The sequence below is a fragment of the Psammomys obesus genome, unplaced genomic scaffold (assembly GCF_907164565.1).
Source record: "Psammomys obesus unplaced genomic scaffold, mPsaObe1.curated_primary_1811, whole genome shotgun sequence".
Lineage (NCBI taxonomy): Eukaryota > Metazoa > Chordata > Mammalia > Rodentia > Muridae > Psammomys > Psammomys obesus.
In genome coordinates this window covers 17461552-17533640 of record NW_026596256.1, presented here as the reverse complement: position 1 = coordinate 17533640, position 72089 = coordinate 17461552, and the positions used below count along the sequence as shown (strand labels likewise).

At 41.3% G+C, this 72089-nt stretch overlaps 1 protein-coding gene across 2 annotated transcripts; it reads right to left on the bottom strand.

Moving 5' to 3' along the window:
- Positions 1-30630: 30630 nt before the first annotated feature.
- Nmd3 (NMD3 ribosome export adaptor) lies at positions 30631-57993 on the bottom strand. 2 transcript variants are annotated; one of them, XM_055596882.1, is made up of 16 exons: positions 57880-57993; positions 57577-57630; positions 55828-55962; positions 53763-53859; positions 50245-50325; positions 47589-47717; positions 47215-47305; positions 43932-44010; positions 42955-43051; positions 39741-39858; positions 38337-38482; positions 36665-36777; positions 35241-35313; positions 33654-33760; positions 32196-32266; positions 30631-31880 (listed from the first exon to the last, which is right to left on the bottom strand). In XM_055596882.1, the coding sequence occupies exons 2-16, from the start codon at positions 57618-57620 to the stop codon at positions 31750-31752; spliced, it is 1512 nt and encodes a 503-aa protein (XP_055452857.1). In that variant the 5' UTR covers positions 57621-57630; positions 57880-57993; the 3' UTR covers positions 30631-31749. The 2 variants fall into 2 exon arrangements, with proteins under 2 accessions (XP_055452857.1, XP_055452855.1); XM_055596880.1 differs by having other exon boundaries at positions 57886-57993.
- Between the last annotated feature and the right edge of the window lie 14096 nt (positions 57994-72089).

Below are 72089 nucleotides of genomic sequence, written 5' to 3'. Positions count from 1 at the left end.
TATGAAGTTTAATTAAAAATACTGAAAAGAGAAAAGTTGGCTTTAAAAGCCACTGCATTAGTACTAAAATCTTTCATGGGGCACATAGTTAGTTTTGTTGCAACAGGGCATCTCTGTATAGCCTAGACTAGCCTTCAGGTAATCCCCCTGACTCCACCTCAGTGCTAAGGTTGCCAGTGTGCACCACAACATGCTCTTTCCTCTGGATTTGTAACCACAAAGTAGTTAAGTCTCTTGACTGTAACCAAGAGACTTGAAGTCCTCCCTGTGCTGGGACTCCAGGGGCAAATGCTCAGCAGTTCCAACTTCACCTTACAGAACTGACACTCTACTGCAGATGTCGCTGTGTTTAGCGATGGGACCAGGTCTTCAGATACTCTTGGACTAATAAGTGAGTGATTATATTTTCATATCATTTATTAATTTCTAAAATGATATGTGCAACCATGCATTTTTCTATATCCACCCAGAATTACAGCAAGTTGCTTCTCTCCGAAAGTGAGAGAGCGTTCTGACCCGTCCAGGTCTCCATCGTCAGCAGCCTCAACATCCGAGGGTCTCCTTTTAATGCTCTAAAACTGGGGGCCGAAATGTATGGTGATAATTGGTGTTTGAACAGCAGACACTAGCCACAGAGAGCTCTTTCTAGCCACACTTCCTTGAGTATCCAGCTGGATCTCAGACCACAACTCGGAGTTGCATAAAAGAGTTTGTCTCTGTGTGGTTTTTAATTTTTTTTTATGTTATAGTCTTCACTTTTTTGTGTGTATGCGTGTGTGCATGTGTGTACGAGTACATGTTTTCCTCTGTGTCACTGTTACGCTTTTGTCAACTTGACATGAACCTAGACTATAACTGGGAAGAGGGAGCCTTAATTGTTCAATTGTACCAGGTTGGCCTGTGCCAATTCTATCAGGCATTTTCTTGATTAGTGATTGATGTGAGAGGGCCCTGCCTGATGTAGCTGGTGGCCCCCCGGGCAGATAGGCCTGGCCCGTAGAAGAAAGGTGATCTGAGCAAGCAAGGAACAGCGTTCCTACCCGGGTTCCTGCCTTGGCTTTCCTGGATAATGGGCTGTAATCTGTAAGCTAAAGAAAGCCATTCGTCCCCAAGTTGCTATTGGTCAGAATGTTTCATCATGGCAGCAGAAGCCAAACTAGACCACTCGGTTAATCTCCAAATAATTTTCTGTGGTAAGGTATCTCTGAACCTGGAGCTTACCAATTTGGCTGGACTGGCTGGCCCGCAAACCCCAGAGATGCACAGTCTCCATCTCCCTGGCTCCAGAATTAGAGATTATGGTGGGAAAAAGAGAGATTGTGGTGGTTTGAATGAGAATGGCCCCCAAAGGTTCATATATTTGAACACTTGGTCCCCAGTTGGTGGAACTGTTTGGGAAGGATTGGGAGCTGTGGCCTTGGAGGAAGTATGTCACTGGAGGGGTGGGTTTCAAAAGCCTTCACTCTCCCCGTGTTCCCTTCTCTCTCTGCCTTCTAATTGTAGATAAGGATGTAAGCTCTGAGCTGCTCCAGCATCATGCCTGTCTGCCTGTGTGCCCACCATGATGGTCATGGATTCACCCTCTGGAACTGTGACCCTCCAGCGAACTCTTCTGTGTGTTGCCTTGGTCATGGTGCTTTGTCAGCAATAAGAAAGTAACAGGCATGGATGTACACCACTGAGCTTGGCTGTTTGCATGGGGACAGGAGATCCTCGTGCATCGGCAGCAACTACATTATCAACTAAGCCATCTTTCTGGCTTGTGATCTCTACTCCTTCCATTTAACTTAATTTCTGCATTGAGATTCCATGCTACTGGACAGGCAGAAATGCAACCATAAGGTTTTCCTGTTCATTGAGTCTGCAGTCTCTTAATCTCAGCCAATGGAAGAAGGTGTGAGGGCTAGAGAGCTCCCAAGTCACCTGTCAAGTCAGGTCCCAGTCCCAGAACATGAGAATCTGTCCTTTTCTCACCTAGTCTGTGTGGGTGTAGGTGCATCCATACAGTTACCCTCCAGCATTTGTCTCAGTCTGGTGTCTGCTACTTTCCTGAAAACCCTACCTAGAAATGTAGCCCAGCCTGTGACAGCAGTCAGGAGAACGCAGCCAGTCTGTATGGGTGTGGATTCTAGTTCTGCTACTAACTCCCTGTGAGATCAGAAAATTATGTGGCCTGTTTCTGACTTAGTTCCTTCAGTTGTGAACTAGAAATAAAGCATCTAACTCAAGGGGCTATGGTGAAGAAATATACTCAGTACTTAGAATGATCCTGCACTGCAGAGTTCCATGTTGCTGTCACTAAAATACACTCTTTGTGGAGGGAGGTTTTTTGTCCCTTTGTTCACTGTATTTAGAGCCTGGTGGAAAAGATGTCAAAGCACGTTGAAAGATTCAGGGAGTGTTGTCTTTCCACCCTCTGACTTTGGAGCTCTAGCCTATGTCCCCTCCTTCTGGCTCTGGGCAATCTCTCTGATTGCAAAATAATCTTTTTTTTTTTTTTTCCTTTGGGATTCTGGCCAACGTGTTATTTATTTGCTTTCTGGCCTATACTCCACCCACCAATGCTCCCAAGGCCAGAAGACCTGCAGCCTATTTCTGCTTTTCTCCTAACTAAATCACTTCATGGAAGAAAGAAACAGAACAAAACAACAACAAAAACCACTTTTTCTGCCTGAGTGGATAGAAGGGAGAAAATACAGAAGAAAAGCAAAGGTTTAGGGGGAAAAAAAATCTTAAAACAGAGGTTGGGGAGATGGCTCAGTGAATTAAGTATTTGATGCACAAACTGTAAGGACCCAGGTTTGGATAAAATCTAAAGGTAGGCCTGACTATGAAAGGGAAAGTTTAAATATAATCTCAGCATTGGGGAAACAGCAACAGGAGAATTCCTACAGCTCACTGGCTAGCCAGACTAGCCAGCCCAGTGAACTCCGGGTTCAATAAAAGACCCTTGTCTCAAAAATGAGGTGGAGAGTAACTGAGGAAGACCCATGTCAACATCTGCCCTGCACACACACACACACACACACACACACACACACACACACACACACACAAAACACCATACAAAATCTCAAGATATTATCCCACCACCCTTAGAACTTCAGCTTGTTAGTATTATGATTTTAAACTTCCATTTTTGCATCAATGAATGTTATATTTATGCAAAATTATAAGGATTTTCCTCTTAACTATCCTATGAAAGGCACTTGGCCTCCGATCACACGTCAGCTGAATCCAATTAACCTGATTAATGACCTTGTCATCATATTGGCCATGCTAGTCAGAGTTTCTTCCTGGCTCCCTTAGCAAGAATGGGCCTGGCCTATAAGTGGCCAAGTCACTGGGATCCTATCAATGAGACATTTGCCTTCTTTGATAAGGGCTTCTCTGTTGATCCGTACACACAGCCCACAGCCAGACACACCACACCCCGTTTCTGAACAGAGGCGAAGCAGGTGGGTCTTGGAACTCCTTCCTGCAAAGTCAGATCTGCTACAAAACTGCCATGCTCCTCCCTCCCTTTTCCCCCAACAGTTGGCAGGCAGCCTCCTTTCTATTCCATAGCTAAGGCCTTCAGAGTTTCTTTGCCAAGAGACACACCTAGGAAGCACAGCTGGGCCATATCCAGTTAACACCCTCCCTGCTGCCTGTGGGACCATCCTCAGCCTTCGCCTCTCTGAAGAGCCCTGAGCTCTGACCACAGGGTTAACAAGGCTTCTCTTAGGACAGCAATGCCAGAGCTTATAACTTGGCACAAATGTTTGCAGCCAAATGGCTAAATGTTCCATTTTATTTTGTTAGCTTGCCCAGTCGGAACTGAGATTAGAATTTCACCTACCTTGTGCTACCCAGGGAGGAAGATGGCGAGCTCATTAGCAAAGATGCCCATCCTTCTACTAAATATTCCTCCCTCAAGTCTCAATATCACGTCACTCACATGACGCATATTGCTAACGTCTGGAAAGACACAGGGCAGAGGTGGGAGCCCTGGGGAAAAGTGCTAATATCTACTCTCTAAATCAAGGTTTGGTTACTGTTGTCCTTTGGACAAGTCAGTGACTCTTGTCTGTCATTTCCCAGGCTCCTCCCCCAAAGATGCCTTCTCTTTAAATATATCTTTATATATCAGGCCAGCTTTATTTTGTTTTATTTCAGAGGCAGGGTCTCATGTATCCTGGGCTGGACTCAATCTCCTCATGTATGGTACTGTATTTCTCATCTTCCGGCCTGCCCTCCCAAGTGTTGGGATTACAAGAATGTGCCTCCATGCTCACTTTTCTGTAGCATAAGGGATTCATGCGTGTGGGAGAAGCACCCTACCAACTGAGCTACACTCCCAAGCCTACAATGCCTCTCTTAAAACTTCATAGTAGAGCAATATGGTTGGAGTCAAAAAATCTTTTTTAATTAATTTCTTTATTCACTTTACATCCCAATTGTAGCCCCCTCCCTCCTCTCCCTTTCCCTACCCCCCTTCCCTATTCCTCAGAAAAATGGGAGCCCCCCCCCCAGTTTATCAAGTTGTATCAGGACTAAGTGTAGCCTCTTCCCACTGTGAGGCAGGCCTGCCAGGGGGACATGATTATAAAGCAGGCAGCAGAGTCCATGTCAGAGACAACTCCTGTTCTCTTTACTAGGGAACCCTCTGAGCAGCCCATTGGCTACATCTATGTAAGGCATCTAGGTCCAGTGCATGCCTGGTCCTTGGCTGATGCTTCAGTCTCCACAAGCCCCTCTGGGCTGTGGTTAGTTGGTCTTCTTGTGGAACTTGGAGTTGAAAATCTTTTCTCTACCTTTTTAGAGCAAATGAAATTTGCCTACAGCTTTCCATGTTGTACGCGTTGTGAGCTATTCAAGCGTATTTAGTTAGGGTGGCAACATAAACAATGGAGCCTTCAGGACAAGGCTAGCGTCAGCCACTGCCTAACGGCAGCCTCTAGAGAAACCATGCGTGAGGCTGACCACCCGCCTCACCAGTTATCACGACACCGTGGCACATCATGAAACCTCCAAGTAGTGTGACCAACACTGACTTACCTGCAGCTAAGAGAGTTCCTAAAATGTGGGACTTTTCTAAAGACTGCAGAGGCAATGCAGCCTTTCCAAGCTCAGTTCTCCTCACACAGCATCTCTGCACCATGTTTTCTATAGAGGAGTCACAAAGGTCTGTTGATGTCAAGGGAAATGGACAGAATTTACAGAGTTATTTGAAAGCCACCATGAGGAAGAAGCTCAAGGAGTTTTATAGAAAAAGAAAAGAAGGCAAATTTCCAGATGAAAATGTGTTATCAATTGCTACCAAACGTCCCTATGCGAATAAGATCTTAGGAGCTGGTCAGACTTCAAAAGACAAGACACTGTTGTCCCTTATGAGACTATTTCATAACTTAGGGTAGTAATTCATAAAAACCTCTGAATAAGAACTGGGTACAAAAGGCAGAAGGTATCAAAGGGCTAAAGAAACAGATTCAAAACTGAACACAGTGTGACTGTATTAATAACCTTCAGACAGAAGCTATCTTGTAAGACAGCAAGACAAGTGGGCCCTACGCCCAGTGGCAGCAGAAGGAGGTGCCACGCTGGGCTTCCCCCACACTGTTAACATGGGCAGGTAAGCTGCCTCCGAAGTTAAGAAGCGCTAGCTGCTCCTCCAGAGGACCAAGTTCAGCTCCCAACACCCACCGCAGACAGCTTCCAACTGCCTGTAACTCCAGAACCAAAGACTCTGACACCCACCTCTGGCCTCCTCAGGTATTCATACATATGTGGCACACATTGTACATGCATGTACACAAACACTCACACACACGCACACACACACGAAAATCAAAATAATAAAATTAATCTTAAAAAAAACTATTAATATGGGCAGACAAAATAGCTCAGCATGTAAAGGCCTTACAGACCCTCGAAAGCAGCAGGAGAGAATTGACTTCTGAGAGTTGTCTTCTGACTTCCGCATATGAACCATGGCATGTACCTGCACTCACATACCCTTAGATAGATAGATAGATAGATAGATAGATAGATAGATAGATAGACAGACAGATAGAATATAGAAGATAGAAAATGTATAGATAAATAGATGATAGAGATAGATAGATAGATAGATAGATAGATAGATAGATAGATAGATAGATAGTTTAAAAAGACTACTAATATAGTCTTTTTATATATACAGGAGGAATGGATATAACACTTTCCACCTGCATCAAGAACGATATGAGAAGGTGGTATTCTTCCTGGCAAAACAAAAACAAACAAACAACCCACACATCAGTGAGGGCATCCCTTAAAACCTGAGAATGAAGGCATCAGAGACCCTAAGGCTCAGGTAGAAAGACCAGTGGCCACATATGAAACTGAGGGAGGGCTAGTCTCCAGGAGGGACCATCAGACCAACTGAATCCAGAGAAGAGACCTAGCCTATCCCAGAAGCAGGATGAATGGCCAAGTGTCCAGAGCCCACAAAGGCTGCTAGACTAGGGCGCATCACCATCGAGCCAGAAAGCAGTGGGACAGCTAAGGCCCTGTTCTCCCTGCCACCCTAAGGTCAGGTGAGCTTCCTGGAACCATTGCAGAGAGGATCAGAAGAGAAATACATCTGAAACTGGTGTAAGGAGCAGAGAGTAGGAGAGGAACCTAAAAGCCAGGCACAACATATTCTTATTGAACAGGTTGGGCTGGCAAACCTGAGTGAAGAAACATTCATCAGAGAAATAAGCGACCTTGAGCATGGAGAAAAACAGGAACAAAGCCATGTTAATAGAGTAGTAAGCACCTTGACCTGAGTGACATTTACCATAATGTCTGAGCTTGGCATGGTGACACACAGCTCTACTGCCAGGACTTGGGAAGCTAATGCAGGAGGCTTTGAGCATAGCTTGGGCTGCATAGTAAGAACCTGTCTCAAAATACCATTAAAAAAAAAGTGTGAAGGATATTCCAGGTAGAGGAGACCATGGCTACAAGAAAGATGAAATTATAAGAAGCCAATTAATTAATTAATTGTTAAAGAGCAGTCCCTTATTTCTCTCCGCTACTTATGAGAAAGATGAGGCCAGCTTTGCATAGAAAAAAGAAAAATCAAATTTTATTATACACGTCTGTTGCTGGCTAGTTTTAGAGACACCACTTTAAATGCTAGCTTTAAAGAGAGACTACCACTTACTCCCTTAAAAATGGACTCACTTCTGTTGGGTTTGTTTGTTTGTTTGTTTAGCTTTGGTAGTCCAATCTCCTCCAGATTTCCTCGGGACAGGATCTGACTCATTTTGGCAAGCCTCTGTCCTCCTCATTGCTCTTGCATTTGCCTTCATTCCCCAACTTTGATAGCTGTGCCTCCAAAACCTAAACCCATCCCTTCTCCCCCTTGCCTTTGCCTTATCCTAAGCCATATCCTTCTGGTCTGGCCACACTTTCGTGGCCCATAACCAGCCTCCACTTCTATTTTTGTCTCTCTACATGCCATCCCATGTCACGATCAGCAAATATATTTTTTAATACAAATCAGATATTTCAACTCCTGTCTTTAAACTTTCAACAGACCCAGATGTCTTCCCCTTTACCCCAGAGCCTTCAGGGTTAGCTGACTACCCAATAGCATTTCTTCTGCATACATGACACCTGTCTGTTGCCTTTCTGACCCAGGGCTTTGGCTGGTACCCTGCTTGAGACAGCCTTCCTCCAAATCTTAACAGAGTTGGTTTCTTTTCATAAGCCTCCTTCCCTTCCTCCCTTTGTCCTCTCTTCTTTCCATCATTTATCTCTATGAAGAAGTAGCTAGTCCATCTATTTTCTTGCTCTCCTTTTGTAGTCCCATTCTCCTTGCTTTCCTCTGCCTCTTTGGAGACATTTTGTAATGACTCCATCTTCATTTCAAGAATGCCACATAATTGAAAACGCTCTGAAGATCCATCCAGGTTGTTGCATGTGTCAACAGCCCATTCCCTTTTACTGCTGAACAGCAGCTCATGGTATAGATGTGCCCGAGTTTGGCTGTTTCTGGCTTAAGACTATAACAGTAAGCCGGGCACGATGGCACATGCCTAGAGTCCCAGAATTAGGGGAGGCAGAGGCAGGTGGATAGCTATGAGATTGAGACCAGCCTGATCTACAAAGTGAGTCCAGGACAGCCAAGGCAACACAGAAAAACCTTGTCTCGGAAAAAAGGAAAAAAAAAAAAACACTATAACAATAAAGCTGATTTTAATATCTGTTTACACAGGTTTGCGAGAGCATGACTTTTCTTTCTCTGGGATAAATGCTGATGTGTAAAAATGATGGCTCTCTCTGCTAAGTACAAATGTAGTTACATAAGAAAATTAGAAGCTGTCTCCCTAGAGTGGCTTTGCCATTACCTTCCCAGAAATATCTGAGCAATCCAGTTTCTCTGCTTTCTTCCCAGCCTTGGCATTGCTACCATCATAGCTAATCTGACAGGTAAGTGGCATTCCTGCTTTCTGTGACCTTAATTAGTGCTTTCTCAATGGCTGTAATTAAACAACTTTTCACACACTTCTTTGTCACCTGTAGCTTTTCTCTGCTGAAATATCTTTCCATGTCTTCTGCCCATCTTCTAATTGAACTCTATTTTTTTACTGTTCACTTGGATAGTTCAGTGTCAATCACATAGTTTACAAACGCTTTCTCTCAGAATGAGGCTTGTCTTTCCTGTTCTCTATAAGGTCTTCACAGCCCACCGTTTAAGCTGAATGCAGATCCACTTGTCATCTTTCTTATGAATGACATAGTTGGTGTCGCCTCTAAGAATGCTCCGTGGAGCTCTAAGTGGAAGCAAGTTTCCCCTGTTTTTTCCTAGCTGTTTTGCGTACATTTTTGTGCATGTGCACAGCAGGCCTGCAGAAAGCAGAGGACAAATAGATGGACTTGGTTCTCTCCTTCTACCACGTGGGTCCTAGCAATCAAACTCAGGACCTCAGACCCAGCAGCAAGTGCCTTTCCCCTCTGAGCCATTTTTGCCAGCCCTTAGAAGTTTTTATACTTTTGCATGTAAATCTGTGGTTCATGTTTGATGAATTTTGAGATTTCAGGATTGGCTCATGAGAGGCTGGCTCTCTTGCTTGCTTGTCTGTGGGTGCTCCATTGCTCCAATGTATTTGTTAAAAACGCTTTTCCTCCATTGAACTGCTTTGCCCCTTTGACAGGTGAGTAGTAAGTACTGGCATGAGTTGAAGCAGTTACAAGCAGGTACGTGTGCACTAAGCGGGCACTTATGTTCACTACAGTCGAAAGATGAGAACAGCCAAAATGTCCATCAACAGATAAATGATGAAAAACTATGTTTTGTGCATGCAATGCCTCTTTTTGTTTATCAAGATATTTTATTTATATGTTCATTTTACAGCCCTAGGAAAGCCAGCCAAGGATGGATTCCCTTCTATGTATTTTCATCCTTCCTCTGCATAGTCTGTGACACTGGATGACATCATCAGTAAAATAAAAGTGACGGGTTAGGAGCATATTGTTTCCCCATTTTTCTAGGTCCCTAAGATGCTCGTCTAAACTCTGAGTCATGACTCCATGGCCTGCCTATGAGTTTACAACAATTTCCCAGCTCACTCCACTAGTGGAGCTATGTTCCACTATCACAGGACAAAGCTGGACGCTGTCTTTGGAAGAAGTGTCATAAGGGCCTGGTGTTTGCCTCTCTTTTTAGTACTGATGCTCTTGAAAGCATCATCCAGGACCTGCATGTGCACCACTGCAAAGGCACAGAATGTCAGTGGAAAAGAAGAGATGAAATGCAGCATTAGTTGACCACAGAAAGGAATGAAAGTATTGACACATGCTCTAAGGTTCTTGACCAGAAATGCTACACTAAGTGAAAGGAGGCAGACACAAAAAGTGACAGGTTGTACAACTCCATTGATATGGAATATTCACTAGATATGGCTCCATGGAGACAGAACAAAGATTGGTGGTCAAGTGGGGCAGGAAGAAACTTCCAGATTTCCTCCTGGATGATGAAAATTCTGAGCTAGAAAAGCTTACAGCACTGTGAATGCAGCAAATGCCACCATGCTTTTAAGTTTGAGCAAATTTTGTATTATGTGAATGCCACTTCTGTTTTAAAAAAATAATCTGGATAAGTTTGCACCGAGTGGCAGGCCCTTGAGGGTGGGATGCAGGAAGTTAGCACTGTGATTTCACACACAGGGCCAACAAAGAGATGAGTGGCTGAGAGCTCATGCTTTCCCCAGTGTTTCCTTCCTGTGTGGGCACTTTTAGCTGAGACACAGATCCCTGTCCCCAACATCCATTTGCAAGCCCTCTATTACACTCTGCTTGGCTGGACTGGTACAATTAGTGTGCTGTTGTCATCCCATTGACAGAGAGAGGACAGAATACTGTCCAATAATTGGGTCAAGAAACTACAGATTTACAGATTTGTCAGTCACTTTGATCACTTTTTTTTTTTTTTTTTTTTTTTTTTTTTGGCTTACCAACCTTACTGAAAAAAAAAAAAAATTTCCAAGACCTGGAATGGCGGCTTTAATCCCATCACTAAGGAGGCAGGCACCTCTGTGAGGTCAAGGCCAACCTGGTCTACATAGTGACAACCAAAACTAGACAGAGCAGTGGTTCTCAACCTGTGGGTCACAATCCTTTTGGGGGTTGGGGCTGAATGACATTTTCATGGGAGCTACCTAATGCCACTGGAAAACATAGACATTTACATTATGGTTTATAATACTAGCAAAAGCAAAGCTGTGAAGTAGCAACACCAATAATTTTATGTTTGGAAGTCATGACAACATGAGGAACAATATTAAAAGGTCGCAGCATTAGGACAGATGAGAACCACTGCTTTAGAGACTGTGGAAAGATGATGGCTCAGTTAGTTAAGGGACCTGTCTAAAAAAAATCCTCCAAATATCAAAGGAGCTCCTTGTGTTGTTTAACGTTGTATGCATGGGGGCTGAGGGTGCTGGCACACACCTGTAACCCCAGCACTTAGAGACAGCAGACCTGTGTGAGTTCCAGGCCAGCCAGGACTACATAGTGAAACTCTGTCTCAAAAGAACAATACAAAATCATATTCATGAAATAAGCAAGGGAGAGGGGAATTTCTACTCTTCCCCTGACTCTCTGGAGTTGCTCTGAGTAAGAGCTGCTGCCTTGTTGAGATGCTGAGATTCACAGTTTCCCTTCCTGGTGATTCTGACAGTGAGGAGGAAGCTTCCAGAAGGCATTACAAAGACCCACCTGAACTCTCGACTCGTGTTTCCTCTCCAGCTCCACAGGGCACTCCTGCCTTCCATTTGCAGAGGGCTGTGATTCGCTCTCTTCACTAGACAGGCTGGAGATTAGCTGCGGAAGACAGCCTCAGCCCATGCCTGACTCAAGAGCTTCCAGCCTCCCACGCCCCTCCCCCAATACACTGATAGGGAGGTCCTCTTCCCCTTCCCTCTGACCCTAGCCTATCAGATCTTATCAGGATTGGCTGCCTTGTCTTCCTCCGTGGCCTGGCAAGGCTGCTCTTCCATCAGGGGGAGGTGATCAAAGAGCCAGCCACTGAGTTCATGTCCGAGACAGTCCGTTTCTCTTACCCACCTGGAGACTGGGCTGCCATGGGCTACATCAGTGCAGGGGTTCTAGGTTATCTCCATGCATGGTCCTTGGCTGGAGTATCAGTCTCAGAAAAGACCCCTGTGCCCAGATTATTTGGTTCTGTTGCTCTCCTTGTGGAGCTCCTGTCCTCTCTAGATCTTTCTATCTCCCCCTTCTTTCATAAAATTCCCTGCACTCTGCCCAAAGTTTAGCTCTGAGTCTCAGTATCTGCTTTGATACCCTGCTGAATAGTCTTTCAACGGCCCTCTGTGCTAGGCTTCTGTCCTGTTCCCTGTTTTCTCCCTCTTCCAATGTCCATCCCATTTGCCTTTCTGAGTGAGGACTGATCATCTTACCCAGGGTCCTCCTTCTTGCTTAGCTTCCTTAGGTGTACAGATTTTAGTATGTTTATCCATATTATATGTCTAATATCCACTTATTTTTTCTTTTTTTAATAATAATTTTAATTTTTTATATTAATCCCAAGTTATTTACTTTGTATCCCAGCCGTAGCCCCCTCCCTCATTCCCTCCCAATCCCACCCTCCCTTCCTCATCTCCTCCCTGCCCCTTTCCAAGTCCACTGATAGGGGAGGACCTCCTCCTCTTCCATATGACCCTAGCTTATCAGGTCTCTTCAGGACTGGCTGCAATGTCCTCTTCTGTGGCCTAGCAAGGTTGGTCCTCCCTGGGGGGGGGGGGGGGGTCGAAGAGCCAGCCATTGAGCTCATGTCAGAAATAGTCCCTGTTCCCCTTAGTAGGGAAACCCACTTGGATACTGAGCTACCATGGGCTATATCTAAGCAGGGGTTCTAGGTTATATCCATACATGGTCCTTGGTTGGAGAAACAGTCTCATAAAAGACCCCTGTGCCCTGATATATTTGGTCCTTGTGGAGCTCCTGTCCTCTCCAGGTCTTACTAACTCCCCCTTCTTTCATATGATTCCCTGCACTCTGCCAAAGTTATTATGATTCTTAATATCTGCTTTGATACACTGCTAGGTAGAATCTTTCAGAGGCCCTCTGTGGTAGGCTCCTGTCCTGTTATTTGTTTTCTCCTACATCCAATGTCCATCCTGTTTGTCTTTCTAAGTGAGGATTGAGCATCTTATCCCAGGTCCTCTTGAGGGACCACCTGGGAATGAGAAACAACTGTGATTATTTGAATTGAAGCCAGGTGCAGAGAGCTCTTGAAGGGCGGGGTGAACTGTTCTGAGAAACAACCAGCTGTAAACTATAGAGCAAAGTGATCTGATTTTCAGGTATAAGAACCCAGTGCTTTGCATGTTCAGGGTCATCGCCTGTCTTTGGAGGGGCGACCCTATCGAGATAGCAATAAAACCTCTTGCTTTTGCATCGAGCTGTGGTCTGTGAGAGTTCCTGGGAAGGGCGCGATCCTGAGCAGTGAGACTCCAGGTCTTACACTCTTTCTTGTTTATCTTCTTTAGGTGTATAGATTTCAGTATATTTATCCTATCTTATAGGTCTATTTAAGTGAGTATATACCATGTGTGTCTTTCTGCTTCTGGGATACCTCACTCAGGATGATCTTTTCTAGTTCCCACCATTTGCCTGGAAATTTCATGATCTCCTTGTTTTTAATTGCTGAGTAGTATTCTATTGTATAAATGGGAGGAGATAAGAGAGGAATTGGGAGAAGATGAGAGAGGAGGCTATAGCTGGGATTCAAAGTAAATAAACTGTAATCAATAAAAAATAAATTATTTTTAAAAAAGAGGGAGAGAAAAGGGAATGCATAAATATTTAAAAGGATAAGTGGATAGGTAAAAATGCCTCTATTTTCAGATTATATGATTGCTATATATAAAAATCCTTAGGAATCTACAAAAATTATTGCATTAATAAATTAATTTAGTTAGTTAATGGAATACAAGTTCAATATGCAAAGGTAAGTTGTGTCTCTACATACTTCCAGACAATTGGAAAATGAAATATTTAAAAAATAAAGATCATTTATAGGCCAAAAAAAGGGAGATTCAAGCCACCAATTCGCTGACATCATGACTCTGATGTCAGGATTGATCTTTGTTGCCTTGTCCTTTCCCTCAAATGCTGACAGCGGAGGGATGATAAGAGAATCTGCTCAGGTCCATTTCCTGATTAGAGCACCCTGTCCACTGCCCCGTGACCTCTGAAAACAGCCCAACAGCAACTGTCATATGAGCCCCTTGGCTTGTAGCTGCCTCTGCTCCCCTCTCCACCACAAGTCCCAGTCTCCTGTCATGGCAGGATATTTGCCTTTCTAATACAATCCCTCAACCCTGTCCTTGGCATGGTGAATCTCACCTGTGCTACTGACTTGTTTTCCTTTCTTGTAAGACTTAAGACAAAGATAATGTCACGTATACAGTAGATATTCCGGTGTTTTTTAAATAATACAAGAAAAGGGAAAGACAATGATCACATATGTGTGTGTGTGTGTGTGTGTGTGTGTGTGTGTGTGTGTGTGTGTTTTCAAGTGGTGCTAAAGGATGCAAAGAAAATAAAAGCAAGGTGAATGAATGAATAAATTAACTCAGCACCAAAAATCAAGTAGTTCAGCTAATGCTGCCATAGAGATTCACTGAACTGTTACAAATTCAAATTTAAAAGTGTGTGGAAGCCCAGTGACTGAACCTGTAATCCCAGATAGCCAAAAGGCTGAAGCAGAAAGATCATGGTCTCAAGGCCATCCCTGACAATTTAGTAAGACCCAGTCTCAAAATTAAAAATAAGGAAAACGCTGTGGGTGTAGTTCAGGAGTAGTGTGCTTGCTTAGTATTCACAAGGCCCTGGGTTCAAGCCCCAGTACACACACACACACACACACACACACACACACACACACACACACAAAAGCACATGGATTTATTTGTAACGTTACCTATAAATGCTTATCAAGTGCTTCTGGTGTGAGATGTGTTGTATGTGTGGGACACAGCAAGACCAGAAAGGAAGATCTGTCCTCGTGGAGCGTGCCTGTCAATGTTAGCCAGTGACTGTTCACCATGTCAGTTAAACAATAAGCGATTTGAAGAAGAGTAAAACAAGGAAAGGGGGGAGAAAATTCTTGCATAGGTGTGAAGAGCAAGGAGTTATTCACATTGTAACCACAGGAAAGAATCAACAAATAAAGGGACATTCTCTCACCCCTTGAGAATCCCTGGAAGAGGTTGATTTCCTCCAGCAGCAGTTGAAAGATGAACTCCCCTACGTGGCCAGCCCTATAAGACGATAGAGTTTATATGTCAATTCCATCTTTCAGGAGAGTGGGCCGCTGACCATCGTCTTGGCCAAGGGCTTGAGGACAGCTCAGAAGGATGAGCAGGGGCGTGCATTTTACAAGTGATACTCCCACATACACATCCTCACACTTCTCCAGGCACCTGCCCCAAAAGATACTTTTCTCTTTAGCTAGGACAGGTTTAGTCAATAAATAGACAGGTTTAGAAAATGATCAATGCATCAATATTTGATCAGCGGGAGACAGGTACCCAGGAAGCAGTGCTGAGAACGCAGTCGGAAGACCCGGAGGCAGGCCAGGCTTCTGCTCCTGAAACCCACTCCCAGCATGCAGCAGCACACCTGTGCAGAAACCATCCAGGCCATGTGTGTTCTTCTTACCTCCCCAGCACCACAGGAAACCCTGAGTGTGAAGGGCTGTGCCATGCTGTGCCCGAGGGAATAGAGAACTTGGAATCCTTGCCCTGCCAGGCTGGGCTGAGCAGTGGCTTTTCCCAAAACAAGGGCAGCTAGCTTAGCTCTAAACCACTAAGTACTCTGTTCTCTTTCTCTCTCTCTAACACGATTTCTCTGTGTAGCCCAGGCTGTCCTGGAACTCACTATGTAGACCAGACTGGCTTCAACTCAAGAGATCCACCTGCCTGTCTCCCAAGTGCTGGAACAAAAGGTGTGCGCCAACACCGCCCAGCCCGTACTGTCTTTTAAAGTGTATTTCTGCCCAGATGTGGTGGTGCTTTCTTTTAATTCCAGTACTCATAAGGCAGAGGCAGGAAGATCTTTGTGAGCTCTAGACTAGCATAGTCTACAAAGTGAGTTCCAGGTCAGCCATAGTTCCATGATGAGACCCTGTCTAAAAATAAAGTGTATTTCTATCATTCACCTCTCCCTGTTTCTAAGAGAATATTAAGAAACAAAAAGAGACACTGCAGAGAGGCACGGCAGTTAAAAGCAGGGGGTGTTCTCCCAGAAGACCTGGACTCAATCCCCAGCACCCATGCTCACAGTGTCTCTACTTCCAATTCTGCGGAATCTGATGCCCTCTCTGGCTTCTGAGGTTACAGCCACTCATGTGGTGCACAGACATACATGCAGGCAAAATACCCATTCATATAAAATAATTCTAAAAAAAGAAAGAGGAATGAGGGGGTCTTTAAACACCCAATGACCAACATAAAGTCAAGATCTGCAATCATTGTCCCCAATCCAAAATTCATCAGCTTGAAAAACAAAAATAAAAAACCAAAAACCAAACCAAAACAAACGAACAGTTGTTCAAGACAAACCCAATGGTGGCCAGAAGAACATTCTCTCCTAAAAGCAAAGTGGCAGCCTGCAGCAGGATGAGCAATGCCAGCTGTATCTTCATCGGGTGAGATGGCGCAGGCTCTGGAGCCAGACTGTCTCCACAGTATTACACAAGCTGCCTGGCCTTACTTTGTTCTTCTGTGAATGGGAAATGAGCAGTCCTGGAGGGCTTTGTGAGATAGTGGAGGTGAAGCTTTTCAGTGTCTGGCCAGGGGTACACTGTGATCACCAGTACTGATGTGGTCACTGGCCTGCTTCTCAGCATACCAGTCACCTCCCGCCTCGGGCCTCTGTATCTCCCAGTCCCCATCTCTCCGCCTGAAGTGCTTTCTCCATCATACACATGACTGACTCCTCCTCCTTTCTCACAACACCACGGGTTTCCTACAGGACATTTAAAACCAGAATGCTTTGGGGATGGGACAAGAGGTTGGGAGTAGAGTTTATCTAGCATATGTGAAGCTCGGTTCAACCCTTAGTACTGGCAAAAAGATAAAAATACACGTGTTTTCTACTTGCCTGTCCAAACTGGCAGCTGACCTCCCCTGCCCTAACTTGCTTTTCTCTATAGCTCTTCCCATACTCTAGTAACCAATTGCTCCACTTTCTTTGTTTTATCTGAAACAAGGCCTCAGACCTTAGTAGTCCCCCAGAACTTAGCAAGACTGACTCCATGATAGAAGTACCTACAGGCCATAAAACTCAGCATGTACACAGCACCACCTGCCAAAATTAAAACAAAGAACTAATCCATCAAAGTCCATAGTTCTGGGAAAGTCTCTAAATGTACTAACCTTGCTTTTTGGTTTCTGTAGTTTTGCTTCTGGCTAACTGTTCTTGTTAACTGAAGTATGTCAACCTAGAACAACGTTTTTGTTGTTTGTTTTCTGGTTTTTGTGGGTTTTTTTGTTTTGTTTTGTTTGGTTGGTTTTTGTGCTTAAAGCTCACCCCAAGAAAGGCTGTTCTATCCTAGGATCCTAAACACTAAGGGTAGTCGGCAGCTGGTTAATAGACTTTTTATTGGCTTAAATCCATGTCTAAGAACTATTCTCTAATAAATACCCCACAACATTATCTACCTTCCTCCATTAAATGAGATATTTCTATTTTATACACTATTCTAACAGCTAAAACAGCAAGACAGAATAAAGCTTCACGAATAAGTGAATGAATGAGGTAGTCAATCGATAGACTTGGCACTTTACAGCTGATTGCAGGGTCCCCTTCACATGCCTACAGGAAACAGTCACTCAAAAGGTGATCCAGCAATTTTCTAGATGTTTCAGTCGTATAGTGACAATTCCAAAAAAGTCTCAGAGGATGTGGTGGTGACAAAAAGAATTTCGTTATGATTTCTGGTGGCAGATACTATTTTACAGTCTTCCAGTGAGCTTAAAATTAGTGGTTAACAGTCACTTCCTTCAAGGACAGGGCTATAATTACCCAGATTTTTTTTTTTAAATCTTTTATTTATTTTTTATTAATTACACTTTATTCATTTTGTATCCCCCCATAAGCCCCTCCCTCCTCCCCTGCCAATCCCACCCTCCCTCCCCTTTCTGCATGCATGCCACTCCCCAAGTCCACTGATAGGGGAGGTCCTCCTCTCCTTCTTTCTGATCTTAGTCTATCAGTTCTCATCAAAAGTGGCTGCATTGTCCTCTACTGTGGCCTGGTAAGGCTGCTCCCCCCCAGGGGGAAGTGATCAAAGAGCAGGCCAATCAGATTATGTCAGAGGCAGTCCCTCTTCCCATTACTATGTAACCCACTTGGACACTGAACTGCCATGGGCTACACCTGTGCAGGGGTTCCAGGTCATCTCCACAAATAGTCCTTGGTTGGAGTAGGAGACTCTGGGAAGTTCCCTGTGTTCAAATTATCTTGTTCTGTTGCTCTGCTTGTGGAGTTCCCGTTCCCTCCAGCTCTTACTATTTCCCACTTCTTACATAAAATTCCATTCACTCTGCCCATCAGTTGGCCATCAGGCTCAGCATCTGCTTTGACAGTCTATACTGCAGAAGCTTTCAGAGGCCCTCTGTGGCAGGTTTCAAGGTGGTTTCCTGTTTTCTTCTGGCTTTCAGAGGCCCTCTGTAGCGGGTTCCGAGGTTGTTTCCTATTTTCGTTTTCTTCTGATGTACATCCTCTTTGCCTTTCAGGATGGGGATTGAACATTTTAGTTAGGGTCCTCTCTGAAAGAATCATCACCAACCCTCTATCTGACAGAGGACTCATATCCAATATATATAAAGAACTAAACAAGCTGAAAAGCAACAAACCAAGTAATCCACTTAAAAAATGGGGAACAGAGCTAAAGAGAGAATTCTCTGTAGAGGAATATCGAATGGCAGAGAAGCACTTAAAGAAATGCTCAACGTCATTAGCCATTAGGGAAATGCAAATCAAAACAACCCTGAGATTTCACCTTACACCCATCAGAATGGCCAAGATGAAAATCTCAAGGGACAACACATGCTGGAGAGGTTGTGGAGAAAGGGGAACGCTTCTCCACTGCTGGTGGGAATGTAAACTGGTACAACCACTCTGGAAATCAATCTGGCGCTTTCTCAGACAACTAGGAATAGCGCTTCCTCAAGATCCTGCCATACCACTCCTAGGCATATACCCAAAAGAGGCGCAAGTACACAACAAGGACATTTGTTCAACCATGTTTGTAGCAGCTTTATTTGTAATAGCCAGAAGCTGGAAACAACCCAGATGCCCCTCAACTGAAGAATGGATGCAGAAACTGTGGTACATCTATACAATGGAGTATTACTCAGCAATGAAAAATAAGGAAATCATGAAATTTGCAGGTAAATGGTGGGACCTGGAAAGGATCATCCTGAGTGAGTTGACCCAGAAGCAAAAAGACACTCACGGTATATACTCACTCATATAAACATACAATATAGAATAAACCCACTAAAAGCTGTACATTTTTTTTTTTTTTTTGAGACAGGCTTCTCTGTTATGTAGCCTTGGCTGTCCTTGAACTCACTCTTCAGACCAGGCTGGCCTCAAACTCAGAGATCCAGCTGCCTCTGCTTCCCAAAAGTGCTAGGATTAAAGATGTGTGCCAACACACTTTATTTACTCTATTCCACCCAGCTGAGCTGCCAATTCTTTATGTAGCTGGTCTGAGATCACAGGCTTTGGTTTGCAGCTCTGTTATGGCATCAGACAAGGGCAGGGCAGCCAAGTCCCTGGCATCTTATGTACTAGGCACCTTGGAGACACGTAAAATCCCAGGCTTCCTAGCCTGAAATGCAGGACCTCTGAACGGGGCGTGTCCTGGAGAGGCCCCAGGAGAGGCTGGTTTCCTGTTTACTAATGAGGGGTACATGCCTGCACAGGCCACTGGTGAGAGGTCATCCTTTCAGCCAGTGAGAAGCAGTCTAGCAGAACAGAAAACGTGCTCCAGAATGGGCATCCAAGGCAGACGGAGTGAGTCAGAGGGCAGGTGGAGCTGGGAAACTCGCCCAGGCAGTCCCAAGGCCAGTCCATGTGCAGCAGCCATTTGTGCCTATATATTTGTGCCAAACAGCAGGGTTTGAGAAGCCGTGGGCTCTGCCATTTGCAACTACACGAGTCTGTAATATCTCCCCAATAAATACCCTTTGTAAGATATGCAGAAGGACAAAATTACTAAGTATGAAATCCACACTCAACTAATTATTCTACCACTATCACCTTTATCTGTGTGAACTGTGACCAGGACACAGATTTCCCTGTGGTTTCTGTGACTGGGAATGAGCAGAGATTTCTGAACTCTGCCGACTGCAAACCTCTCAAAGGCTTCTCATGCTTTTAGCATTCACTGATTCAACCTTTTCCCATAGAAGCCTTCATTCTAGTCTTCTAGTTTCTAATTAAAGTCAAGTTCCCCCTACTCTCTTCTTTTAAAAAATGTGATTCCTGTATCATAGCTAGGCTATAGGTTCTTACCTGGCAGAAATACATTTGAGAAGACTTGGGGGTGGCAGGGGGAATTAGTAGCCACAGAAATAGACACCACTGTATCTTTAATAAACAAGTTGAGCAATTCTGAGCTGGGCATGATGGTACATCTTGAAATTCCAGCACGTAGGAATCTGAGGCAGGAGGATCACCAGTTACAGGCCAGTGTGAGCTCCACAGTAACAGCCTATCTCAGCCTAGACTCCCCACATCCATGTCTGTGCCTGTCTCCTTCCTTCCTCCCTCTCCGTTCCTCCCCCTCTTCTTCCTCTGTCTATCCAAGCTTTAGCTACATCCCTACAAGAATAAGCTCCCTCCCTGTCTGAACTTTGAAAACTGCCCCTTCCTTCTTTCCTATCCCATTAGATTGGAAATAAATAAACCCAGCTTTAAAAAACAAAGAGGATCCCTTTTCACCCTTGGTCTGATCTACTCTGGACACTTACATCCAGGAGATGTAGCCTATGTTCCCAGCACCCAAGCTGTGGTTAGGTGGCTACACAGGCCACCTTTATGCTTCTGACAGATCCAAGCCATCAGGGAGAGTTAGATGTATTTACAGTCACGCTGAGCAGGGACCTTCTGCTCTCTGCTGGAGCCCCGCAGCAGCGCCTCTCAGGTGAGCAAGGATGAAGGATCCAGCTCAGCTCACCATCACCTGAAGCAACATTTGTTATATCAAGAACTGAGCTGACAATCCCCATCCCGAAAGGCAAAGAGGATGGACATCAGAAGAAGAAAACAGGAAACAACCTAGGAACCTGCCACAGAGGGCCTCTGAAAGGCTCTGACCTGCAGACTATCAAAGCAGATGCTGAGACTTATGGCCAATCTTTGGGCAGAATGCAGGAAATCTTATGAAAGAAGTGGGAAATAGTAAGAGCTGGAGAGGACAGGAGGTCACAAGAGAGCAACAGAACCAGAAAATTTGAACACGGGGTCTTTCCAGAGACTCATACTCCAACCAAGTACCAGGCATAAAGATAACCTAGAACCCCTGCACAGATGTAGCCCATGGCAGTTCAGTGTCCAAGAGGGTTCCACAGTAATGGGAAGAGGGACTGCCTTTGACATGAACTGATTGGCCTGCTCTTTGATCATCTCCCCCTGAGGGGGGAGCAGCCTTACCAGGCCACAGAAGATAACAATGCAGCCACTCCTAATGAGATCTGATAGACTAAGATCAGAAGGAAGGAGAGGAGGACCTCCCCTATCAGTGGACTTGGGGAAGGGCATGTGTGAAGAAGGGGGAGGGAGGAAGGGGCTTATGGGGGGATACAAAGTGAATAAAATGTAATTAATAAAATTTAAAAAAGTATATAAAGAAAAAAAAAGGAACTGAGCTGAAGACCAGGCAGCTAGGTGTCCTGTTGCACTGCAAGTCTGGAGTCAGTCTGGGTACAGACACTGGGGAAGAGGAAGGAGAAAGGAAAAAGGATGAGGAAGAGAGATGGGCAAACGGGCCATGGTTGTTCAATGCTTGTCTACAGGTCCTCAGCTGTCCCAAGCATTCATGCTCTACCTCAAGACAGGGCTGTGGCACCCTTCCCTACTAGGAGTTTTTAAAGCAAACTAGGGTTTGCTTTATCCAAATTCCACCTATTCTCTCCTATTCCACCTAGTCTCTACTATACCTTAGTCTAAGTTTGAATTTGGGTTAGGGCCTCATGTTAGATGAGTAATAAATTTATACTACAGTCAAGAGAACAAATAAAAACCCAGCAAAGAGCTTAAAAAAACGTGGCAGCAGGCATCAAATCAAAATGTTCCATTATAAAATAAATTTAGCTAGAGAATCCTCTAGACTTTTATAGTAGTTCCCAGATTTACCAGACTCAAAGCATCCTTGCAGTAAGCAGCTTTTTAACATCTCAATTACTACCCTGAAATAAAATTCAAACTACATCAGCCTAACTTCCAGAACAGGCAACAATAGTTCTAGCCATATTGTTTCATCTGTGTTGAGTACCACCATGAAGGTGACGTCTGCAAATGTAAGCTGAGCTACATAGCTAAGCACTATTGGTCACTTTATTGCCAGCAGCGTGGTGTTGACGGTAGCGAGCTATTCTGGGTAAAGTTCCAAGCAAAATAAAACTCTTTACTTGATTTGCATAACCACTATATTCCCGAGATACTCAGCGTCTATAAAATCTCCATTACTCGGTATGTAAATGTAAAGTCTTAGGCAGCAGCAACCCTAATGATATACTGCCACAGGACTGTCAAGATGAGCTAAAACCCAAATGGGGGGACACTTGCTTTTATGAGCCTCTTGTGGGGAGGGACTGCACGCTACCTACCTACCTGGTTTCCAGGCCAAACACTGCAACAGCTCCCATAATGGTAAGATGTTCCTCAGGGAGCAGTGCCAGTCTTTAGGAACCACTCACTGCCAGGGCCGCAGGGTGCCCTTATGTATGCTAATGTGAGCTGAAAAGAGGCAAAGACAAAACTACCTTTTTTTATTTTTAAACACCAATTCCTGCACTCCCCTGAAGTAGCTTTTTGGAGGGCTATGGCTTCACTGGCCATACTTGGGAAATGTGGGTATCATTTTTGAAAGTGTAGTCAACGATGAAATTATACCGAGTATCAACTGTAATGGAAGAGCAACCAAGAGGATCTGGAGATCATGAGTGGAGCACCTAAGGGTCACCCATGCTCCTCGGGGCACCGATGATAGAGAACTAGCTAAGGGCGGGGAGCAGATGGAATCCTAGGCTGTAGTCAGACACGAAGCCTAGATCCTGCTGGTGCCATAGATGCCCCATGGCTTTTTGACTATTAAACGGAGCCCAGGAGGTTGAAGTCAGCTTTTATGGTCCCTGGACATATTAATTCACAATGAACTTATCTTTTCAAGAGCCTTGCCTTTATGGTCCATTCCCATGAGAAAGGGGAATAGGTCAGTCTAGTGAATAAGGTAAGCAATATTATCAATTCAGTATATGAAATTAAGCAATAAATATTTACCTCATTTTTCTATGAACCTGTATGGTTTACATGCATTCAAAGACATATTTAAATTAGGAAATGTACATTTTAATTTTTTTTCTTATTAGTTACACTTTATTAACTTTATATCCCAGCTGTATCCTCATTCCTTCATTCCCTCCCGAACCCATCCTCCCTCCCTCATCTCCTCTCTGCCCCTTTTCCAAGTCCACTGATAGGGAAGGACCTTCTCCCCTTTCATCTGACCCTGGTTTATCAGGTATCTTCAGGACTGGCTGTAAAGTCCTCCTCTGTGTCCTAACAGGGCTGTTCCCCCCTAAGCCTAATTTTAAATCATAACCCAAGAGTGATTAAAAAAGGAAAAAAAAAAGTCTAAAAGTGTCACTGCTCAAAGCCTTACCTAGTGAAACTAAAAATGTTCTGATCCCTACCTCAGGTGGTGGAGACTCAAGTAACTACAGAAATCACTGAGTGCTGTTAGCCACAGGGCAGAAGAAGAGAGACTCCACCCTGAAGCCTGACTGCTACCAAGCCTTTCGGTACCACCGGTTATTAGTGCCACCTTGTGGACATTTTAACTAACCCTCAAATTACTGCCCAATCTAACTTGGGGCTTTACTTAAACACAAAAAGTAGGAAAAGATTTCTATTATTTGATAATATCATTTCAGGGGCTTAGATTCGGAAAGCCAAAACTCACACCGTTCACTTACTCAAAGGCTATACCTCATTTTACTGCAGATTGTGAATGGTTCGTTACTGGGCAGTGGCACTGAAAATTCAGAAAAGACAGGGCATGTTCAGGGTGATATGGCTGCACATGAAAATTCAAATGACTCAAGCAATAACTGACCACACTTCAAATCGTTCAACAGTTTTTATTATTCATATTTGCATGATCCGAGTTTCCAACATGTGGGCCCCTCGGACTGAATTCAGGATAAAAGACTTGGTGGCAAGAGCCTCTACCCACTGAGCTATCATGCCAGTATTTTTGTTTTGTTTTGAGACAGGTCTTATTGCATAGCCCCCGCTAGCCTGAACTAGCTACATAGACTGTAGACTACCCTGGAACTCACAAAGATCTGCCTGCCTCTGCCTCTCCAAGATGGGATTAAAGGTGTGCTCACTGCACCTGCTTCTCAACTACTTTTAACTTTTATTTCATGTGTATGGGCGTTTAGCTGGCACATCATGTCTGTGTGCCACACGCATGCCTTGGGCCCTGGAAGGCCAGAAAAGGGTAGTAGATCTCGTAGAACTGGAGTTAGAGGGTTGTTACAAAGTTATGGGCTACTATGTGGGTGCTGGGAATAGAACCTGCGTCCTCAGGAAGAGCAGCCAATTCTCCTGTCTTCCCAGCCACATTCTCAACAACATTTAATACAAAGTCCATTATACTATTTAAAAACCTAAGTATCAGATGTCAGCCATCCTGCCTGATAAGACACAAATCTTAAACAAAAAGAATGTAAATTCACTACACCAAAATCAACGTGAAACTTGTTTGGCAAAGAACAGCAAAACAAGAAAATATTAGGACACTGTCAACATCCAAAACCAGCAAGAGCCATTTATAGAAGAAATGTCTTCAAATGAGAAATGAAAACTCGAGTATCTAGCTAAGTAATATGAAAGGCTATTCAATACGTGATTAAACAGATATAATGAAAATGAATACCATTTTTATCACCTTCCAAGGCTGACAAAAAAATTAAAATGGGAAAGTCTAATATTATCAAGTATTTGGGAAAGTCAGTAAAGAGAAACCCTTGTATAGTGATAGTAGAAAAGAACTCTGCAGACCTTGAACATATGTATGATAGCTACCTGTTGCTAGCCAACAGATGGCCCATCCCCTATAAATCTAATGATTAAAATAACACTTAAGTGTCTTTGCTTCTGTGAGTCAGATGCCCAGACATGTCTTGCTTGAATGTCATCAAGCCTAAATACTGTGGTCGAGGTTAGCTGGGGCTGCAATATTATAGAGGGTCAAGGTGATGTACAGAATCTCAGAAATCAGATTAGGCTGAATCTGAGCAGGACATAACGAGAACATGCCTGAATAGGATGTCTATGTTTGATGTCTGTTAATGTAAGAGAAATGTATCCCATTGTTTAGTATGGAGGGTGTAGCTCAAGGCAGGTAGGAAGCCCTAGGTTCCAAGGTGCATAATTTGTGGGTATGTGTAGACATGCAGATAATAGCCATAGGATGCCAGGTGTGTTATTTGAAGAGGGGTATGTGCATAGCCCAAGCCAAGTGGATTCTTGTAGTAGTATAGCTGCTGCCTGGATGACGGTTTATTGAACTATTTTCCAGTAAGTGGAGTAAGATCTAGGGGAAATCGCTGACTTTAGTGGGTAAGTACAGAAGACAAGCACAAGCATCTTGTAATTCCAATGAAAGAAAATGCTCAGCACAAACACCACACTGTGCCAATCAAAAGGCACAGGTGGTAACAGAGCATGTTCTCCATGGCTAAAGGCAGGATAATTCTAACAAGGAAAAGCAAAGAACAAAATACATATCCATGAGTCCATCCACATCCATGAGTTAAGTGACTACTAGTACACAGGCCAAATCTCCCACACAAACAAATGCATTTCAAACATTTATGAACTTCACCCTCAGGGTTGAGCAGGAAAACTCACTAACTCTTAGCTATGGGCTGTACACAACGATTTTCTTTCAAAGAAAGAGGAAGGAGTCGCTTTACAGGATAAATGTAGATCATCTAGGTCCTAGGTTCAAGCCCCAGGAAAACCCGCACACACACACACACACACACACACACACACACACACACACACACGGGCGGGCACAGATGACAAGCAGATACTCAAAAGCATCTAGTTGTTAAGTGGAAGATAAGATGACTCAAAAACAGATTCTTTTCTGTCTTGTACTGGTGACTGAACTCAGGACTTGAAGCGTGTTAGACAGGTGCTCACCACTGAGTTCCACCCTAATATTTCTCTATCTGCATCACAAGGCCTGCCTAAAATTGCTCATTTAGCACTTGAGGCTAACTAGTGCTGAGAGTACCGTGAAATGGGTTATGGGAGGCACTTACATGTGACTGACAGAGGCAAAGTCTGCGAAGCAAAACTGCTGTTAACTCCAGCAGATCAAATGCAAGCAGTGTTGCTGGAGAAACATGTGGCTTAGCCATTGAGAATTATGTTGAGAATGATCAGTCCCTCCATGTTACTTTTATGAGATCGTTCATGATTTCCTCAAACAGGTGACTCAACTGAGGGCTAAACTATTTCTAAGTAACAGCAGTGCCTCATGACACAAAATAATGCCATGACACAATGTAGGGCCTGATCCCAGAGTACAGCAACCCTGAACAAGATTTTCTGTAGCAAAAAGACAGATGTCAAAAAGACAGAATCTAACTTCAAGGGGTGTCCACTGGTCACTTCAGCATTAAATTTAAACAAACAAACAAAACTTCTCAGCAACAAGAGCAAACAACCTGCCATAGACTGAATGTATGTCCCCAAATTTACACGACGAAATCTAATCCTAATGTTACAAGATTAGGCAAGGCTTTAGGGGGTTAATTAGTCCAACAAGGTAGCAGCCTTATCAAGAAATTAGTGCTCCAGAAGGGGCTTGCTCTGTGACTGTGAGGGTTCAGCAAGAATCTTTGCAAACTGTAAGGCCCTAGCCTCCAGAAGTGTCCGAGTTCAGTGTTTATGGAGCCCGGTCTATAACATTCTTCACTGCACCCACCCTGTAAGGAACTACAAAGAACCAAGTAAAGCCGGGAGTGGAAATATGCTGTCCCCAAGAAGAGCACAGCAATTGTTTATCCAGTGCCAAATGGCCAGCCCTGAAAACATGCATACAAGTAACAGCATACGGACAAAGCAGGCTACATTCAGGAATATAAAACAATTAACAACAACAAAAATAACAATAAAAGCCACATAGTTGAAGGCGTGAGGAGTATATGAGATGTTAGAAAAAGAAATGTTCTAATTATATTCTAAAAAAATTAGGCAAAAGATTTGAACAGTTGCTCTGTCCAGAAAGACACACAAATAACCATCACATGAAGAGACAACACCCATAAACGCAAAGAGGGCTGGAGATGCAGCTCAATGCTGGACTACTTGCCAGCTCTGGACCAGTCCTCAGACCCACATATATATTCAAAAAAAGTCACGGAAGATCCCACCACCTTCCAGACTGATCTTAAAAACAGTGAGCAGCACCCAGGAAGGCAGAGGCAGGCAGGTCTGTGAGTTTGAGGCCAGCCTGAGCTATAAAGAGAGTCCAGGAGAGCCAAGGCTACATAGAAAAACCCTGTCTCAAAATAACTAAAAAACATAATAATACAGAAATTTGAAGCTCTCACCCACTGCTGGTCTGAAAACTCAGTTGCATAGCCACTTAGGTAAACCTTAGCAGATTTTTATAAGATTAAACATATGTTCACTAGAGGTAGGGTACAATAATCCCGTTCTAAGTTGCTGTTATTTTTGTTTTGTTTTTCCTAGTGCTGGGAATCAAAGCTAGGGCAAGTACACTACCACTGAACTATACCCACAGATTCCCCTCTTCTCTCAACTTCTAGTTCTTTACTAAGGTAGAAAGCAAAAGCAAACCAAGAAAAAAAAAAAAAAAAACTGTACAGAATGTTCATAGCAGTTTAACTTAAAAGACCAAAAGTTAAAAACAAATGTGCCTTGACAGGAAAATGGATAAATGTGGTCACCTATACAATGTAAGTATCAGAAATGAAAGAAAGCGCTGGACGTACATAAACTGTGGTGAGCTTCAAGTAACTAGGCTAAGTGAAAGAAACCAAAGTGAACAAAACAAACAAACCCACATACTACGTGATGTTATTCATTTACTTTAAGAGTAGCAAACTAAGTTCAGAGGCCAGACTAGAGAGTACCAAAGGAATAGAAGGAAGTTTAAAAACATAGACTGAGAGATATTGAGTGTTTTATAGCTAAACTGCACTGTGATTGTGACTTCATAATCTGCTCAGGTAAAACTGCAGACCCATATACCAAAGAGCAAATTTGACTATATGTTGAAAATTAATTTTTAAAAGAGCAAGTAATAAAAATAATTGTCTTTAAAGATGCCAATTAAAGAAAACATCCTCTTGGGCTAGGGAGATGGCTCAGCAGTTAAGAGCACTGACTGCTCTTCCAGAGAACCCAGGTTCAATTCCCAGCACCCACATGGCAACTCACAACTGTTTGTAATTCCAGTTCCAGAGGATCTGGCACCCTCACATAGGTATGCACGCAGACAAAACATCATATATATATATATATATGAATATATATATAAAATATATATATATTCATATATATATATATGAATAAATAAGACATACTGTTTTCTTTAAAATTTATTCATTTTATATCCTGATTGGAGGCCCCTCCCTCATCCCCTCCCAGCCCCACCCTCCTTCCCTTATGCCCCCATACTGTTCCCCTAGCCACTGAAAGGGGAAGTTCTCCTCCCCTGCCAGATGACCCTAGCTTATCAAGTCTCATCAGGAATGCCTGGATCCTCTTCCTCTGTGGCCTGGCAAGACTGCATCACCAGGGGTAAGTGATCAAAAAGAAGGCAACCAGGTCATGTCAGAGACAGGCCCTGCTCCCCTTACTTGGAAACCCACACGGAGACTGGGCTGCCTATAGGTTACATCTGAGCAGGGATTCTAGGTCCTCTCCATGCACAGTCGTAGGTTGTTGTCATCAGTCTCTGCAGGGCACGCTAGGCGCAGATTTTTTAGCTTTGTTGGTCTCCTTGTGGCGCTCCTGTCCCCACTGGGTCCTTCTATTCCCCTTCTTGCCTTCTTCTATAAGACTCTCTGTGCTCTGGCTGTGAGCCTCAGCATTTGCTTCAATCCCCTGCTGGGTGGAGCCTTTCAGAGGACCGCTATGTTAGGATCCTATCCTGTTCCTTCTCTTCTACCACTCTGGTATCTATCCTTATGCCTTCTGAATGAGAATTAAGCATCCTCCCTAGAGTCCTCCTTGTTGTTTAGCTTCTTTAGGTCTGTACATTTTAGTATGGTTATTCTATATTATATGGCTAATATCCACTTAAAAGTGAGTATATGCCATGTGTGTCTTCCTGGTTCTGGTTACCTCACTCAAGATCTTTTCTAGTTCCAAAAACATACTCTTAAATAACTGGTCTGGATCAAAGATATATGAGATGCTAATTTAACACAGAATCTTACATTTAAGTTTTCTGCAAGACTTTACTGAGACAAATGACAAGATCTCAATATTCTACTGGTTGGGTAAAAGTTTGGAATCAGTGTTAATTGCTGAAGGGTGTATTTATTATTATTATTTTTTTAGGATGAAAATACCAACCTCTGACAGCTGTCCAACCTCAGACACTGAAACATGATGTTGTTAACCACATAGCTATCCCTGGATACACATAAAACTTGAGTACCAGCTGGGCATGCTCAATGCTAGAAAACATCACCTTCTTTTGTTTTTGTTGGTTTTTGGTGAGATGGTGGTGGAAAGCAGAAGCCTGGGGCATTCAGCACAGGGCTCGAACATGCTAAGCAAGAGTTATCTCATATCCCAGCCACTCTCTTGAAACGGCTGAATTAAAAACTAGTAAAAAGGAAAGAGAAAACCAACAACATAAATGTTTCATTTGCCAAATCTGGGTAAAGGATAACTAGAAAAATCTCTGTACTCTTCTTCCACCTTTCTATAAGACTGAAATTATAAAAAAAAAAAAAAATAAAAAAAATAAATCTTTAAAAAATGTCCCTTGGGCTTTAACAGGCTCAGAAAGCTAGGGAAAAAAAAAAAAAAAAAAAAAAAAACATACCAAGTAAACTAAGAATAGAAATCAACATGCACACATCTACTAAAATTAAAAATCTACAGAAATCTCCAACACTGACTCACACCAACCAAGACAGCACGCCCTGGAGTTCCTACACTCTGCATTCCACTATGGCAAGGTATTAGTTTGATGCTGCTAAGCATCTCAATTGAAAAAGCAATTCTCCTTCAACTTCTTCCTTGCTCACTAGACTTCTGACTACAAAATAGTAGCTTTCGAGTGTGTATCCATTATATACGACGATAATCAAAGCAACTTACAAAGCTGATTGGAAATCAACTTCTGTGCAGCTGACTAGGATTAGCTTCCCAACCCACTATTAGCCCAGGAATAGCATTCAGAGTACCACAGCACTCACTGAAATGGTAGACTTAACAAAGCTGCTTAACTCTGCAGGCTCTTGAATACCTTTTTTTCAAGACTAAGGTAGAGGGAAACTAAATTCTTCAGTGGGAAAAACACAAGTATTTAAATGTACAACTCCTCTTTAGAAAACTGCATGAGATGCTATCCTAAAATCTTGATAAACGAACCAGTGGTAAACCAAACGAGAACTTGCTATGATCATGCTCTCTCTGAAAAACAGCCATCCCCATCAGTCAATCACCAGGACAGAATATGCCTTTTAGATGAAAATACAGAAATGTAGGACTATAACACGTTTAGACCTTTGTTATTAACTTCAAAAGTGAGGGAGTCGAGTTCTAAAAGACACGGAGCACTTGGTTCCATCTGTATTTAGTGGTAGACACAGACTAAATGAAACGCATTCAGTATGGTAAGTTATATACAGGAACAGGGTCATAAAGCTTCATTTTCAAATTGATTAAACTCAACCCAACACTCTTCTTTCAGAATGCGGAATGCATTATTCTAGGTTTTATAAGATTTTCCTGTTCCATCATGACAATCACATTCTTGATGATAGTGATATGTTATGCTCAACAACAGAAACCCACAAGAAAGTCTTCCTTCCCCACTTGAAACCCAAAATTTATGAACTATATCCTTGATACAAAGGGCAGACATTTTTATAACATAAACAAGCTATCAACCTAAGCTGCTGCCCAAGGCATAATAAAAACAAATTGTTAATTAACTTATATTCCCTACACACACACATATACACATTTTAAATATTTTTCATTCTACTAAAATTAAAATTAAAATAAGCCCCATTAAAAGTTTTTTTGCAGAGCTGATTTGTAGCTCAGTGATAGAACCCCAACTCTGGAAGCACAAGGCCTTGGGTTTAATCTCAGGATAGGAAAAAAAAATGAGTTAAGAACACCAATTCTATGTAGAAATAAAAAGATTAGCTTCCCAACTGTCTGGTGACAAACTGAACCATCATTTCCCTACCCAACGGATATAAAAGTGATTTAAAGCAGACCAAGATACATGAGTTTACATCAAATGATTCATGTGTATTTTTACATGTTCAAAGACAATTAATATAAAACAAATGTAAGAGGTTGGTTTAAACTCCAATATTTGGTTAATATCCACAGAATCCTAACTTTTAGTCATCTGAATCCAGCACTATAGTAGCAATAATACAAAAGTGCCCCTATATTAAAACTCAAACTGGTAACACTGCATACATAAGATGACCTAAATATCAATAACAATTACATTCCATTTCGTCTCTTATTATATATCAAATTATGAAACCTTTTCAATACTTTATGTAAACAATCAAAATAGTAATGTATTCAAGTCTAAAACCAAATTCCTCCTCTGAAAATATAAGGGAATACATGTAGTACTATACATGTATAAAGGCTATTTTGCCGACTTCCTGAGGTGACAGACATGCAAACAGCACATAACATGACTCATCATGACATCATTGATGCACCTTCTTCACCAGTGGCATCTTGGGAAATATGAAGGTCTTCAAGCATCTCAGCCAGGCTAATTCTAGGTGCTCCTTCATCATCTGTGTCACTTTCCACAGGAATGGTTGAATCTAAGGAAACCAGAAGATACAGTTCACATATCCAAACATGGAAATGCACAACAACCCTAACCACCATCAGTATTAACCAACTATGCTGTAGTAGAAGCTCTCAGCTCTTCTCTACAGCAGGCTTTTGGATACTTCCTGAATAAATGAGCGAAGTTAATATGCAAGAGCTAGTAACTTAAGGGATCAGCTCAAGTAACAACTGCATCATATGTATACAGCCAACATTTAATAAATTTTACTGCTCCTTATTTATCTGTTAGGTTAAAGCCTGACTGTAGTCATTTATAAGACAAATAAAAGTCACTTAACACCAACCTCTATAAATGTTGACATTCTTTCTAATTGCCTCATCTTCCTCAAGATCTTCAAGGAAATCTTGATATTGCCTATAAGAAAAAGAAACTTTGAACAGTGTCCCAAATGTTATAAAATCACAAAGGATAAGTATGTATGCTAATTAAGTAGGCAGACAGCTCTCACCTCCATTCTTCCCACCCAACCCAATTCTCATGGACAAGCAAAACACATAGCCAATTAAGACTACAGTTAATTTAGGTGTTCTGTTTTGTGTTTTGATGATCTTTATTTATTTGTTTGTTTATTTATTTATTTATTTGTGTGTGTGTGTGTATGTGTGTGTGTGGTGTCTATGTGAGTATATGGCATATGTGGGAGGGTACCCATGGAAGCCAGAAGAGGGCACTGGATGGTCTGAGGATAGAGGTACAGGTGGCTATGAGCCACCCAATGTGGGTGCTGGGAACTGAACCTGCATCCTCTGGAAGACCAGGAAGCACTCTTAACTACAGGAGCCATATAGAGGACAATATTGAATCAGTTTTCTCCTTTAGTTTTTTATCTTGCTTCTAGGGGCTAGAACTCTTATCTTGGTGTGCACAGCAAGAACCTTTTAGCTATTAATATCACCAGGCTAAGACTACAGCTGAAATAGTCAAGAATGTAGTTTAACATATGTATATATATTTTTAAATTACATTATAAAATGCTGTTGCTTCCCAATAACATAAACTCTTCCATTTTTTTTTTAATCAAAGCTTTTTTGTTTTGTTTTGTTTGTTTTTGGTTTTTTGTTTCTTGTTTTTTTTTACCACCATCAAGAATTAGGGCACAAGCTGGATAGATGTCTCAGCAGTTAAGGGAACTGGCTGTTTTTTCCAGAGGACCCAAGTTCAATACCCAGCACCCACAGGGAGCTCACAAACATCTATAACTCTAGTCCTAGGAGATCTTGGCCTCTATAAACATGTGCAGCAAAACTCATACACATAAAATAAGTTCAGGACGGACGGACACACACACACACACACATACACACACACACACACACAAAGAATTAAGACCACATTTTAAATGATGCAATAAACATTTTTAGAAAACTTTTTCATTTCTCTTTGTTACCTGAAACGTATTATCTAATGTCAATTATTATTTTGGTTTAAACATGAGCAAATCATCTATTTTGATATCCACATTATATTTGAACTTTTTAACTAAATTACTCGTATTGAATTTATATTGTAATCTTAAAGACAATAACCCAGGAAATAATTACTGAGTCTGTTTGTATAATATCATTACATCTTTTTATGGATTCTGTTATGTAGATTTCATTCATATTTTCTAAGAATACAAAGTTAGTTTTGAATGTAAAAATCCGTTGGGTACTATCAATTTTTTTTTTTTTTTTTAATGGAAGACTAATTTCTAAGGATTTCCCTTGAAACAACTTTTAAGGCTTAAGGAAAGTAGGACCTTTCATCATCTGTATCCATGTCTTCTCTGTCTCTTGCAAGCTCTTTCAGTTTCCAGTTTCTACGGCGCTGGCGTTTGGTACGGTCATAGCTCTTCTTAATTAACACCTGTAAGCAGAAATATTTGCAGTTATAAAACACAGAGACACACAGTGGGGGAAAAATTCAGAACTTGGGCATGCCAAGAAGTCAAACTGATGGCAGCAGTGAAACACAAGAGAAAGGTATAGAGATCAAACAACGTCAAGAGGCCTTTTCAAACTTTTACCATGTTCATGAGGATGCATTCGAGCATCACCTATCTAAGAAAATTTCAAATGACTATGTTAAATTTTTAATACCAAAAACCTGCACTGCTTTTCCCTCAAACTTTTATTTTCAGTCATCATTCATACAGCTCATTTTGAAACATTACAGGTAAAAACTCCATTTTCCACAAAAATAAGCACTTAGAAAATTTACCCGAGTTTTATAAAATTTAATAATTATGTAGTGAAAATTTCAGAAAACACAAAACTTTTAGGAAGACTGGTGATCACCTCATGTGACCTTTTAATAGTCATTCTAGAGCTGAAGAGATGGCTCTGTAGTTAAATGAACTCATTGCTCCTCGGTTCCCAGCACTCACATGGCAGCTCAAAACAATTTGTAACTCAAATTCCTGGAGAGCCAACACCTTCTGACCTCCACCTGTATGGTATGCATATGAATATATGGAGGAAAGACAATCATACCATTAAATAAACCTAAAAAAGAATTACTCATTCTGACTCATACCCAGTGTTTTTCCCCCTATTTATCAACTGAAGAACAACCAGATGAAACAGGAACCTATTAGGAACCTATTAATAGAACTTCCATTTTTGCTCACAGCTAAAGAAATTCATGTTTATTCTAAAAACATTAGGGAAGTGGGATTATTATCCCTCATTTCTTCACTGATGTTTATAAACTTTAAATTCACAACATTATAACTCTACAGACTTTTCTCAGATAAAAGTCTTTTCAAACGTTGATACTAGGAAGATTATCCAATTCTAATTTGTATTAATATTGAATAATAGTCTTAATTCTAAATGTCTTGTAAAGTGGAGAAAATATACAAAATAAGCTAATTTGAGTCTGAATAAATTTTATGTCATCATTTCCAAGTACAAACGTATTTTCTCCCTATCAAGAGCATTTTTGAGTTTTGCGTGGCAGTTTAAGAGGTTGGAATAGGGCCTCACCATGGTAGGCAAGCAATTCATCAGTGAATTACAGTCCTGGTCCTATTGTCCATTTTTGTGTTTTTGAGGCAGGGTCTCTTTTCCCAATCTAGTCTTAAATTTATTTAAACTCACTCTCTAACCCACACAGGTCTTGAACTTGTGATCCTCCTGGCTCAGCCTCCTGAATACCTGAGACTGTAGGCCTGTGCCACCAAGTCTGGCAGTAGCGAGTGTTTTGCTAAGAAAATCAAAATTTGATTGGCGGGGTTGCTAAATAAATCATCACTGTGTCAGCTGAATTATATCAACCCTCTAAACACAGGAACAACAACAACAACAACAAAAATAAAACAATAAACAACAACCTAAAGCCTTACCACGTCTGGAATTCTATCTGAGTTCATTTTGTTGACATGCTCATCATTTAAATTACAGTTGGCCAAATCAAATCTGAAATATAAACAAGAAAAGTTTAAGGAGTTTCCTTTGTGTATATTTTACTTTATATATAGCATTACACATACACATCTATCTTCAAGTGCAAGATTCTGTACGCTCCCCCTTTTAAGTTTTGAAGCTGAGAGATGGTGGCGCACACTTTTAATCCCAGCACTCAGGAGGCAGACAGAGGCAGTTGGATTTCTCTGAGTTCGAGGCTAGCCTAGTCTACAGAGCGAATTTCAGGGCAACCAGGTCTACACGAAGAAAACCTGTCCTGAACAGCAAAAGGGCCACAAAAACAAAACAAAACAAAACAAAACAAAAAACAAACTTTTGAAACTTTGGCCAGAGAGATGGCTCAGCAGTTAAGAACACTGACTGCTATTCCAGAGGATTTGGGTTCATTTCTCAGCTCTCACATGACAGCTCACAACCATCTGTAACTCCAGTTCCAGGGGATCCAACATCCTTTCCCAGGCTCCATGGCACCAGGCACATACATGCATGCAGGTAAAACTTAATACACATAAAATTTAAACTTTTTATGCTATGTGAACCTGCTTCTCTACAAATAACAGGGTCACAATGCACCATAAGCTTTTCACTGTCCACTGTGGTTCCTTTTTCCCATAAATTTGTTAGAAAAATAAGACAGACTGACATAGCAGCCTTAACTGCTGCATAATTCAACTGAATGTGTCTGTGTAATTAGTAAAACAAGCAACAATCCTTCATTCTATTGTAAAGAGAACTCAAACTCTGAAAGCCAAACCAATATCTACAGCACACTAATGAGTTCAGATGCAAACTGAGTGTTACTTAGTTTTATGGATTCTGTCTGGAATATAGGGCTGTTGTTGTTTTTAACTTATTTATTATGTGTATGTGTATGCCAGCATGCATCTAGGAATACTGTGTGCACACAAGTGCCTAGAAGTTACAAGTTTCAGATCCCTTAGAACTGGAGTTACTGCTGGTTGTGACCACCTGGTATGAGGGTTGGGAATGGCACCCGGAAGCTCTGCAATAGTACAGACTCTTAGCCTCTGAGGAACCTCTTCAGCCCTGGCTGCTTACAAAAAATGAAGTATCTTCACAGACATAAAAACTATCACCAAAAAGGTTTAAATATTCACCTAACTATTTAAATTCAGTATTTAATTACCAAAATCTTAGAATAAATGTTCCAAGTGGAACAATACATAATTTTAGCTACTAGTAATAAAACAAGCTAAAAGGCTCTTATAAACTCTTAAATCTTTTTTAAATTAACAAATTTAGTATTTTAAATATTTATTGGCTCCTGAAGGAAACTTGCAATGCTATCTGGCAAGTTAAAATACAACAAAATAAAACAAACCCCAACACCAGGTCTCCAGGATTTAAAAGATGTCCCAAGTGAGTCCGACAAAAATACTGTTTATCTGTATTCATTTCAGATGTCTTCTGGATCCAGACTTCCCCAAGGGTGTGCTTGACAGAAAAGAAATAAAAACATTCTTCAGAAACAATTCAAGAATCATTTCCTAGAAAAACTAAATATAATGTTAATTTTTTTCCCCATGCAATATATATTTAGAATTCCAAAATTCTAACAGTCAAAACTAACAAATTACCAAATCATAAAATAACTCCAAAGGAAACCAAACAACAATCCAAAACTTGCATAAACATTAACATTGCCCCTGAAAAATATACATATGCACACATGCAACACATACATACAGCATTTTCACAGAAAATGTCTTAATAGAGACAGGCTAACAGACTAAGCAAAAAAAGCAACTGAAAAGAGAAAAGAACCTTAGAGCAAAAATAACAGTTCAATCAAATGTCTATAAGACCCAAGACTTAAAACAACAACAACAAAAACCAACAACCAAGAGTTCAGAAAAAACCTACAAACTACACCAGCACAGTAATACTGGAAACACACACACAACCCATCAGGCTGGAGAGAGAGCGCAGTGGATAAAGATGGCTGCCAACAGCTCTGATGATCAGAGTTTGATCCTCTGCTGAACCCTTCAGGCTGTCCTCTCACTTGTACAAGTACATGCGCACAAGCACAACTCCCCGCTCTCCAATAAGATGTAAAAATACACATCACCTCTTAAATAGTCTCATAAAAATATCTAAGTTTATCAAAATGTAGATGCCCTTCTAGTTTATAGGAAATACGATAAATCCCGTTAAATGGCAGTAACAGAGATCCAAAAAAGTACCATATTCTACAAAATATCCTTTCAGGTTAAGAATAAACAAACCCCAAGACACTTCTGAGACAAAAAAGGAATCTGAATGTAGACCAAATGTGGTTCTCATAGTGATAAACTATTAACTCAAAAGGATTTCTATGATGTATAAATATGTATGGATGATCTCATATTTAGTACCAAATTGAAAGTCAAGAGATTTATTGACCACTTGATTCTCCTCCACCAAAATAAAAGGAGAAAATTCTTTTTAAAAACAGGGGGAAAAAAGGGCTTTTACCAACACAAAAAGAAAAAAAATTAACTTATCAGACTTTACAACCTTACCACAGTATCTCTATTCTTAAATTTAATTTTATTTTTTGTGAGACAAGAGTTTCGGTATGCAGCTCTGGTACTTGATATGCATACCAGGCTGGCCTCAAACTCAGAGATCCATATATTTCTGCCTGAGTATTGGGATTAAAAGGTTAATCCTAATCCACCATGAATTAATCCACCATGACGACTCCATTTTAAAACAATTTCTTACTTGTGTGAATGTGTTTATGACAGGGGTGTTGGCACATGACACAGCACACATCTGGAGGTCAGAGGGAAATTTTGTAGTGTAGGTTCCAGGAATCCAATTCAGGTCATCAGAATTCACTTTTAACCTGATGAATGATCTCTGGCCCCTCATTAACTCACCTCATGGTGTTTTACTGTATCTGATCTCTATATCGTATAATTACCAACAATTTAAAAAAAAACAATATATTTTAAAAGAACTTAAACAATACCAAAAAATGAGTAAAAATCAGTAGACGTGCTCACCTTTTTTGAAATCACCCCAGCCCCTGCACTTCGTTTCAGATCTCGAACTATGCTGCATTCTATCACAATAAACTCTTCAAGCTGCTTAGGGTGGCACAAACTATTGAAAGGGTGACTCCAGAAAGTGTTTCCATCAATATCCGCAACTAAGAATAGGCAGAACAAAAAAGACAAGGTAACTGACAAATTTCAGTCATCAACTGTGCTAACCAGAAGATGTACACGTCAAGTAGGATGCAACAGGAAAACAGGACTAAAGTCAAGTCACTCTGAGTCATCACTTATTTCCATATAGGAGCTCCAAACCTCCCACAGCACAACGGAAGTATCAGGTGTCAAAAATATTACATCTTACTTAGTTACTATAAGAAGAATGCCACAGACCAAATTCAATCAGTTTGATAGTGACATCATACGCTGGAATTTTATGGTAGAAACTTACTGGCCATCACAGCTGCTTAGGTTGTAAGACATCAAGCCTACTTTAATCTGACAGATAAGAATGCCTTTTCTGAAATCTGCAGATAGTTACTATTACTGTAAATAGACCTTAGCTGATGATATATAATCAATGAATTTCTGAAAATTAGCAAAATAACAAAAAGACAGAGAGAAATACCAAGACTTCTATCATTCTGCACTCTTCCCTTTTTTAAAAAGTGATTTATAGAAAGATATGCTAAAAATGACTCATAATAATGAAAAATGTTAAAATTCTAATTTAAGCTAGGTTTCCCACTCTATCATGGCTCAATGTCCCAAAATTTAAAATAACTGTTTAAAAACTAAGACTTATAGGCATGACATATAGATTAGCAGCAGAGTTCCTGCCTAGCATGCAGGACTCTGAGTCCAATCCTTGTGCACAGGCACACACGCACATTTGGCAAGACTTAGTCACAAAAAAATGTATGAAGCAGAAAATTTTCGTAAAAATTTATGGAATAAAAGTATGAAATACCTAAAAGTTCAGATTTGTTTCTTTAAAATTGAAAGAGAGTAACAAAAACCTTTATAATTCCAGTATTTTTAAAGTACTAAACTTTAACTATTAGTCTTCCAAAACATCGTCCAGAATGACATTTAGGACTGGGGATGCAGCTCATTTAGAAACTGCTTGCCCAGCATCCACAGGCCTTGGGTCCAATTTCCAGTACCATCTAACTCAGTTTTCAGTTTCAGGGCACGCCTCTGTGATCCTAGTACTGGGGAGCTGGAGAGAAGAGGGTCAGGAATTTAAGGTCATCCTTGAATACATACAGGGTTCAAGGTCAGCCTAGGCTATGAGACCCTACGTCAAAACAAAAACAAAAACAACAGATGGTGGGGACTACACACTAAAAACATAAATGCCAAGAGTGATTACTGTTTTACACACAGCACAAAATTTGTTCCAAAGCTTACCTTGTAGAGTGTTCGGGTCTATGAGATGGACGGCACTGGTTACACGAATACAAATACATATCTGGCTCATATTTCCCAGGCTCTGTGCCAGTTTTGGTGACAAACACACAACATTATCCTAGACAAAAAGAAATAACATCTAAAGCAAGGTAAATTCTAAACTAGCAACCTCTGATAAACATGCATTAATAAAGCTGATGAAACTGCTCTTGCCCAACCAAAACTATCTATCTGTCTTTCTGAATATATGCATGGGCTGGTCTAGAATTACCAGGCCTCATGATTCTGCCTATAGGAATGCCTGGCTCTACAACATTATGTTTCATTCTTGGGCCAATAAAGGACCTGCAGATAAAAAAGTCCTACCTTAGAGAAACCCAAAACACTCTGCACATTCATTTAACTGAATTGAAATGTTTTTAAGAATCTTTTTTATAATCAGCCTTCCACATCCATGTGTTCTTTAAATTCATTTCAATTTAACTGTGACATGAATACTTGCTTGTCATTCTGTATGTTAATATATACATTCTAATAAAAATATAACATTAAGAATAGAGTAACTTTCTAAATCCTGTGACTGACTTCTTTTGATCTTCATAAAACCAAATTTCAATGGAAAATAAGTTTCTCTAAAATACTTAAATGTTTTAAAATGTAATCAAAGACTTAATGACTGAAAAAGTCACATCTACATGGATAATGGAAGATACTATATAATCCAACATGTTACTTGTCTGTTTCTTAACTGTATCAAAAGATACAAAAGGCTGGGAGTGGTGGCCTACACCTCTAATCCCACACTTAGGAGCAAAGGCAGAGAATCTCTGAGTTCCAGTCCATCTAGGAAAGAAAATTATCTGGGTGACACCTAAAGCTGTATCTGTGCATGTTCACAGACTTTTCCATTGAGGTGGACACTAACATTCACAACTACCTCACCTTTTTGATTTTAAACTCAGAAGCTCCCAAAGACAAACAAAAATGTAATCAGCTTTCCACATCCATGTGTTCCATACCCACTAGTTCACCAACAAATATTTCCTTAAGCACTGTACCTGTACTGAACACATTGAGACTTTTCCTTGTTTTCATTCCCTAGAAATACAGCTTGACTAATAACCATTTACAAAGCATACACACTGTATCAGGTTTAAGTAACATATACTAAACAATTTTAAGAGCGATTTGTACAACCCTGGAGTTTGGTATCTACAGGAAATCTTAATTACCTACAGTTACCACAAGACAATTATATCTTCTTTTGTTGTATTTAATACACAAAACCTAATATGCTGTCATACCTAAGTTTACACTACCCAGGCTTTTATTGTTTTAATGAAGACTGGCAAAAAGTGGTGGTCAAGGTAACTACACTTTTGGCAAGAAGACAATTTGTTTTCATATTGTCATCCATGGCTACAATGTCAACAGTAGAGTGAACAGCTGTACTACAGATAGACTGAAAGCACAAAATATTTGCTAACAAAAAATACTGTTAAGGAAGCCTGCCAACCCTATTTTAAGCCATTATTTTCTTCTTTGTACTGTACTCTGATGTTATTCAGCATTAACAACTTCAAAAGCTGGACACAGACCTAGGTACAAAGAGTAGCTTCATCATTTGTGGTGACACAACTCTGGACAAGTTATCTATCTCTCTAAACTTTCTAAGCTTCAATCTCTTCTTTAAAATTATGCATTTCGCCTCTACTAATCTAATGAAAAATACTGAAGTACCAAGGTATCAGCTTAATGTAAATATTCAGCCACCATAAATAATGAGTGATAATTTTTAGTGATTGAATAGAAACATAAGTTTCAGTGTGGTAAAGAGCTCTAGTAAAACCTTTTCTTTCTTTTTTGACAGTCTTCAGGTTTGGCTGAAACTTTTCTTTGTAGCTGATCCTCCTCCCTCCATCTCCCCAGCGCTGGAATTGCAGGTGTTTGCCAACACACCTCATTTTATATGGTCACAAAGATTGAACCCAGGGCTTCATGAACTTAGGCAAACACTCTACCAACTAAACTACATCCCCAACCCAGTATAACCATTATTACTATTAACTAAAATTCTTTGTTTGAGGTAGGGTCTCACTATCTAGCCCTGGCTGTCCTAGAGATCTGCCTGCCTCTGCCTCTCAAGTGCTGGGATTAAAGCTATGCACCACCACATCCAGCTACTGGTTGGATTTTATTGATTTGTTTTTGAAAAAATGTTTTATCTTAGTATAATTAAATGAAATGATAATGTATATTTCAAATGTTTTACTCAAATTATGTTTATAAGTAAAAATGAGTCTATGATCTCATTTCCATTAATACTGTAGTCAAAATCCTGTTGGCCAGGCCAGAAAACAAGCATTAAGCTGAGTACAGATTCTCAGGTTAAAAAACAAAAAAAACAAAGCAAAACAAAACAAAATTCAATCCCATAAAGTGGGGGAAGTAGAGACAGGCAGACTCCAAGAGCTCATTAACCAGCTGATCAGCCTAATCAGTTGGTTTCGGGTACACTGAGAAACTCTCAAAAAATAAAGTGGACAGGCACAATGGAGACACTAATAAAAGACTTCTGGCTTCCCCATGCACACACCTACACATACATGCAGTCACAGGTACATATATATAACTCTTAAGCACATGTAATCCAAAGAGGCTCACTCCCTTTTTTGGGGGGAGGGGGAGGGGATTTCAAGACAGGGATTCTCGTTGGAGCCCCGGCTGTCCTGCACTCACTTTGTAGACCAGGCTGGCCTCAAACTTACAGAGATCAGCCTGCCTGCAACTCCCAAGTGCTGGGATTAAAGGAAAATGCCACTATATCTGGCTAAATATCATGCGTGTGTACGTGGGTGCGTGTGTATACAGATGAATGTTCATCAGAGGACAACTTTATGGAGCAGATTCTCTCTTCCTTTTCCATGGGTTCCTGGGATCCAACTCACGCGGTCAGGCTGGCACGGCAAGCACTTTATAAACACTAAGCTATCTCACCAACCCAATCTTTTCATCATAACAAGCAAATGAAGGGCATTCCAATTCATAGTTATAAACACATATTTTAAATCTTTTTAACGAAGTTGAACATGTAAGAAATCATTGAAGGAAGTTATTATTAATTTTTGGCCAGCCAATAGGAAACCAAAATCAATTATAACCAATTAGTTACTTGTTCTCTTATAGACAAAGATGAATTATATGAAAAAGGTACCTTGCATATTGGAACAATTTCCACAGAAAAAGTACTCTTATAATTGTATGTGTTACTATGGATATCCTGGGAGATCAACCTCTGTGATGCTTTGTACCTATTAAGAAAAAAACAATCAACAGAAAGGGACAGGTCCTTACTTGTATAAACTTAGTAACATCAATTTTTATCTAATCAAAGTCCAGTATCTTCAAACTGCTTCCCGATGGTGTGGTTAGCATTAACTGTCAACTCTCTGTAACCTAGAATCACCTGAGTAGGACTGTCTGCAGTCCAGAGAAAGATGGGGCTGGTCTATGATGTGGGAACACCCAGCCCCACAGTGGCATGTTCTCTAGGCAGAGGGTCCTCAACTGCTGGAGAAATCTAGCTGGGCACAAACAAGCAAGCAGGTGGGTGGGTGTGCCCGCATTCATTTCTCTCTGCTTAGAGGTGATGTGACTCTCTGATTTATCGACGGCAATGGACTATAGCAACCGTAAGCCTAATAAACGCTTTATCCCCTTAAGCTGCTTTCTGTCAGGGTGTTTTACCCACTTATATTTCAAACCTTCTTCAGAATGACCATACTCTAGGCCACACTAATGTAACTCCTGAGTTTTGTTCATGCTAATCTCACCTTTCAACATGAACTCCACTTATGAAAATGTCTCTCATCTTGAAGTCCTAGCTCTTCTACCCAGCTCTGTAGCTCAGTGCTACAGTGCTTATGACTATGGAGTTAGATTAGCTATCAAAAGATTCTTCAGCACACTTTGGCTAATATAAAATGAACAACTCAATGTTTCATGATTATTTAACTATGTATACTGAAAATTTTAACAAAGTTAGCTAAGCCTGAAGAACGGATGTGACGGATATAATATCTATCATATATGTATTATATATTTTACACACACACACACACACACACACACACACACACTCTCTCCCTATTCCCAAACTCTTGGACTTACACATTTAGGTTCACAACTTACCTACAGGGAACTGTACCCTGAAGAAACTCTACCATCTTCTGAGCATGTTGTTTTGAAGAATAATAGAAATCCAGACCATCTAAAAAAATAATAAAAATGGTCCTGTAAAACAAGGTTTTCCTCTAACATGACTACATTACAAATTAAATCCATAAGCAAAACATACTATTAAAGAAAATACTATAGGCAAAACAGTTTAAACTACCTGCCTGTTGACTGCCTGCTGAGCTCCCCAAGAGCTGCGGGTACCGTGTGTTCCTGGTCTCCAGCTTTGTGAGCTCATGCCAGGGTCAGCCGTGGTGATGCAGTGGGACCCCTCTCTGGGGTGAGTACATGTGTGTTGCATGATGCCTCCCCAGAAAAATTCTGTCACCCAACAGCTGGTCTAAATCAAAGTTTAAAAGCAGGGGCTGGAGAGATGTCTCTCAGTTAAAAGGCTATTGCAGAGGACCTAGGTTCAGTCCTTAGCACGAACAACCCTCTGTAACTCCAATTCCAAGGAGGGTGTCTAATGTCTTCTGGCCCCTGTGAACTCTGTACATACGTGGTACATTTACATACATGAAGTCAAGACATTCATGCATATAGAAAATTAATTTTTAAAAGTCAGAGGCAATAAGAGACTTATTGTAGAATATGCCTCCTATCATTAGTCCTTAGTGAAATGGAAATTAAACCACAGTAAGAAACCATTACTGACTTCCTTCTACAATGTATATAAACAAGGATGGTAAGCAACAAGTAGAGCATCTGGAACCTTTCAACACTTCTGTCAAAAATGTAAAGACCACTGTCACTTGAAAACATTCCATGGCAGTTTCTCAAACATAAACATCCACAGAATTTTTCCATAAGAAATTTCCCATTCCCCATAGTCTCCATGTTTTTTATGTTCTTTTAGAGGGTAGGGAGTGGAAGGCTGGTTAAGTTTTTGTTTTTCAAGAGCATGAAGTTAGAGGGCAGTATCTGGGAGGAGTTGAAAGAGGAAAAAATATGAATAAAATATATTGCATGATTTTTTTCAATTTAAAAAGCACAAGGGAAAAGGAAAAGAAAATGAAACTTTAACAAATATTATACTTAGAGCTGGAAGGTAACCAACATCCTAAAAGCATATACAAAATTATTCAAAATAGATCCCTGAGTGAAGGATACCTCACAGACGACTTGCGTTAGAAACAGATGATTAATATACATAAGAAAACTGTTGGCCCTCATTACTAATCAAGAAGTACAAATTAAAACAATGTGGCATTCTCTTGTCCAAAATTTAGAATGACCAATACTGTTCCTAACTGGCAAGTGCTTGAACAAACAAAAGCTTACTGGTGCTGGGAAAGTACACCAGGACTATAGTAAGACATCAAAATTTATATTCAGATTCTCTTGCCCAGTAATTCCAATACCTTAAATCAATTCCCAAAAAAAGCACTACATATTCAAAAGGGCAAACATTAGGATAACTATTCAGTGCTATTTTTGGCGGCAAAAAATAAAGTAACTGTAAGTCCACTAATAAAGACAGCAAATTTATATATCCAGTGACTAAAGACTACCAGACAGCAATTAAAAATAACTAAATGGAACTACATGCATTGTTGCTCAAAGTCTTCCAAATGTGTTAAAGGCAAATAAAAGTCACAGAGCACAAATAAGAGCAACTACTTACAACGTGCAGAGGATATTTTCTTTTAAGGAACTACATTGTCTCTAGAGATGACAGGTGCATAAAAGTAAAGTAGGGCAGGGGTCTTTTATATAGGCTTTGAGAGTTTAGATTTTTAAATACATACTTTGTTTCTGCATGTGTTTCACACGCATGCAAGATGCCTACAGGGCAAAGGAAACATTAGATTCCCTGGAGCTGGAATTTGAACCACTGAAAATGGGTGCTTGGAACCAAAAGCCAGCCCTCTCAAAGATCAACTAGCACTCTGACCTGCTGAATCATCTCTCCAGCTCCAATTGTTATTTCTGTTTAAGTTACAAGTACACAAGCCAAGAGGAACACTTGAGTCGAAAACTAGTAAATTAGTAAAGAACACAATACTTCTAGCTGGAAGAAGTGCTGTTACACTTGCAGCATTTGGGGTCTCACAGAACATTTTAAAATATATCCAGGTTTTGGCCAACAATGCAGTCACTGGGAGTAATTTTTACTATGGCCCTAAGCTGGAGTATGAACATGACCCTTGTCTCATGCCTCTTTTTCAGGGCGCTGAGGGAGGTGCACAAACAAAGCACCTCACACCTCGTTTACTAAGAACGATGGACCGGCTCTGCTCCTTCAGCATGAGCTAACACAGCTGGCCCACAACTTTCTTGTTTGTTTGCTTCATTTCTGTTTCAATGTTTTTGTTTTTCCCCAGTAGCAGAAATAACTCATTATCAATGTTCCATCCATGGGAAAAATTTAATGCAAGATAAACTTCTAATACAAAACAATAACACCTAAGGCATAAATTACTAAGCCAATATAGTTTAAATTTCCAGAGATATTAGTCACTCATTATATGGAACATGTTCTCTTTATCATTTAATTAGTTTAATATTCATAATAAATAAACTAAAACTACATCAAATGAGACAGCAAACTGAGACAGAACTTATAGACTACTACGAAATTTTTCAAGTTTTAAAACTCTATTCAGACATTTCATTATTTACTCTTTTTTACTGTTACGCTGAATTTTAGTCATTACAAACACCTCTGAGTATATAAGACATGCACAAGCAGTATAGAACTTAAAGAACTTCCAATCAGAGCAATTTTCCCCATGTGAAACAAGTTTTTGATGAATTCCATGTTCTAGCATTTATGCCGCATTAATGGAGCCACTGCTTATTCTTCACACAGCAAAATAAGCAACCCAGAGGGCAAAATTAATATTAATACACGATTACATTCCAGCACAAAGAATGGCATCTACCATAAACTACATGCTTAATAAATGAACTGGGATGGAAGAACATCACTGGGGGTGGGGGTGGGCACAGACAGTTCTAGAATGTGCCATCCAGCGTAGAACTAATCACCTGAGTATAGTATCAGCGAACACAGGAAACTTCAAAATTCAACTCCTGAATTATGGCAGACACATGTGGACAGCCACTACCACTGGACGCTGCAGACAGAAAATTAAGCTGCTTTCTTTTACACATGCACATGTGTGCACGTGAATGTTTTAAAGAATTTTTAGAAGCGCTTCAACTGCTGAGAAAGACTATTTGGAATTGAAAGAAATTGTTGGTATTGTCTCAATCCTTTTAAGCTTGAACTCACCATGGATCTCCTTGATGCGCAGAGTATTCTGATGCATCCCGTATTTCAGAATCAACTGCTCCAGATAGTAGAATGTTTTCTTGTGCAGAGTCTGAACATCCAAGCAGGACAGAATACATTTTTACAGGCCAAAAAACATTTATGAATGCAATACACATATATCATCTACAGATACAACACACTGAGTTTTTCAAACAAAACATCCTTTAAAAATTACCTAAAACATACACTAGTGATACATCCCCAAACTTGAATGTTTCAGGAACCTAGACTCTGGTTATGTATAAGGGACTTAGAAAGAGAACAGAGAAGTTTTTATCATCTATTTATGATGAACAATGATGCAGGATTCACTCATTGTCTGTTTTCAGTACCTTCTGCCTGACTTGAATCACAGCCTTCCAGAAATCCTTAGCTTCTACTCTATGGCAATCCCCACACATCTGGGACTGAACGACATAATCCACCACAAACACTTGCTGAAGGATAGCACCATTCATCACCTAGAAAAGAAAGCAATTGCATTACTTCACTTACAGTTCTGTTCAACAGTGAATATTTTCTGTAATTAAAAAAAGAAAAAATTAATAAATCCTGAGTGAGGTAACCCAGATCCAGAAAAACACATAGTATATACTCACTTATAAGCAGATATTAGCCATATAATACAGGATAACCCTACTAAAATCCATAGACCTAAAGAAGCTAAACAAGAAGGACCCTAGGGAAGATGCTTAATTCTCATTCAGAAGACAAAAGGCTAGATACAGAGCGGTGGAAGAGAAGGACAGGACAGGAGCTTAACACAGCGGTCTTCTGAAAGGCTCCACCCAACAGGGGATCGAAGTAGATGCTGAGACTCACAGCCAAACTCTGGGCAAAGCACAGGGAGTCTTATAAGAGTGGGTGATAGAAGGACCCAGAAGGGATAGAAGTTCTACAAAGAGACCAACAAAGCCAAAAAAATCTGGGCCCAGGGGGGCCTGCAGGGACTGATGTACCAACAGATGCAGCCCATAGGCAGCTCAGTCTCCATGGGGGTTCCCTAGTAAGGAGAGCAGGGGCTATCTCTGACATGAACCCAGTGGCTGGCTCTTTGTTCACCAACCCCTGCTGTTGCAGCCTTGCCAGGCTACAAGAAAGAGGATCCAGGCACTCCTGATCTGAGAGGCTAAGGTCAGATGGTAGGGGAGGAGGGCTCCCCTTTTCTGTGGTCTAGGGGATGGGGACGAGGAAAGAGGGAGGGAGATGGGACCAGGAGAAGAGGGAAGGGCATACAATCTGGATATAAAATGAATAAATTATGATAAATAAGTTTTTTAAAAATTATAAGTAATTACAATGTTTTCTATAAATGCATTGAGAACACCAGGAAGTCAAGGTTAAAATTATAAAGCTAAGTTCTGATAAAGCTAATTTTGGGGGAGGAGATGGCACAAGGATTAAATATGCACCCTCATGCATGCTGACCAAGTACTCCATCACTGAGCTATGATCTCTCCCAGTGCTTACTCTGTCTTAAGAAAGGCACACATGCTGTATTCCAAAGATTAGGTTACCTTTTTAAATTTACCTCTAAAAAGTGGTTGTGAACAAATTCTTTTAAAAATCTGGAGGCAGGGATGTGTTTTGTAATTGGTGTAGTGCTTGTCTATCGTATTTAAAGCCTGAAGTTTGATTCCTATGCTGGCACACACCTATTATGGCAGCACTTGGGAAGCAGAAGCTGGATGATCAAAAATTCAAGGTATTCTTGGCTGTCTACCGAGTTTGAGAATTCAATCTAAAAACAACTTTTTAAGTGGCACACATGCACAAGATGTGTGTGTGCATGTGCGCCTATGTATGTGGGACACAAAGAATTCAGGTTGTGAAGAACATTCTAAAGGCAAATTTCCAAGACCTGGAAAAATGGATGGCTCAGTAGCTAAGAGCACTGGCTGCCTTTCCAGAGGACCTGGATTCAATTCACAGCACCCACAAGACAGCACACAACTGTCTGTAACTCCAATTCCAGGGTATCTGACACCCTCATACCAATGCTCATAAAATAAAACTAAATAAACTACTTTTTTAAATGGAAAATTCCCCAGAAACAATCAAAACTTGCCTGGGAAGCTTTTTAAATAGACAGTCTAAGAATATATATAAGCTTGAAGAGTGTTGCCTGGCATACTTGAGGCCTTGGGCTTGATCTCCAGTAGTTCAAGAAAATAATAAATACATATATCCAGAAATCCTGATTCAGGAACTGTGAAATATGATAATTAACCACGTTTGAGAATCACAGTCTTTGCTAATGTTTTAACATCAGACTTTAAAAATTAATTTATTTCTGCTTTTTTAAGTTTTCGTTTTTAATTTTATGTGTGTGGATGAGTACATGAGTGCAGGTGACCATGGAGGCAAGAAATGGGTGCTGGATCCGTTAGAACTAGAATTACAAATGGTTGAAGGGTGCCCGATATGGGTACTAATAATTGAACTCTGGTCCTCTGGAAGAGCAAGAAGTCTTCTCAACAGCTGAGCCATCAATCTTTCCAGCCCTGTTGTTTGTTTTATTTTGAGGGGGTGTCAGAAGTTATTACGTAGCCCAGGAAGACCTTGAACTCATAACCCTAGGACTATAGGCAGTGACAACATGTAAAAGTAAGCTCGTAAGAGTGAGTGAGAGCTGGGCATGGTTGTGCACACCACCTCTAAGGCCAACACCCAGAGGCAGAGGCAGGAGGATCTCTATGAGATCCAGGCCAGCCTGGTCCATTAGTAAGCTCTGGGCCACAGAGGGCTACCTAGGGAGAACCCATCTTAAAAACAAAAACAAAACCTCTGAAGAGAACCCACAATTTCTGAGTAATGGTAATTACTAGTGACCTAATCATGTCCGATGATCAAAAGATAACAAAAGACTAAGATCTAGATTGTACTCTTCCTTTTCGGCCTTTTAGTCCGTAAAACAATTTAACACTACTAGTTCCTCATTCTCACTACTTGCACTTTAGCCACGCTTAGAAAGAATGAACAGCTTACCTCTTTCTGAATTGTCAATTTAACTTTAAGCCTCTTCGAATGGGGCTCAGTCCAAACAAAGCCTGCATCAACAAGCCGAACCTTTAATAAAATATTAGAAAAATAAAAGTAAGTACCCACCCCACCTAATGGTGGAAAGATGAATGAATCCCTCATAAATAAACAGATTCACATCAGAGATGCTTCCCCGGGCAGCCGATGGGAATAAATGCAGAGACCCACAGACAATTATTATGCAGAGAGAGAGCTCAAATTGGAGATCTCCATCAGGTCCCTTCCCTTGGAGTTCAGGAAACCCCAAGGAAGAAGGGAATGAAGGATTGTAGGAGCCAGAGATATGGAGGACACAAGGAAACACAGCACACACAGCCAACTACACAGACTCACAAGGGCTCAGAGACTGAGGCAGCAATCACGGAGCCTGCATGAGTCTCTCCTAGGCCCTCTGCTTCCATGTTATGGCTGTTAGCTTGCTGTTTTTGTGGGACTCCTCTAACAGTGGAGTAGGGATGTTATCTGACTCTTTCACCTGCTCTTGGGACCCTCTCAGTCCTATTAGGTTACCTTGTCCAGCCTTGATATGAGCGTTTGGGCCTAGTCTTAACTGTATCTTGTGCTATGTTTGGCTGATAGCCAAAAAAGAAAAGAGCAGGGAAGCTTGTTCTTTTCTGAAAGGAAATGGAAGAGGAATGAATCTGGGAAAGAGGCGAGGTGGTGAGGAACTAGGAGTGGAGAGAGGAAAAACTTCTGTCAGGATGTATTTTATGAGAAAAGAATAAATTTTAAAAAGAACAGACTCATAAGATCTTTGAAGAAATATGTGATTAACTCATTACATACCATCACTACAAAGAAGAAAAAAAAAACATTTATCACTAAACCTATGTTAACAATTGCAGCAAATGAAAGGGTAACCCAATGACTGTACTAGTAAATTGAGCAAGACTTCCAAGTAGTTTTCTAAGAGAAAAAATTATTTGAAGAAAAAAATAGTACTGTTCTTCAAACACAAATTACTTTTTCTTAAGAAAATGAACTGGTGACTTTATTACTCAAAAGAAACCACATTTTAAAAACAAACAAAACTCCTAAAGTTAATATCTTTCTATATTGGTCTGTGGCTTCATTTTTTTAATTTATTTTTTCCTTTTAAGAATGGACATTTACTCATGTTCATAGCAGCTCTATTCGTAATAGCCAGAATCTGGAAACAACCTAGATGTCCCTCAATGGAGAAATGTATACAGAAAGTGTGGTGCATTTCCAAAATGGAATATTACTCAGCAATTAAAAACAAAGAAATTATGAAATTTGCAGGCAAATGGATGGAACAAGAAAAGATCATCCTGAGTGAGGTGACACAGAAGCAGAAAGACACAAATGATATATACTCACTTATAAGTGGATATTAGCCATATCATGTAAGATAAACATACAAATATCTATAATCCTAAGAAAGTTAAACAACAAGGAGGACACTAGGGACAGGAACTCCACAAGGAGAACAACAGAGCCAAAATACGTAGGCCTGGGGGACCCGCAGAGACCAATACTCCCAACTAAGGACCATGCATGGAGAGGACCTAGACCCCCCGTTCAAAGGAAGTCCATTGGCTGCTCAGTTCCCAAGTGGGTTCCTTAGTAAGGGGTGCAGGGGCTGTCTCTAGTGAACTCAGTGGCTGGCTCTCTGATCACCTCCCTCTGGGTGGGGGGGTGCAGCCTTGCCAGGCCACAGAGGAAGATGATGCAGCCAGCCTTGATGAGACCTGATAGGCTAGGGTCAGACAGTAGGGGAGGAGGTCCTCCCCTATCAGCCCTATCAGGGGACTATGGAAAGGGCATAAGAGGGAGAAGAAGGAGTGTGGGTAGGACTGGGAGGAGATGAGGGAGGGGGCTGCAGCGGGGATACAAAGTGAATAAATTGTAATAAATAAATATATAAATAAAATTAAATTTGAAAAATAAAGAAAAAAAAATGGACATTTAGCCAGGTGGTGGTGACATATGCCTTTGATCCCAGCATTCTTATAGCAGAGGCGAGTGGATCTGTGTGGGTTCGAGGTCAGCCAGAGCCGACTACCTAATTGTAATACTCACTGCTAGATCAGGAGCTAAAAACAACTTGCTATTCTTAACGAACTGAATATAATGTATTAAGGCTAAAAGGAAAGCTTTGAAGCAGAGACTGAGAGAACAGGAACGAAGGCTTTGTAATAATCTGAGCAGAACCTGAGCTAAGATGAACCGGAAATAAGAGAAGCGAGGGGTACTTGGAAGGTAAGTCACAGGATCTAATACCTATGTAACAGAGAGAGAAAGAGAACATCGAATCGGGCACAATACCCAAGCATCCAGCTTAGGCAGCTAGGTAATACAATTTTTTGACACAACTGTTTATGTCAGATTTAATGGAGAAAGATCTACTCACGGCATCTATGACACACATAAGTAGACAGTATGATACTGGTCTAGAGGACGGAGAAACCTGATAACGAACAGACTAAAACTTGTGAGCAAGCAGATTTTAACTGTCTGGTGAGATTAAGACTAGCCAACGCAGACGCAGTGCTCAGGAGTAAACTAACCCGATATGGATGACTAAGCGAGCTACCAATCCCAGCAGTCAACAGACAAGTCACGTGACAGAGTGATAAGAGATTCCTAACCACCCTCACTCCTATGCCCCCAACTTTATTGTGCCCTTTGTCCTTTACCATAATTCCACATACCTGTCTCCCTCTCATCTCCTACAATCCAATTTCCACATGGTTCTTCAGCCTCTTCTGTCCCTAACAGTCTTTCAAATCCTAAAGTCCTTTTACTATGCTCTCTACTCACATCCAAACCTTTAAAACCAATGGAGCATTTCTTGTACTTTCTTTTTATCTTTATTGTGCTGCTTCCCTCCAGACAAAAAATAAAAAAAAATTAAAAAAAAAAAAAAAAAGCCAAGAGCAAAATGAATCAAGAACTTGAAAGATTCCAGAAATAGAACAATAATATTGCTAGGGATGGAGAGATAGCTCAGCGGTTAAGAGCACTTGCTGTTCTAGGAAACTGAATTCAATTCCCAGCACCTACAAATCAGATCACAACCATCTGTGACTCCAATTCCAGGGAAACCAACACTCTCTCTGACTTCAAAAGGCACTGCACACACGTAATATACAGACATGCACATAGAGAACCATATACATAAAATAAATCTCAACAATTTTCTCTAATAAAAGAAAAATATTACAGCTGGACAAAGGTAAATATAAAAATTAAGTGTGTGCATGCATGTCTTAAAATATCTGTAATGGGACTGGCAAAATGGCTCAGTGGTAGAGCACCTGACAAATATGGGCAAAGACCTTCAGTTCAATCTCCAGCCCCCCCCAAACAAAACAGAAAGAACAGAAAATAGGAAAAAAACAAACAACATCCACCAAAACAAAGCAAAACCCACCCCAAAAAATTTTCTGAAAATGAGTATTTTATTGGTGAAATACAACGATTTTAATTATCTGACCTACCTTACTCAGAGGTGCTTTAATTTTTTTCAAACACAGAGCAAGAAGTTCCCTGGATTCTAAAGCACACTGTACCCATGATGCTGGTGGCTGAAAATATCTGAAAGAAAATAACATACTAAAACCTGCCAGTTCTCAGGAAAAAAAACCCAGCAATTTCCATTGGTATGCAAAAAATGATAGTGATTACTAAGCAGGAGTAATACCCAAAGCTACTCTGGGCCCTTAACCTGAAGAGATTAGAAGTCTATGAGACCTGTGTCTTCAGTTCAAAACTGAAATTCTGAGAAAGCCAATGTGAGATATCTGTGATATATCCTGTCATTTCCGTTTGTGCAAAGTCAGTTAGGAGCGCACTGAGGATGGGCTCAGAGGGTAAAGGCGCTCGCTGCCAGGCCTGACAGCCGGAGCTCACATGGTGAGAGAAGAGATGCAGCTCCTACAAGCTGTCCTCTGACCACCACATGCCTGGTCTGAAGTGCACATACACAAAAAATAAATACATAGATGTTAAAATAAATTTAAAAACAACCTCTAGTGAGGAGAGCTGGAGAGATGGCTCAGCAGTCAGGAGGACTCCAGCTGGGTTCCCAGGACTCACTGTTGGGCAGCTCACAGATGCCTGTAACTAGCTCTAAGGCAAGGCAACGCCCCTGGACTTCAGGGACACAGCGATGATGTGCACATGGCCACATATACATAATTAAACAAAAAAGATTGTTTTAAAATTCCAGTAAAGGGCAATATGCCCAAAATTTCCTCGAAGCTATCCTGACAAACAGGTAAGAATGATCTCAAATGGCACTTAAAACTGTTTATTTTGTACCTCTAAAACGTGTGAGAAATGTTTTTCTCACACAAAGAAAGAAAAAATAGTACACACAGCATTGTGTATCAGCAGCAATTCCGTCATCAAGTTCTGTTTCAACTTTTAAGCTAAAAACACAACTTTTCAAAATAAGCCTCATTAAGACAAGCATGGTGGTGCATGCCTATAATCCCAACACGTTTTGGGAAGCAAAGACAGGCAATCTCTGTTTGAGGCCAGCCTGGTCTACAGAGCAAGTTCCAGGATAGCCTGGTCTACAGAGAAACCCTGTCTTGAAAAACAAAAATTAACTAATTAAACCTCATTAAAGTAAAATATAAATCCTTTCTGTATACTAAGAATTTTTTAACCCAGTCTTCGAAGTACTACTATGCACTAGGTAGGTATCAATAAAGTTTGTTAAATACTCTCAAATGAGCTATGTAAATGCTTTCTTGCCATGGTTACTAAATGGTTAAACACTTTGATCTCCATGTTTCAAGGTTCAATAAGAACCATCTGTGTATACATACTTTCAAAGGATGTTTCAAATATTACTAATCATCTAGTAAAATCCCTTCATTCTCAGGAGAAAATCGAGCCTCAGAGACTACTTCTAAGCATGACAGAAAACTAGCTGATAAGCAATCAGAGAAAAACTAAGAGTCCTGATTCTTTGTCTAGAACTTTCAAAAGCCTACTGTGTGCTTAATATTTATAAAAGCCTCATGTTTACTGGACTCATGCACTGTAAATCCCCTAAAATAATACAATAAATTTACAGACTTGTCTATGTGCACACAGAGATATTATTCTAGGGAGATACACTGTGAATTCCTAGGGAGGTCCACACACAACCTCCACATACACAAAGCAACTGCTAAACATATTTGGAAAATTACAGGCATGTAATTTTTATATTCACTGGCAAGTTTTATATCTCTCAACAGACCATGAGATGTTAAGTAGCCTGTGTCAACAACTAAAAGAATAAAGTCAACTCTCAGAAAGCATCTTCTACTGTCAAATTCAGTATACATACTTTTACTTTTATACAAGTACCTTTGCTATACCAAATTAGTAGGACAATAGAAAGCACACTATAAAATTACAAATTACTAAATTCTTGGTAACATCAATTAAGTACAAATCAAATCTCAATTGCACATGCTTCATTCTGTGTACCTCAGTGTAATCTCGCACACCGCAGTGGCTCTCTGAATACCACCTTAAGTAAGCTCAATAAGTAAGATACTGTACCTTTGACATTGCTTGCAGAAAGAAATGGAGACCTGCTTTGGAATACCTTGGCTGATGTCAACTTTACTTCGCAAACAGGCCACACAAATATTGGCAGGATTTGGACTAATTGGGACGCCACACTCACAGCATAAGCTTAAGAAAAGAAAGCATAAAATTTTCCCAATTAGATTTATAAAATTACTAATAAAAAAAAGACAACAACAGAACACCTACCAAACCAAAGCCTTCAAGATTCTACTATTCTATTTAGGGGAAGTGGAGGGGGTGCATTTGGTGGGTAAAAAAACGCTTACAGCTCTTGCAGTGGACCCCGGGTCGATTTCCAGCACCCAAGAGGCAGCTCACAACCATCTGTAACTCCAGTTCCAAGAGATTCTATCCCTCTTCTGATCTCCATGGCCTCCTGCATGCACGTGGCACACACACATACATTCAGGCACACACATAAAATAATTATATGTATATTTAAAAAAAAAACAAAAAAAAACGACAAGCTGAGTGTGGTGGGAAATCCTTTTAATCTTAACAATCAGGAAGCAGTTTACAAAGATCTGTGAGTCCCAGGCCAGCCAGGGCTTCAAAATGAGACACTGTCGGGGCGGGGTGGGGGGGGGGGGGGGGGGGGGGGCAGAAAAAGGCACTCTTAAAAGACAGAGTAAAGAATCCTGAAACACTGGAGCAAAAAAACAAGGATACAATTCTGAAAATGTTTAAACAAAGCACTGTGCCACAGAACCTCAAACAACGATATAAATGTTCTAGTCCTTCATTATCTCTTCTTTAAATTGGAAAACTAAGAAAAAAATTAACAGTGCAAATAGTATAGCATCAGTGGCAAAAACTGAAGGGCATTCCGTGTCAACAATATGTAAGAGGGCCAAGTGTGACGATGAGGCAGACAGATCTCTGAGTCCCAGGATAGGTGGGCTTAAAAGATGGTCAGACTGTCTGAAAAGCAAAATAAACAACCAAAACAAACACAAAATGATCTAAATACTAACCTGTTTTAAGACACATCTGGCTAGCCTAGTTGACAGCCTCTTTGTTCTGAGCATTATCTATACAACATTAGGAGCAGTTCAATTACTGGGACCCACGGTAAAGGAAAATGTGTGTAGAACAAGAAAACAGAAAGGAGACTCCTAGGGAAGGAAGGGGGAGGAGGAACTGGCAAGCACAGTGATAGGGTAAATATGAGCACTATACAATGTTAGATATACGATAACGGAACCCAGCATTTTTTAATGTTAAAAACTAACTTCAAAAAGAAAACTAGACTAACATACAGGAGAGAAAGAGCATCTACGCCTACTAAGGCTCTAAACTCTGGAGTTCTGAACTGGGTTTGACAGATCTCGGGACTTGGGAAGCTAAGGGCGGAGGACAAGGTAATAATCTTCCAGCGGTAGTCAAGAGCTGCATGTGGGTACTGCACCGTGTGGCTGGTCTGACAGAGGAGCTGAGTTATCAACTTACACATCCACGTGGGGCTAACGACCACACGCCGCGGTGCCTCTCTAGAAGGACGTCTAGAACAAACCCTTCTCAAAGCATATGTTTTCTAGATCGAACTTAAAATGAGTTAGACTTCCTACGGGATTAAGACCTATTTTCTTTCCCCACAGAGAAAAAGACTTCTTTCTCCTCCTACCACAAACAATAATAATAATAATTAATCTCAGTAAGTTTCACAGGCTCCTTTTACGATCTGGAAACCTTAGGATCGCAAGAGGGCTCGCGACTCACATGTGTCCCGGGCTGCGATCAACGGAATCTGTCATATACTCCATGGCTCTGGACCTATGAAGGGGAGGGAGGGAGCGGTGAGACTGAAATCACGCCGTGTCTCCCGAGCAGCTCAGGCCCCGGGGGCTTCGGGGGCCGCCCGCGAGCCGCCGCCCCGCGCCGTCCGCCCGGACCCCGCGTGCCGCCGGCCCTGGCCCCGCCCCGCGCCCCAGCGCCCACGCCGTCCGCTCGCGGCCGGGGTGCAGCGCCCCCTCCTCCGGCCTCCGCGGGCTCCAGGAGCCGGATCTCGATCCCGGAACCCACCAGCACCTGCGGGACGGGCCGAAACGCAAGAACAGCCGGCCAAACTCCGGGCCGGGACTGCCCTGCAGTTGCTTCAGCCGTCCAACGCCACTGGGAAGATCTCGCGATAGGAGGACCGGAAATCCCGCGTGCGGGAGGACACCGGTGAAAAGGGCGAGTGGGCGGGCCAAAGAGCACAGGTCCAGCAAAGGGCGGAGCCTATGGAGGAAGCGGGGTGTGGGAGGCGGGGCGAACTGAGCAGTTTCGTAACGCTTTCTAGAACCGCCTACTCTATGCGCTTCTCAGCCGGTTTTCCTGCGTGCCGTACCTGCGCAGTGAAGGAATGATGGCTCGCCGGTTAAAAGCACTTGTTCTTAAAAAGGACCTGGCTTCACTTTCCAGCACCCGCACAGTGGGCTCACAGCCTTCTCACCGTTGGAGAGAATCTGACCTTAACTCCAAAGGCACCAGCCGCAAATTTGGTGCAGATGCGTTCGTGAAGGCAAAACACGCATATGCATAGAATGCCCCTTCCAAAAAATGCCCAATATAAATACCACCATGGACATCCTGAGAATGTCAAATCACTACTTACTAAACAATCGATACACAAAAATAAAATCTGGAAACTTTTACAATTATGTCATCTGTCTTGCTTATTTGTTTATGATTGAAAAAAAACTACTCAGAATCAGCCTGAAAGATAAGTGTTTTGTTTTAATTTTTCTTTATTCCTGTTAGTTTGGGCCTCTAGAGTATTTATGTGCTTCAAGACCAGCTTGGCTGTGCAGATGGATTATGCCTGGGAAGAATCTCCTTCCATTTCTATGCTTTATCACATTGAATCAAATGAAGAGAAGGACTAATAGAATGGTTGGGCTAATTATTGCCATTAGTAAGCCACTACTGCTACTACTGGAATGGCCCTGCATGAGAGGATGCAAAATGTGCCTTACATTTCTAAATGGCATGACTCAGAAAAATTATGGAGCACTTGAAGACATATGGATAGTATACCGCATGCTGAAATCACTCTTTTAAAATCAGCTGTGGTTAAGCCAGGTGCTCAAGTTGTTAGCCCACAAAGACAGTTGTCATTCAGATGTTATTGGAATGTGACTCCTTTCTGTGCATAGCAATGAGACCTTGTTCCCTTGGGATAAAGTTGAAAGCATTTATTAAATCATGGTAATATGACTCAGGAAATATAGAAATTACAGTCTGATATTAATCACACATCTGCAAAACAAGTGCACGGACTATCTGGTGATGGATTATTGGAGAGCATTTTGTTGGCTTGGGGAAGTTAAATTTATTTTATCTATTTAAGATTGCAAGCTCCATCTATTATGTAATAATGATTGTTTGCTTGTCTTGTTATTTATAATGGGCTGGAGAAAAACCTCCCGACATCAAGAAATGACTCAGCATCAAGCAGCTGTATTCAACATTATGTTACAAAATATGGCCAAACAAAAAGGGGGAAATGAAGATTTGCTGGCTGATGTCAGGCCAGTAAAATGTCCTTGCCAGATGTTCCTTGAAAACAAGAGAATGTTTGCAGAGTTTTGCCAGAATACTGCCTTCACACTCCAACAAGTACTTCCTTGGCCAGGCATCAAGTTCTTCACATTTATCTTCTAGGGAAAAGTCCAATTAGTAACATATAAAAAGCTGCTCTTTGTCCAGTTTTTTAAAAGCAAACATTAGATTGGAATCTTACATACTATGTATTTTGTAATCAGAGCTGAAACAGTGTAATTGCACTCTGCTACCTGAACAAACTTGAGTCCTTTGCTGTTCCTCATTTCAGTGACTATAGTCTCCTCAATCCCAATCTTCTCACAAGAAGATCCAGATTTAAATCTACACAACTGCAGCCCCAATGCATGTTTTTTACAGAGATGCCCAAAATACATATTGATAAAGTGACAAGCTCTTTGACAATGGTGCTAGAGAAATTAAATATCACATGAAGAATAATGAAGCTGGATTCCTATCTTGCATCCAGCACAAAAATCAATTCCAGACAGACCAAAGACCTGAAACAATGAAATGTTAGAGGAAAACTTAATGAGTACAAAAGGAGATATGGATAGGGACTTTAGGATTAAGGGCCAACTGTTCAGAATATAAAGCGAACAATCAACAAAGAGGACATATGATTTAAACACTTTCCATATTGCACAAGAGACAGTTGATCTAGCGAAGAAACAGCCTACAAAATGGGAAAAATCTTTGCCAGCTTTGAATACAACAGAAGATTAACAGCTAAAATACATAAATGAAAACAACGAAAACAAAAACCAGTAGTCTAATGAAATGAACAAATAGTTCACAAAAGATGAAATACAAATGGCCAATATGGAAGAAAAAAGTCCAATCTCACTAGCAGTTGGAGAAATGTGAATCAAAACTACATTGAGATTTCATCTTACCCTAACCCAGTGGTCCTCAGCCTTCCTAATGCTGCAACCCTTTAATACAGTTTCTCATGTTGTGGTGACCCCCCACCATGAAATTACTTTCGTTACTACTTCATAACTGTAGTTTTGCAACTGTTATGAATCATATGTAAATATGTGATGTGTAGGGTATCTATGATATGTAGGCAAAGCCTGTGGGGAGCGTGACACAGGAGCTGGAAAACACTGCTTCAGTCAGAATGTCAGTCAGTCACTCAGGAAACAAGCAACAAGTCCTGGCTAGGACCTAGACACAGTGGAACCCAGCACAGTTCTGAGCATGTGAACGCTTCCAGATTCTATGGTAATCAGTGTGAATTGTTCTCCAAAAACTAGATCTACCAAGTGACCCAGCTGTACCACCCTTGATATTGTGCAAAATCAACTCACTATATAGCACATGACTGTTTTCTGCAGGTCTAGTCACACCAATCCAACTGTCCAATAGCAAAGAAGTGGATAAGGAAAGTGTGGTTTATATGCACAATGGAAATTTTTTCATCAATAAAGAAGAATAAAGTTATTTGTAACAAAAATGGATGCACCACCAGGAAAGCATATTAAGCCACCTGTGCCAGTGGCAGAAAGACAAATGTCAAGTGTCTTCTCTCATGGAGATATGGTGATCAGCAGAAAATAGCTAGAGAAAATTTTTGTGCCAGTCTCCCAGGACAGCTTTAAAGGTGTCAGTAAGAAAGGCTTAGAATCACTGAGTTTTGCCTGGACTACTCCTGTGCCCTTCTGTCACTTTTGAAGTCTGAAAGGCAAACGTGATATCCAGAGGCGAGACAGCCATGAGAAATGTATATGGCAGGAAGCAGTAGAGCAGAACGCTAGCACGCTAAGGCATACAGCCCAAGAACCGGTATCTTGGCAGTGTCGTTATTCCCAGGCGTGGATCCAGGGCTCCCACATCCACATTATCTCAATGTCAGGGAGTAAAAGACTTAACTTTCTTATGCCACGATGGCCAACCTTTCTATTTTTTTTTCAAACATATTTCTAACAGAGTTTGACACTCACAGGAGCTTCACAGAAGAGCTACTGTGCTTTGCCTACATTACAGCTGTCATGGGAATCAATCATATTATAGCTGCCTAGTATCTTTGTGTGTTTCAGAAACGAAATTTCAAAGACTACCTTTTCCTTTAGGTCCTCCTGAGTGAGTCAGCATTTTGGGTTTCCTTTTTTTGTTTTAAATGTATTCGTTTCTATGTTTCTATGTATAAGCATTTTGTCTGTGTGTGTACATATGCCATGTACATACGTGTGGTCCTCAATTGTCAGAAGAAAGCATCAGATGCCCTGGAACTAGAGTTACAGATAGTTGTGAGCCACCAAGTGGGTGCTGGGAACCAGATCCAGGACATCTGCAAGAACCAGAAACTGTTCCTAACCACTGAGCCACCTCTCTAGATCCTATTATAAAAATTCAAAACACTCGAGGAGAGTAAGAAATACAGAATGGAGCCAGGTGCAATGGCATACGCCCTTAATCTCAGTACTCAGGGGAGGCAGAGGTAGGTGGATCACTGTGAGTTCAAGGCTAGCCTCGTCTACAAAGTCCAGGACAGGACAGCCAAGGCTACACAGAGAAACTCTGACTTGAAAAACAAAAACAAAAAAGAAAGAAAAGAAACACAAAATGTAGACAAACATTCAACTTTAACTTTTTTTTAATTGAAAAAATAAATTTATTTTATAATCTGACCTGTCAGTCACTCTCTGTCCTGGCTGGTTTCATGTCAATTTGACACAGCTAAAGTTAATTGAAAGGAAGAAAACTCAATTGAGAAAAATCCCTCCAGAAGATCCACTGTGAGACATTTTCTTAATTAGTGATCAATGTAGGAGAGTCCAGCCCATTGTACATAACACCATCCCTGGGTTGGTGGTTAGGGGGGTAGAAGAGAGGTTGAGTAAGCCATGGGAAGCAAGCCAGTAAGAGTAAGCAGTACCCCTCCATGGCCTCTGCATCTGCTACTGGTTTCAGGTCCCTGCCCTGCTTGAGTCTGTCCTGACTTTCTTTGATGATGAACTGTAACTTGGAAGTGTAAGTTGAATAAGCCCTTTTTATTCTTCCCCAAGTTGTTTCTGTTAGCTAGTCATGCCTCTGACTCAAGCAGCAGGGAACCCTGCCGTATACTCCCTTTGTAAACATTATACTTTGCAGAAAAGTAGGCAGGATCCTGCCTGAGGAGCTTCAGCAGCCAGAGACTGCTTCAAGTTTTGCCTTTGGGCTCCTCCTACATCTTTCTGAGGTTTCCTCTCTTCAAATCCCCTGGGTATCAACCTCTGTGGTCCCTGAAAGAGGGGCTCAAATTTGAGGTTGGTGTGACCCACTCTTTGAAAGAGGCCAAAAAGCCAAGAAGAGAAGTAAAGAAGGACCAAGGCTTAGGCTTCTGAGCTCCTCAGTTCATCTGGGGTAAGAAAAACCTCACTTTGGAGCTGCAACAGATGGAAAAGGAGCTTGGCTGAGACTCCTGAGCTCCTCAGCTCAGCTGGGGATACCCTCTGTAACAACTCTGCTGAGGAAGCCTCCTCCCAGAGCTGCATGGTTCCCCGGCTCCCATGGCTCAGGATACTCTTCCCTTGGGACACTGTCCAACCCCAGAGCTGTGTGGCTCCCAGGCTTCAGAGTTGTGGGTTTCCTGAACACCTTCCCACCTGAGCAGGAAGGCCAACAGTTTTGGTCATGGAGTTTCTTCACAGCAATAGAATCCCCAACTAAGACACTTTTCTAATTGAACCAGGATTTTGTTGTACCTCATACAATCATACAGAGTATTTTAAAATGATCTTAACCATTGCAGCCCGAGGCAGTCCATACCTCTTCAACTATGCAACACTTACTGTCTGTACGATATCCATTGCCAATTCATCATGTGCTGGCCAGTGACGCTTCTCTCATGGAATAACCAACATTCAGAACTGAAATAACTCAAACATCCTCTTCTCCAGCCATCTCAGTGCACATGAATTGTAGCTTAACTCTTGGATTTCTCTTTACCTCTATATGGGCTTACAGCTTATCTTCCTAACTGGATCTTAAGCTCCTAGTGGGAAAAAGATACATACATATACACATGCATATATTATAGAGTATATACATCATGTACATATGTGTGTATATACATATGTATGTATGCATCTACATATTCATATACAGCATATACATATAAATGTAAAACACTGCAGGACAGCCTACCTTCAGATGCTGGAAGAAGGTGTAAAAACATGCCTGGAGCTGGAGTTACTGGCAATAGTGAGCCCCCCTCACCATGGGAGCTGGTAATCAAACTTGGATCCTCTGGAAGAGAGGCACACACTCTAAAGTACTGAGCCATTTCTTCAACTAAACACTCCATATTTTAATCTGAACCTAGCAGATTTTTAAACTGAAGCTTGATGGTTTTGAGCTGGGTTATATTTTGCAGCATGTCCTTGATAACAGATGGTTGATTAAATTGCAGGTACAGTGTTATCTCTGCTATAGTTTAGGTGGCAGGGAAAATAGAAAGATAGTTAGGTTTAGGCATCAAATTTTTGCCTAAATTCTTTTCATTTTCAATTTTGGGAGAAGGCTTGTTACCTTTCATTTATTTTGTGACAATCCCATATATATGGAGTGGACTGTGCGCCTATAAGAAAGACATTTGAGAGGATGTGGTGATCCTCTTAATCCCAGCACTCAGGGAGGTAGAGGCTGGTAGATCGCTGTGAAGTCAAGGCCAGCCCGGTCTAGCAGAAGTAAGAGAATCAGAAATTCGGGAGGTAGAGAGAAACATCCTTTTGGCTACGTAACAAGTTTGAGGCCAATCTGGTTTATTTGACACTCTGTCTCAAAAACAATCAAAATGGGGAAAAAAGATCTTGAACTAAATGTGTTCTATTTTTTCCACCCCAACACCCGCTTTGCTGCTGAACTATATAGCATTTGTAAAACATAATTACAAAAAAAATGCCATTGCAAAAAGACATTGTTTCAAGTAGGAGGACGGGGGAGAAAATATAACTGGAATGGGCTCCATTTTTATTTTTTCTTCCCCAACTTTAGTAATTTAACAGAAAGATCTCAAATTTGGTACATAACCCATCAAATCTAATTCATGGGATTTTTTTGTTGGACCTAACATAGATTTCTTAAAACTTCAGTTATTCCATCATCTTGTTTACAAGCAATAGAAATGGACCCCAGCTTATTTACCAGAAAAAAAAATTGTGAATATAATTTCAGTGAATTCCAGAATCCTAAGAAGGAGAGGAAGGCAGACCAGACTTAGAGTCCTGCAACCAGGAACACTAGCCAAAATCATGCAGCTAGCCAAGTCACCATGCCCAGCTCACACCGTTGTATATAGTTGTGTATTACTATGCTTGTGTAAGACATGTGTAATACATGGAAAACAGCCAATGCTGCAACCCCAGTCATTGCCTGCAACGCTCAGCCCTGGAGCCATCCAAGGGTTCTTTGCAGTCCCCGCTTCTTTCCATCACATTCTCCTACTAGTTTAGGGGAGAAAAATCTAATCTACAGACGGGAGGTGATGATGTCATCAGAGGGGAGATGTTGATGTCAGCAGAGGGAAGAGGATGTCAGCAGAAGGAAGATAATGACATCAGCAGAGGGGAGATGATGATGTCAGCAGAGGGGAGACCAACTGCCTTTCTCTAAAGGCAGTTGGCCAGAAGAGAGAGTTGAGCAACCCCTTGCTCCTAGCCTGTTCTTTTCTTGTTAATTTTTAAATGACTTCGTGCTACTCTGGCACTTCTTCTCACTTTCAAGTTTAGAGTCCCTAAGCAAGCATAGTAATTGGCACATTCAAGGCCAAAATTAACACAGTCGGAAGCACTAAGTTAAGAAGTCTAATAGCCAGCTGTTCTTGGTAAATATTTATTAGGCTGCTTTTTAGATCCCAGTAATGTGTCTAATAAATATTTATGAATGTAAAATAGAGAACCCTAAATGGACATGACTGCACTCATCAAATATTTCTTTAAAATTCAAAATTAGCTCCTGAATAGAGTCTGAAAGTGCCTTGAGAAAACCAATTAGAACCTTAATCCCTTATGTGGAGTGATTTTCCTTCCCCGCTTTATTACGGGGCCTCCATGTTTACTGGTCCATCAGCTGCTCTGCCGACTGTAACCCCTCTCCAATAACCTATAATCCATACAACAGTGAGCAATCAAACAGCTCAGGGAAAATTTGCTTTGTCCAACCAATTCTTGGATAAACTCATTAATTTTCTCAGCTTCTAAGAGGATAAGTGGCAGCCAAGGATTTGAGGCTTATTTGCCAGTGGCTTGGCATGTAGTCACAGCTTTAATTTCATGTTCAAAGAAATGCTTTTAGCTGCATTTTTTTGTGTGTGTATGTGTGTGCCTATTCATTGCATAACAGACTTGATTTATTCTGGGGTCTTAGCAATTCATCGCTGAGTTTTCTGCTTCTTTTAAAATTAGTTCCATCATTTTTTAAAGGAAGGATTGCTGATCATAAATAATTTTTGCACATACAATAGTCATTCCAAAAGATTAAATCCACCAACTTCATAGTCTGTTGATGCTTATTGAACATTAACATGCTTTAGACGCTGAGAACACAAACCTGTTTTCTCTGTGAAGTCTGATTCACTTTGAGCTTTGTCTTCCTCATCAATGAAATGGGATTAAACAGCACAGGTGTTTGTAACATTGGTAATGGCAGGTAAGAAAACATTTGTAGCTGTAACTGCTAAGATGTTTGTAAACCTGCCTGGAACAGTATTTAACACAGCTCAGTATTCGATACATAACTCATCTTTCAGAATATAGTATGAACAACAGCTGCCTTGTTACTATACAATTAAATAATGACTAGAGAAGATATTTTTCATTCTTCCTATAAGCATTTTTGACAGCTTTACCATAAAGGGATTCAGATTGACTAGTGGGCCGTCATATTGAACTGTATCTATCCATAACAGCCTCTGAATGACCTTGGTCTGTCCTCCCCCAGATAGTGTCCCCATCACCCTAAAAACATGAAAAAACCCTTAGGTGGTAAGAGCTGTGAACAGACTTTGTCACCAGCATTGGTAACTTACCTTCATCCTTGATGAAGCTTGAGATCAACCAAGTGAAGCAGCTTAGATGAAATCGAATCATTATATAATAGCTTTCTCCTGATTCCAATTGTGGTAATCCAGCAGTGTAAAAACTTTCGGGCCCTCTCTCCCCCAGTACATTGCACTATGGCATACTGGATCCATTCCTTTCTTTTTTTGGGGGGGGGGGTCTTTAATTATATTCTCACATGGAAACTGAATTATCCCCCAAACTATAAGTCTGGACCTGTGAATTAAATTTATAGCTGTCCCAAGGGTGACCTCCAGAGACATGGGTGACAGATCCTTGCTCTAGCTCAACAAACATGAAATTCATGATTACATCTGGTCCAAGCTCTGTTAGCCTGGAGAGGTGAAGAGTAACAAACAGGACCACCTTAGTGGTCCTTTAATTCTAGCACTCAGGAGGCAGAGGCAGGTGGAGCTTTGTGGGTTCAGGGTCAGTCTGGTCTGCACAGTGAGTTCCAGGACAGCCAGGGCTACATAAAGATACCCTGTCTCAAAATCACAAAAACAGACAAAAAAAATTCTTGTTTTATTCACCCAAGTGAAGGCTTTGTTTTGATATGTATTCAATCTGAGCCTGCTGATCACTTTGCCGCCAAACAAGTGTATGAGCAGACTCAAAGGTCTATATACCTTCTGTGACCGTCAATTACTGATTAAGGTCGGACTTTTTTTCTCTTTTCACTGAGGACTGAACCTAAGTTCTAGGCATGACAGGTAAATGTGCTGCACCGTAGCCCATGGTTTGTTTGTTTGTTTGTTTGTTTGTTTGTTTTTGAAGCAGAATCTCAACGCTCTAGCCAATTTTAGGTTTCCACATATCCCTTCTCCCAACACTTTCTTTTTCCTTTGAAAATTTCACCCCTGGATAGGATGTGTCCTGAACATGCCCACCTCCCACTACCCCAGGACCTCAGCGACACATCCCCATCCCAACTTTGTGTCTTCTTTTTAGCTTATTTTTTAAATTTTTATTCTCATTACTTTTGACTCACTGGGTTCCATTAGTGCTGCCCACATATGCGTGCCTGTGGAGTCATCTGCTGGGGCACCCACTCCCCCCCACCCTAAGGAAAATGACGTTCTCTCCCCGGGTGACCAGCAACTGTCAATAGCTCTTTAACTATACTAAGGCCCCACCCCTATCCACGCTGGGATTTTTAACTGGCTAAACCTTGTGAAAGCCTCTGTGACCACGACAGGAAACAGCCACGTCTCCAGTAGACAGCATTCCACAGCACTTCTCCTGGCCTCTGGCTCTTACATTCTGTCCACCTGTCTTCTGCAATGCTCCCTAAGCCTTAGGTTTCGGGGAGGCAGAGCGACATAAATGTCCCATGTATGGTTGAGCACTCACGGCCGCCTATTCACAGCAAGGTTGAGAGCCGCACACCTATACGGTAGAAACATAAATAAACTCAAACTTCATTTTGATGTACCCTGCCCCCATGACACAGGGTATCTCTGTGTGGCCCTGGCTATCCTGGAACTTGCTTTTTAGACCAGGCTGGCCTTGATCCATATAAAGTCTGCCTCTCAGTGCTGGGACTAAAGGCATGTGCCACCACCGCCCAGCCACATATTTTATTTTTTAAAACCATGTGTGTGTGCCTGTATGTGGGTGCTCATGAAGACCAGAGGTGTTAGGGACCCTCAGGTAGTCATGTGACAACTGGCATGGGTGCTGGGAATTGAACTCGCTCCTCTGGAAGAGTGATAGCAACTCTTAACTGCCGAGCCATCTCTCCAGCCCCATTTTCACATATTCTTCAACTAAGTTCGGTGAAGGGAAAGTCTAGGGCAAAACAGGCATAAAAATTTATGAAATGTGAAATGTGCTAGAGGAATAAAACTTCTAGAGGCAATCACTATGCAGCCATAGTATCTAATGCCCTTTGGATGAGAGCGTTTAATATGCTGTCCGTGGATGGAGAATCCCTTTGAAACTACTGCCATGCCAATTTAAAGACCTGGGTATAGATGGATGAAAATTAATAATCCCTTCGAAAGATTTTTATCTGCAGAGTATAATGTCCAATTAACTCCTACTCAGCAGAAAGCTGCCCATTCTTTCCAACACACACACACACACACACACACACACACACACACACACACACACCTGATAAAGCCTTCACTTTTCAACTCCTCACTTCATTAGCTTGCAGCTGGTTTCTCTTCTTTCTAAGGCTCCAGGTCAAAAAATAAAAATGGGCAAGGTTGTTTTGTCTTAGAAAACTTTAAAAAAAATTTATCCTAGCTGGGCATAGTGGTGCATGCCTTGGAGATTCCCAGCACTTGGGGAGACGGAGGCATACGGATCTCTGTGAATTCAAGGCCAGCCTGGTCTACAAAGTGAGTCCAGGACACAGAGAAACCATCTCTCTCTCTCTCTCTGTCTATATATACACACACACACACACACACATATATATACACATATATATGTGTATATATATATACACACACATATACACATATGTGTGTGTATCCTATTTTCCTTTTATGAATATGAATGAGGGCATTACCTGCATGTATGTAAGCGCACCACGTATGTGCTTGATACCCTTGGAATCCAGCACAGGGTACCAGATACACAGAACTTGAGTCACAGGTGATTGTAAGCCACCCTGCGGGTGCTGGGGACCAAACGGGTCCTCTGCAAGAACAGTAGATGCTCTTAACCTCCGAGCCTTCTCTCTAGTCCCTTACACTGTAAACCTTTTTAAAGGACTTCTTCCTTCTTACCAAGTCATTTGGGGACAATGCAGAATTCTATCTGGATATAACACTATGACACAATTCAGCTTCGTGAAAGATTTAGCTTTTTAAGGCTGGCACGAGTATTCGGTAAAGGTTTTCCTTTCAACCCTTTGCTGATTTGTGTAGCCCACCAGCACTCCTGTTTTGTAGTAGAAAGGACTGAGTCACAAAAGGAAATTCCTTGTGCAAGATCCTATGAAGAGACAATGAGCCACTAGCACTCAACCTACCGGCTTCTTTGCCCCAGCCCCAGATAAAATTAAATTAACCGATGTATTGTTATTTTAGAATTGTCATTTGGGTCAACTTGCTTTCAAAACCTAAGGAATGAGTATTGTAAAGGAAATTATCAAAATTTAACACGCTAGAGTTAGGGTTAGGGTAAAAACAACAACAAAAAAACAAAATTTAACACGCACCAAAGGGTGCACAGCTCTTATGAACTCTGATAAATTTTCTCTAAGTGGAACACATAAGCATCAAGCAAACAAGAAAAAGCACAGGACCAAAAGACTAGATTCCCCCATCTTCCCAGCCTCAGGAGGTCACCACCGCTTCTGTGACTTTTTCACTAAGATCATTTTGAATTTTATGTAAATATAAGCATGTAGTTGTAAAGAATCTGGCTTCTCATTCAATATTTCACGTATGAGATTGATCTGCGTGGGAAAGTCTACCATTTTGATCGTTCTTGTTAAATTCGTCATGGTTGATTTTCTTTAATTATTGACAAATTTCACACTTGCTTCCATGTAAGGGTTGTTATGAACCATGCTACTGTGAAGACTCCTGTAAATGTCTCCGGTGAATATATGTGGACATTTCTAAGACGCAGAGACCTAGGAAAAGAATCGTCAGCTCATAGGCTTTTTCCCTTTTTCTCCTGGCAGGTTCAGTGGTATACTGGAGTTGCTCCCCAGGACCTCTCAAGAATGTGTTTGTTCGTTTGATTTGTTTTTTGAAACAGGGTTTCTCTGTGTAGCCTTGGCTGTCCTGGATTCACTTTGTAGACCAGGCAGGCCTCCAACTCACAGCGATCTACCTGCCTCTGCCTCCCTGAGTGCTGGGATTACAGGAGTGCGCCACTGCGCCCAGCCCTCTCAAGAATTTTGAAAGTTGGTTGTTAAACACGGCTTTTTTTTTTTTTTTCAATTAAGCCCAATAACCTTAGGTACATTCAGTTATAACAAAGGCAATAAATATTCAAATCTACACTGCTTCCTTCCTGCATTCACCTGCTATCTGTGTTCACACCTGGGCAATAGAAATGCTATGTAATGGGCCGCTGCGCATCTCGGATAGGCCGTGGAGAGAATGTAAAGTGATTACTGTGGATGTTTATAAATGGGAACTAGAAAATGCTGCTGATCGGGGCTCAGCTTGCTCCTTCGCTGGTTTACACAGACTTCAAGTGATGAAGAAAATGTCAACACCACATATTAAACTCAAACAACACGTTGTGCTCATAGGGTGTTGTGAATAAGAAAAATCGACAAAACTTGTTTGAATTGCTACTTTAGATATAAACACACAAGTTTAACAAAGTCCACACAGACATTCTAGAACAGTCAATGAGCTGTTGGAAGTTCGCTGTAAGTTAAACTGTCCCTGTTTACGAACTTGGGCTCCACACCTGTGCCTGCCTGGTCATTCACACGCACCCTTTCTTCTGCTTCTGGGAAGTCCATTTACCAACATGTCTGTCACAGCCCTGCACCGAGTGCATGGCTTGTGTGGCTTGGGTCCCATGCTCTGACTAGGGGCGTCCAGGGACTGGAGCAAGGACAGACACAAGACATCAGGTCAGAGTTTTCCAACCACCAACCACAGAAACCTGGAACCTCGGCCTGTTTATCAGGTACAGAACAGGGGTAGGAGTCTCAGGAGGAGGAGGAGTTTCAGCGTGTGAACACCCCGGAAGAGGAAGCCGCGCTGCTAGTCTTTGTATCCAGCCATTCATGAACACTCAGACTTCAAAGGAGAGGTTTGCCACCCCTCTAGAGCCTGTCCCGTATAGGCACCAGCTTTGTCAATGTCTTGTGAGTCTGAGGCCTTGGAAGCCTCACACGGCTGAACACTACACATGTGAACCCATGTGAACAATACACATTCACACTCAGTACTCAACTGACTCAGGTTTTTCTCCACTGGGGTGGAGTGGGGGAGGAGAGGCACTGCACAACATCATGGCGGGAGTGGGGCTAGAGCTGGGAGCAGAGGACAGCTTTTGAGAGTTGAGTTCAGGTTGTCAGGCTTGCTTTCCAACTGGCGGAACGGTCTTACTGGCTCTGCAGAGAAGCTCCTGGCTTTTCCTCGGTCCTGTCTTTTTCTGTGGTGCTCAGCACTCTGTTTCTGTTTGAGAAACATTTGCTCTGGGTTTCTGTTTTCTTCCAAAAGCTTGCTATTTTGCTTTTCTAAAAGTTTTAAGTTCTGCTCAGAGCCACAAGACCAATAAGTAAATGTGGTTCCCGAGTAGCTTAAACACGGTGTCCAGGGTTTGCTACGGCACATGTAACTCTATTGCGTTGCCTTTCCCACATATCAGGAGCCCTCTTCCTCAGAGAAGCCCTCCAAACAAGACACTGTTGCGTTACTTAGTTTGACCTCTTTGATATTTAAATCTCCAATCTTCCTGGAGAAAAGAGGCAGGATAAAATAAAAACTGAAATTTATTTTGCGTTTGTGTCCATGACTATACACTCGACTCGGACGGAACTAGTTGTTGAAAAAGAAAACTCTTTTGCTCTTGTATTTCAGTGCTTGCTTTGTCCCAGCCCAAGGCGCACTTGTGAGTCTGGCAGGACCAGTTGTAACCAATGGAGCAATGGATGTTAGCATTGTGCAGATATTTGCCACCCTAATTATTTCAGTATTTCATCCAAAAGAG

Bases quoted from the DNA above. Each gene is read 5' to 3' on its own strand.
- Nmd3 (XM_055596882.1), bottom strand. From the start codon at position 57,620: ATGGAGTATATGACAGATTCCGTTGATCGCAGCCCGGGACACAT. The intron at 47,306-47,588 runs GTACTGAAAACA...TTGGATGTTCAG, and splicing joins TGATTCAAGTCAGGCAGAAG to ACTCTGCACAAGAAAACATT. The intron at 36,778-38,336 runs GTGAGCACGTCT...TTTTCTGTCAAG, and splicing joins CTGGGGTGATTTCAAAAAAG to CACACCCTTGGGGAAGTCTG.